Here is a 72,089-nt window from a genome sequence, read left to right on the forward strand (position 1 = left end):
CCGGCTGCGGTGTTGTTCAAAGTGGTTTCCATGATTGCGAGTCGTGTCTCCATGTTTATTAGGCGTGAGTCTGCGGTTGCGAAGGCTTCTGTTACGGCGGCGCGAAGGGCGTCTGCGATCGTGGCATGGACCATCGTGCGGAAGGCTTCTGCAACGGATGCGTTGATCGTTTGAATGACTCTCGCCGTCGTGTCCTCTTCGGATCGCAGCGTTTCCACGGAAGTCGTTGCTTTATGTTTGGCTGCTGCCGTGGGTTGGGGCTGTGGAGTTGACTGATGCAAGTTCTGGCTGGCCTTTGACAGTCTGTTTTTTAGGGAGCGGCTCTGCGCAAGCAGCGCTTTGATCTGAGCTTGTTGCGTCGCCATTTGGGACTTTAATACCGAGATTGTTTGGGTAAGTTCCTTTACGAGCGGGTCTTGCATTGAGTCGCACCAGTTCTACGGATGCGGGGTAGATGTTGGGATTGGAGGCGGTGGGCCTTGCGCCCATGCCACACTAGGCGGGCTCGGTGAGGTTTTCGATGAATCGGCATACCGGATGCGACTTCATAGGGTTCTTGATCTGGGCCTTGAGTGGGGGGCTGCTGGATGCTTGCGGGATTGTGACCTCGACCGGCTGTCCCCTTTTGTCGGCGTTTGTGATCTCTCGAGACAGGGGTAGTGGCACTCGTCGAAGTAAGGTGGGCTATTAGATGCGAAGCATCTTATGGCGGAGTTCAATCCGTTGGTAGTGACGGTGTGCCGCGTGAGCACCCTTACTGCGCATGCGCAAACCCTCTCCACACAGATCCTCCCCACACACCTCCTCTCCACTTCCACTCCCCATCTCCAATCCCCGTGCGCGTGAGGCCAATGGGCGTCTTGGGGCGCCCCACGATGGGATACGTGTGGTCTCTCCATGGGGGTTGCGTTCCAGTTACGGTGGTGGCTGGGGGCTTAGTAACACTTGCGGGGCCTTGCTTCCTTGCGCATCCTTCATTTGGGCTTGTTGCTTCAGTGCCTGGTGACGTTTCGCCGTGGCTCGTAAACCTTGTGGCGGTGTCCAGGAATCGTCTGTCCATTCTTCGAGAGAGATTTCGATTGCCTTCGACCTCGATTTCCATGTCGGCTGGTGTGCCGGCGGCCGCGGCGTCCGGTGCAGCGTCGCTAGGCCTGGGCGTCCAGTGCAGGGGCCTAGGTGCGGGCTGGCAGCGTGGTGGGTATGGATGAGAAGCTTACTCGAAAATGGTGATGGATATCTATCGGAGAGTTGTATCCTAGGGTCCCGTGTGGTTTGTTGAAACCCTACGTCCAAGAAATGTTGATCTACTGTCACGTTTTCCAAACTAGGGATGAAAAGAAAAAGCAGTGAATTTCACACCGCTCGATAGCCCTCACCATCCTTTACCGTCAGCAGTTTCTTTGCAGGGCAATCTTGCGAAAGTACATCAGCAAAATTTCCCGGTCGTGCATAAGCGTAAGCGCGAACCTTGGAAAGCATGATTATAAAGTCATACTACAATGAATTCCTGCCACTGATAGCACCGTCGGGCTTAGGCACGAGTGTTGTCCAGCCGGACAAGAGCCGCAAGATGAAGCGCAGGACTTCACGCGTCCACAGCCCTCGACGTATACTTCCAGGAAGGCAAGACCGCCGCTACCAGCAACACTGTCGAGAGTAGTCTCGAGATTTTGCTGTGGTCTCTTGTCCGCGCGTTCGAGCACAAGGCTGCGTGACTTCGACGCCCAGGGTCGTCGTCACTTGCCAACTTTGTCGCGGCGTCCACATAAGTGCTGTTCTGTTCGCTAAACAGCTGCGACGACTGCATTCCCAACGTTACAAGAATAAAGTCAGTTTCAAAGCTCCGTATCTCCGCCATAGCGGCGCTGCTGCTCTTGACAGGCAGCGCCATCTCTGGAAGAAAAATATGAACTGGGGTGTAAGCAGCGCGCGTAGCGGAGGAGGGTGTTCCGAACGGCGGTCGCAAGAACTTGCGGCACTGCAGTCCAGTCTCGCGCTATTCTCGGCGCGTCTTCTGCTACGGCGTTAGACAAGGGACCAGAGAGAAATCTCGGGAGTACAACCGACCATGTTGCTGGTAGCGACGGTCTTCCTTGTCTTCCAGGAAGTAGGTGTCGAGGGCTGTAGACGCGCGAAATCCTGCGCTTCGCCTCGCTGCGTCGTCTGGCTGGACAACACGGAGCCTAAGCCTGACGGTGCTACTGGTGGCTACTGTAGCTTCCCGCTGGCTCCATAGACTCGCAGTCGAAGCTTGAGGCCAAGCGAAGGGGGCCGCTCCGACACTTGACCTCTGCCAGGCACCGGGACTACACCCTAACATGATGCTGGCGATCAGCCTCTTCCAGCTCGATCGAATCCCACCGTCTGGCCCTCCACGCCCATGCCTCTCGCGCAAGTATGTCGGCTCCGGCACACCTGACACGTCACTTGCGCATATCTTCAATCACAGGTGTCTAGGGTAGGGGGGACGGCGGCAGGAGCGTAGGCAGAAATTTTTAACACGAAAGTGTTTTATGCTGGGGTCCACCAAGTACATCCGTCACGGATATGACGTTGTTAAATGGACGCTAACGGGTAATAAAGAAAAAAACCAAGAAGAAGATAAGACACCCCGCTGGGAATCGAACCCACGACGTTGCGGCCGCGACGGCAAGCGCCCGACGTCCTACCGAGTAAGCTAACTCGGGAAATGCTAGAGACGGCGCGAACGCGCCTTATATCTTTCATACATTCTCTTTCTCGACGGGCGGAGCGGGGCGGTGCCGCCATCTGTGAGATGTGAGAAGAAGTAATGTTTCACGATCGACACTTACTAGCGCTTACTCCGAGATTGCACGCGATATCGGAGGTAATGGGTAAAGCGTCTCGATACCAGAGAGGTAGACTGGCCGCGCTGGCGACGCCGAGGCACCCTTGACGCAGTTAGGTCAGTTAAATTCTTTGCCTTTGGCTTCGTGTTAGCGTGCGTTGGCTCATCGGAGTAGTGCAGCTTCCACGTGCACCAACGGGATTTCTCCGCGGCCGACTGTTTCAATTGCGAGAGCACCGACTAACAAAACTGCTGCAATATGCGTTGCAGAAAGGACGCGATTTCGACGGGCGAATGTCGTGCCTTGGTCTCAGTCTCTCAGCGCCTGAGAGACAGAGGCCAGCGGGACGCACGCGTTTGCGGCTCAGGCTACAAACCTCTACCTCCCGTTTTCCTGAAGCGCAGTGTGTGTGTTATGTATGCATGAGAACAGGCGTCGGCTACCCATTACTAGAAAGCGCACACCGTGCCGTTGCTCTCCCTAATTGACGACGCTTTCAAGAAGCGCATACCGGGTACCAGTGTTGATTATGAGCTTGTTGATATCATCCTTACGCGAGATTCATGGTTCGCTGTGTCCAAATATATGTTCACACCGTCAGCTACCACAACGGTTTAATCATGATCATGGGCGTTAGTCGTCGCGATAGATATATGCTGTCAACATGGGTGCATACACGTCAAACGGTGCTATAGCTGCCAAACACGAATAGACATTGTACATGCTCTCATATATCACTACACAATAAGCACTACTTCTGTGAAGACACGTTTCACTTTCGTGTTATACAGATTCCTATGACGGAAGGATCAGCCATGTTTTTTTAGGGAGGGGGGGGGCACCACCTTGATATGAAGTGGGGGGCAGGGCAGGCAGATGTGGTCGAGTGTCATTTTGTGCTCTATGTACCATGGCAAAAAAAATTTGGTGGGGGGGCGGCACGGGCCCGGCGTACCCCCCCTGGCTACGCCATTGGACGGCGGCTCTCCATAACGTTGGCGAGACGTTGCAGACGTGATCGCAACACTGTCCACAACGGCACGATTCGCGGGAGCACGGGTCGCCAAAGCAGCTACAGCGGGTAGCCGAGACGCACAGTAACCGGAAGCGAACACTTTCGAAGAGCGCGTTGGCGATGATGTATGCCACGTGAGATTTGGAGTGGCACTTGGCGAAGATTTGTAAAGTGGCCTTGGGAGAGGAGACCGGTCGACGAACCGAGCGTAACGAAGGAAAGAGCGAAACGAGCGACGGCCGCGTTTTGGTCATCAAGCGCATGTAACTCAGCTATTACGGCACCATTTCGAAAACTGGAAAATTCTCCGTTTCTGCTTTGCAGCATCTTCTTCGTCGAGCAACGTCACGCACTGCAGGATGCCAGCTGTCAGTTTGACACCTGGCACATTTGTGCCTAATCAAGTTTGCTGCGCTCACACGTATATGGCAGTGCACCCAAACCATAACGTTTGTAGACTGTAGAGGAGAAGCTGTGCTGTAGGAGCGCTTACCGCAAGGGTTAAACTTGTCTCATCGTTGCCACTGTAACTACTTAAAAAAAGCTAGATTGGACTTTATGTAACACTTGCAATATTTTGAATATAAACAAAAACGTGCAACATGCGCCATGTTAGATGTCTATCTCGAATACTTTTAAAAAGGAACAGATGCCCATTTACACGTAGAAATAGCCAAGCTTTCTTATGTTTCGTTTTCAACTTGATCATTGTGCATGATATGCAGTATCCGCCGTGGTAGCATAGCAGGTCGAGCGCATGGGTTCGAATCTCGGCCATGGGGGTCGCACTTCGATGGGGGCGAAAGAGAAAAACCACCCGCGTGCTTCAATTTAGGTGCGCGTTAAAGACCCACAGATGGTGCAAATGAATCCGAAGTCACCCACTGCGGTAGGACTCTTAATCATATTGTGGTTTTGGCAGAACGAATCCATGCAACTATCATTAGTATATGATATGTCGCTGGCGACTTCCCCCGTCGACACTGTCTGTCAGCGTCATATGTTTTAACGCTCCTCATTCGCAGCTTTCCATGGCACCGCTGCGCATCGTGGGCATGCTCCGGCCGAAGGCTTCTCGTGTTCGCAGGGAGCCCACGCTGCGAGAACTCTTGCTCGAAGCTCAAGTCAAGGAGCAAGACCTCATCGTACGCATCTCCTACACATGCTTCAATTAGTTGCTACTGGATAAGGAAACTGATCTCATCGCATTCACAGGGCGATGCGTGAGCTGGACGTCAACCACACAGGTCGATGGCAAGGGTCAGCGTGACGAACGGAATATACTTTTGCATTATCAGCGAGCATATTATTACACTTGGCAATAAAACCAGTGTAATAGGTCAGAGTGTTAAGTACATTCGCAATAAAACCAATGTCATAGCCCAAGTGCGTTCAATTCCATGACGCAAGAAATTGACCAGCTTAATCGAAAGAGTCCCGTTACTAAATGCGAAGCGCTTCTTAGCGAACCTTTGGCACGTTGAGCGCTTCTGTCTACGTATCTATCTATCTGGCCGCCTACGTCTGGGTGCTCTCATGAGCGCCTCCTTAACTTGGTGTAGACCATAATTGGCATGGGAGGGTAAGGAGATTTGACGAATATGACTGTCGGGCCAACACACGAATAACGTCAAAATTCTGTGGCGTATGTTGTCAAATCTTTTCATCCAGACACGTGTGGCACATAACCGTTTACCACGGGCAACAGTGCACAGGTATGCGCCACAGGCAGGCGCGTAGCCAGGAATTTTTTTCGGGGGGGGCCCACTTGCTGAAAGTCTTGACTATTTGAGAAAAACGCCTATTTTCATTATTTATTTTCGGTAAAACATCATGTATCAAAAAAATTTCGGGGGGGGGCGGCACCCCGTGTAACCCCCCCCCCATTGGCTACGGGCCTGGCCACAGGTGATTGACATTCTATAGCTACCCAGGAACGGTGAAACAAGACATTGGTAATTTAAATGCGAGAGCATTAAGAAAGTCCGACATCGGCAGCTTTTACCCAACTAATGGAAAGAATAAAAATTTGGACCCCAGCAGGAATCGAATCCAATCATTCTGCGTGGCAGTCAGGTATTCTACCAAAGAGCCACGCCAAGTCTATAAACTGGTTTGGAAAAAACAGCCTATACAGGCGTAATGACGGTGCAACGTCGATTGTGGTTGTGGTGCTGGCTATCTAATTTTACAAGAAAGCAGTAAATACTAGGTATGTACTCCTACGATACAGGTGTCATATCAGATTAACGTCTGCGGTTCCAGTGTAGGCTCTGCTTATATAGCAGTCTAATAAACATTACATTTGTATTCCTATGATTCAGCAAGCTATATTGAAGCATTGCTCGACCCAAGAGGAATACATTAACGAAAGTTGCGTATGATATTCACATGATTGTACCATAACGTGCACTTCGTTTCCATAACGCTGACGTATGTACTCTAACGCGAGGGCTTATGTTACGTCGCAGCGTACGTTACCCTTTAAACGCCAGTGTTGTCGACGTGCCTGAGAAGCCCACGATGTGCACACAGCTACTTCACTTACAAAAACATGTCGATCCACCTCGTAACGCTTGGCTCAAAGCCATAAAATACAGCATAGAAGCATTCGGTGACTGCTGCGCATGAAACCGATTCCCACAACGCGTGGGATCTGCCGAATTATTTTCTACTTATCTTCCTAACAGGTTCTCAATCGTGTTCCGAGACGGCTGCACCTCGTTAGCTCATTTTCTATAGGGAATGCATGCACATTCAGCTGTTAGAGGTTGCGGCCGGCAGTTTCAGGGCATTCTGCATGGGTACTGCAGGTCTCGTCTCATTTGCAGACCTCGGTTTCCCGTGCCAGGCTAGACGTGTTCTGGACCGTTGGACAAGCACATATTTCGGACTGCTCGACAAAGACGCAGTCCGAAATGTGTGAAGAGATAACTGCGCGCTTGTCCAATGTGAGCACGCTGCGACAAGTATTTAGCGAATAAGTGCATTAATACATAAGTTGCAGGAGATAGAAAAATCATTTCGGCTGGTTTCAGTTTCTCGCCGCTCGGCCTCACCAACCTTCTCCGAAGCTCAGGGGTGTAGGCGTAGCCCGTCGTCGCGGCTACGCCCGCATCGGCAACGTAACACGACGTCAGCAAATGCGGCATAGGTCCGCAGCAAACGACCGAACAAGGCTTGCTCCACGTGTTGATGGTGTCAGTTAACCGTCATTTGCTCGTAGGCGGCGCGGTGAGGGAGCCCGGTGCGATGCATTGACGAGGTAAGCAAATACACGACTGGCGCGACAACAGCGCGGCCAAAACTACATCACTGGTCAAGGTGAAATTTCGCTATGCAGAGGGCCAATCGATGAGGTCAGTGTTACGTCACTTCGCGGGAAAAGAGGACTGGAGAGGGGCGCGGGAGCTATTTTGCAAAATGAGGCGTCAGCGTGGCGCGCAGCATTGTGATATCTGCAAAGTGTGATCGCCTCGGCCTTCTGAACTAATGAGGGAGCTTGCTTGCAAGGCGTAAAAAGAAGTCGGGGCCTGTTTACTGGGCACGTATTCTCAAACGATCGCAAAAGGCGATAGTATCGCGTTTGGTGACGTAGAATTTGATGAGTTCAATAAGTAAAAAAAAATACTTGCCTGTGACGTCATTGTTGCAACTGGCCGTTGGTAGTACGAATGTCTCACAACACAGGAGTGAGCGCACCGTACGAGCGCAGAGCAACTCGAGTGCGGCGTTTTCGAGCGTGTGCTGCTGCTTCTACGCAGTGGCCAGGCTTGGCCGGCTTGGCTGTGGCTACTTGAAGTGTAAGACGTATTGAAAGTGCTTTCAACGTTTTTTTGTTCGATTATTTATTGCACAGTATAATATTTAAAGAATGCAACTTTGAGTGAAACGTATTTTCATTGCGAGTTTAACACGGCGTACTCGGAGAGTTCAGCTGTAGCGTACCGCCGCAGCGACATCGTCTCAAGATCTCTACATGTTGCCGGCTCGCGATAAACCACGCGAGCAACGCACGGTTCGTGTTCCTGGGACGTTCAAACCACGAAAAAACACGCGCTGGCAAAGAACGAGTGCTGATAACACCCCAAGGTAATGCTCGATGAAAGCTTCAGCGCAAAAAATGCTGCGTATATCCACCGACGATTGAATACTAGACGCTACCGCCTACGTCACTGCAATGCTAGACTTCACCACGAACCGACGGTTAACGGTGCCTTCGTTTATTGCAAATATGTCGAGAGCACCGTCGAGCACCATGACGCAAAATTGACGTCGGCGGAATTACCAGATGGCGCCCTAACTTTTCCGGTTTGCTCAATAGCCAATCAGCGCGCACCAAAAGCGATACTTTTGCGATTGTCGCCTTTTGAGAATACGGGCCGTGGCTCTTCAAGGAAGGTTTGCGCGTTGCCTCTAGTGGTGAAGCGCGGCGCGCAGATAACGTGGTGACGATCATGTAGGCAACGCATGCTCGCGAAAACAGTCGAAATTTCAACAAAAGGCTTCTAGAAGCAGCCGCACTTCTAGCTAAAATGGAGGTCACACGCAGAAATGCACCTACGTAAAGCGCATCACTTGCAACGTAACCGGCCACGGCGCGAGACCGATTAATAGACAGTTATAGTTTAGCGGGCTTAATGGAATAGCGGGACCGAAATGCGCATGTGCAGTACCGTAAGTGGCCTGTAGCGTTTACCGTACGCACGCTGTTCTTCAGATTTAGCGTTACCGTGTTTGCGTGGTTAACATAGTGTACGTAAAACATGGCGGCGGTTTTCGACGCCCGCTTCGAACTGAATTTAGCGTTGATGTGGATGGATCCACTTCTTTCGTAGCAAACGACTGTGCGAAATGGCTTCGCTTGCCTTCCGGTAGATTCGACGACACGGTATTACGGATAACCTAGCGTAGTTTTTGAAATCGCTTCCCATTTCGAACGTCCCTAGGCCTATCTAGAAGATCGGTGTAAACAAGTCTGCAACATGAAAATTTTCGCTTTTGGTGCTTAGTTCATATTTATTTACTTTTATTTTCACTAAAACAAGCAGTAATATTGCTACGTGCGGGGATACAGGCGAGCATTCTCGGTTTCTTTCTTTCTCGGTTTTGTTCTTTTCAATTTTTTTAACGCATTCACCCTTCGCTAGGTCGCGCCACCGTCCTGGCTTGGGCACGTAAAGGCTATCCCGCTAAACTGAAACCCGCTTTCCGCAACCAACGTTTGCGGCATGGTAACGCTATTCGCTTAACCCCCGCTATCACGCAAACGCTAAACTATAACTGTCTAATGACACCATGCGAAACGCGCCAACGTTCGCTGCCAATTAAAATGGTTTTTATGGTTGCTGAAGATCATGTGAGGCGATATTTGTGGGTTGTAGTCACGTGGGTCCGGTCGGTGGCTTCGGTACACGATAAAAGACCGCAAATAAACACAGCTAGAGGCTAGCGGGGAATTTCGCTGCCGACGCTTGCCTCCTGGCGCCACGGTGGCAATACAGTTGCATTTCTCCTAAAACATCCAACGATGAAACCTACTAAAAAACATGGCTTATCCCTCTGTCATAGGAGTCGGTATAACACGAAAGTGAAACGCGTCTTCACAGACGTAGTTGACCGTTTGTTGTGCATTTTTTCGCCCCATGGACAAAGGAGTGAATGCTGTAGCAACGAATTGTAATGTCACGCGAAGAATAGCAAGCAGCTTGAAACTTGCAACGCGCTGCTCAAGCAGAAAGGCCGCACGGACGAACATACACAATATGAGCGCGAACTAACTGTCACAGCTCGACAGTTAAAGCGCGCTGCTCAAACACAAAAGAGGACGCACAAAACGAATGCACAAGTATACACAGGATGAGCGCGAACTGTCACAGTTGTAACTTATTTGTTTGTGAGCAGCGTGCTCCTTTCTCAAACTCGGCCACTGCAGTAAGCGAAGTGACCTTTGTGCTGTCTGTAACGTCAACGCAAACTTGCGGTGAGAGCGCGAGATGTACAAACCACCGCCATTACGAGGTAAGCAAACGCGCACGGGTGACCACGCCCTGCGCGCGCTCACCGCAACGCATGAGGTGATGACCCTTAAAGCGCGCCCTTCGAGCCCTTCGTGCCATCTTGCTAGTGAAAACAAAAACACGCCGATGTACCACTGATCTCCGAGTATCGCCACCACCAAATGGTGTATATAAATAGCTCACTGTTATTATGGCGAGCAAGGCGTCGTCTGTGGCCGAGTCGTTTCGCGCCGCATGCTGCGGAGCGAGGGGTCGTAAGTTCGACTCCCGGTGACGAAACTTTTTAACACGAAATTGTTTTATGCCGGGGTCCACCAAGATTTTCATGGCGTATTTCGGTCACGGAATTACGTCAGCAAAATGAACGCCATCAGATGGCAAAGAAGAAACTTATAAGAAAAAGTTCTGTTGACGGGAGTCGAACCCGTGACCTCTCGGTCCGCGACGATGGCTGGCGGGCGTTTAGCCCACTGAGCTACCGCCAAACACATAACGGAGTCTACATGAACGTGCCTTTTATCTTGCACACTTTCCTCTCACAGTGGTCTTGCCTGGACGGATATAGATGGATGCTATGAGCGTCCCCTTTATAACGGGGTGGTGACATGTGTGCCACCAGGCTCGAAAAACAAAACACAAAAATTGGCCGCGTATCTGCGTGCTTCGCTGCAAATGTCGTCGAAAGACGATTAAGGAGCGCTGCGTTAGAGTTACTGTATATGCTTGCTTTGGGTAGCAGAGATGCGCATAGGTCTGGCTAGCAACCATGGCTATGTCGCGAAGACTCATTCCGTTTTTGCAGGCAACATACCTACCGGGTGACCGGTCGATATATTTGGCTTGTCGAAGACCGGTGATTTACCTTCATGTGAATGACTAGTGTCAATCCAGTTCGCTGCAGCGGCGCCATCGAGAAACACAAAAATTGGCCCCAGCGTCAGCGTCTCCGCAGCGCATGGTTGCTAGCGGTGTTTGGAAGACAGATGCGCAACTCTGCTACCTAAAGGTATCATATGCAGTAATTCTACGCTGCGTTAGAGTCACTAGAATATTTTCAGAGTATCGCATCTGCTTTCCGCGCGCTGCCGCCGACGCGATTGGCTTACTCGCATCACGTGACCTCTCGCCGCCATATCCCTTCCAAGCGCTTTGGGTGCAGGCGCGTTGAATGCAGAGCGTGGCCGGACATTTAGCAGTACTACTGTCCCCAGAAGTATTTCGTCGCTTTTTAAAACGCGTCATGCAGATGCCAGAGAGTAGCTCACCAGCAATCGCGAACGTTGCTGGTGAGCTGTTAATGTTTCCCACACGGAATGCAAAAATATACGAGATTCCCGGAGTAGCTCACCAGCAACGTTCGGTTGCCGGTGAGCTACTCCGGGAATCTCTTATATTTTTGCATTCTGTCTGTGTTGTGTCGTGCATATCAATTAAGACACATCAAAGGAAACATTCGTTCCTCATTCTTTATTTCTTCTTCGTCGTCTTCGCTGAGGCGGCCGCCGAGCACGTGCCATCTCCTGGCGCCGTAGTCGGCAGTGACGCCTTATACGACATATCCCCTTTTGCGAAAAAAAATAGTTGCTACCTAATATAGTCCTTGAACTTCTGCGGTGTCTTCTTTTTACGAGTACTCCTTCTAATACGCGCTTGAGATCCCGACATATTGAGTGAAACTTGCGCACTGTCTGCTGCAAGTGGTTCAGGAGAGTCCGAATTTTCATGACTATCCACTCTTGATGTGCCAGGATGCGATAGATCACCCATAACTGTACCAGACGATTGAGTGGATGCCGGTGACCAGTTCATAACAGCAGATGTGCCTGATCTCATTTTGCTGACAGCTGCAGGGTGAACAGCAGCTAACGTGGACGCGTTCCACTCTCGTCCATCTTCCAACAAGTACGAGGCTGGTCCACGCTTTTCAACGATCTTCTTGGGCGCGGAGAACTGTGAAGATAGCTTCCCAGGAATGGTAGATAATTTAACCCGCACGTAATCACCAACGGCGAAGTTTGGTTCCTTGGCCCCGCGTTTTTCATCTGTATAGCTCTTGGACCTGGTTTGCTTGTTTTTCACGCGCTCTCGCAACTGCTCAATCGCCCTTGACGGGTCCGTGCTGAAGCACTTGTCGGGCATGCCCGCTATGTCGAGCCTTGTTCGAGGTTGGCGTCCATGAAGAAGTACAGCGGGCGCAGCACCAGTTGTCGCGTGAGGCGTACATCGATATATTTGCAGGTATTCAAGCATAGCTATTTTTATATCACGGCGTTCAAACAGAGCCATTTGTATGTATGACTTCAATACCCTGTTGAATCGTTCCACCAAGCCGTTAGCTTGCAGGTAGTACACAGAAGAGTTGTAATGCTTGATTCCACGTTCTGCGAGAAATTCTTCAAAATTTGCTGATGAAAACTGTGGCCCATGATCGGATACGAGACCACGTGAGTATCCTTCGCGTGCAAAAAGTTCAAGTAAGAATTTCTTCACTGTAGATGTGGTCGCGTCTCTTACGAAAGCCACTTCAGGCCACTTGCTGTAATAGTCAATGATTGTAATGGCAAAACGGCAGTCGGCTGAAGCTTGCGTGAAAGGTCCTACGATGTCGATTGCAACTTTTTCCCAAGCTTTGTCAGGAAGAGTAACGGGTTGCATTGGCGCTGCAGAGGTACGTGCAGACTTGTCACAGGACTGGCAAATCACACATGTGCGCACAAGCTCTTCAATATGACTGTCCATGCACGGCCACCAATAGGACTCTCTCAGGCGAGCTTTGGTGCGACTAATGCCTGGATGTGACTCGCGGGCCAGATCCATAAAACGGCGTGTCATAGACGCTGGCACGACAATCCTTTCACCCCGGCACAAGATATCATTTACAACTGAGAGTTCAGCTCGCACATGAAAGTAAGCCAGCAGCTCTTTCGACAAAGATTTTTTGTCAGGCCAAGAAGTAATAGTGAAGTGCTTGGCTTGAGAGAGAGAGAGCGGGGTCGTTGGCACTGGCTTCTTGAAGCTCTTGCATGGTAACGACTGGAGACAGGAAGCATATGAATTCTTCTTCGGGTGCATCGCGGAGTAGACTCTGTACAGGCAGCCGGGAAAGAGCATCAGCTACGACGTTTCCACTACCCTTTCTGTATTCCACGGTGTAGTTGTAGCACACCAACAGTGAGGACCAGCGCGCAATCCTTAATGGACGGTGACTGGTTCCTTTCGTTGAAAGGAGCGTAACGAATGCCGCATGGTCAGTCCGTAAGATGAAAGGTCTCCCCCACAGGTAAACGTGCCAATGTTCGCAAGCCCAGACGCAGGCAAGAGCCTCACGTTCGCCAACTGAGTACTGCCGTTCATGTGGCTGCAGGGTACGCGAGGCGAACGCGACAGTTTGCAATGAGGTTCCGTTATCTTGCTGAAGTACCGCACCTAATCCATGTCCTGAGGCATCAGTCGTGACGTACCCCGGTAAGTGAGGATCGAAAAGATGAAGAACCTCGCAAGATGTTAGAAGAGCTTTCAGTCGCTCCAAACTGCCTTGTGCTGCCGCAGTCCAAACGAAAGGTGCATTTCCTCGAAGCAAGGCACGCATTGGCTCCACAACGCCCGAAAAATGGGGGATGAACTTGGAGTAGAAACCTGCAAGTCCCAGCATCGAACGAAGTTCGCTTATGTTTTTAGGTGACGGTGCCTTGGTTATCGCCTCAATGGATGACATAAGTGGGAATAACCCTCTAGCGCTGAAAAAATGACCAAGAAAAGTGAGCTCTGCGACGTCAAAAACACACTTGTGGTTCAACCTGAGGCCCGCATCAGAGAGCCGTTTCAAAACAGCGCGCAAATTGCCCAGATGATGCTCGCGGGAGCGTCCATACACGATGATGTCGTCAATGTAAAATAAGACGCATCTGCACCCTTTTAGGATCAAATGCATCATCTTTTGAAATGCTGAGGGCGCCGATGCTAGTCCGAAGCAAACCCTTTTGAAGCGAAAGAGTCCGTCATGAGTTATGAAGGTAGTAAGGTCACGGCTCTCTGGACTGAGTGGTAACTGGTGGTACGCAGAAGCTAAGTCGAGCTTTGAGAATCGCTGCGCCCCAGCCAAGCTGTTCAGTAGTTCTTCAGTTTGTGGCAAAGGAAAACTGTCCACTATCACAGCTTTGTTTGGCTCCCGTAGGTCAACGCACATGCGAATCGAGCCATCCTTTTTCCTAGCTGCCACAATGGGTGACACCCACTCTGACGAGTCGACGCGCTCAATGATGCCCTGGGCTTCTAATTTTTGTATTTCTGCCGAGACTTGCTCGCGAATGACAAGTGGCAGCCGTCTCAGCTTGCTGGCCACTGGTTGAACAGACGCGCGAACTTTGACCTTGTGACAGAAGCCTTTAACAGTTCCGAGCTCTTTTGAAAATAGGTGTTCGAATTCGAAACGTAACTCTTCAGGCAACACAGGAGTTTCTTGCGTCATCAGAAGACACTTAAGCGGTGACCCCTGAATCTTGATGTCCAGGGCCGCAATGCCATCTAATCCAAGAATGGTTGTTCCTCCAGGCACAACGTACAATAAGATAGAGGTGCATCGACCATTGAATGAGGCCGCAGCAATGAAACATCCTTGAATTGGAATGGCGGACTTGGAATAATCGAGAAGCTGAACGGATGTAGATGTCCGAGGATACACTTTAGAAAAGTGACGTTTGTAAAGGTCCTCAGCCAGAACGGAAACCGATGATCCGGTGTCTATCAAGAATGACACCGAAATTCCCTCAATTTCTAATACTACGTAAATTCCTTTCTTACGGCTCCAGATTTGACACACACTTAAGTGATCGTCTGGGTCAGCTGTATCGCTATCTTCCGCGACATGCTGAACATTTTTCGCGGACTTTCGTAGCGACTTGCACACCTTTTCCAAATGGCCAATTTTCTCACATTTTCGACACTTATGTGTCTTGGCCTTGCACTGAGGGCTATTTGCAAGGTGCTCCGCCGAACCACAACGATAGCATTCCTGCTCTTTGAAGGATTGTTGACTTTGACTTAGCGTCTTATAGCATGTGCACGTGCTACAATGCTTCTCTCTCTCCTTTGAAATATCTTTAACACGATGAACTTGTGATTCCTTTCGGGACAGTTCTCTGGCTTCACTTGTCGCCTGATCATCCTCTTTTGCAATAGTAAGGGCCCTTGAAAGCGTTAGGGACTCTTCCAGCAGAAGGCGTTCACGTAAATACTCGCTGGTCGTTTTCTCTATCAGCTGGTCGCGTATCATGTCGTCCGCCAAGTCACCGAAATCCCACGCTCCTACCAAACTTCTCAGAGCGGTGATGTAATCCGCCGCAGTCTCACCTGGGGCTTGTGTACGTCGACGAAACCGGTGACGCGCAGTAGTGACGTTCACCTTGCTCCTGAAATGACCTTCCAGCGTCGCGATGGCACGGTCGAAGTCATCCGGGCTAGGAGACGCCAACGTCCCTTCCGTGGGGCTCGAAGCCGCAAGACCCGGGTCGTCCGTTGCCGTCAGAGTCTGGAAGATGCGCTGTCCTTCCAAGCCCAAGCAGTTGAGCAGAATCGCCTTCCGCCGTAGAGCAGGTAGGTCGGAGGCGCCCGAAGCAACCATGTAATTCTTGAAGGCTTGTATCCATTGCTCCCAAGGGATGACCGGGTGTCCAGGTGACGGCAGGAACGGGGGTGGCGGTTGTAGTCCAGAAACACTCATCGTAGAGGACGACAGGCGAACGTACAAAACTCACGAAGATGAAGGTCAGACCGGTAGCACATGGGCTCGTAAATCTTCGTCGCCAAAATATGTTGTGTCGTGCATATCAATTAAGACACATCAAAGGAAACATTCGTTCCTCATTCTTTATTTCTTCTTCGTCGTCTTCGCTGAGGCGGCCGCCGAGCACGTGCCATCTCCTGGCGCCGTAGTCGGCAGTGACGCCTTATACAGCAGTCTGGGAAACATTAACGTCAAAGAGCGTCATTCTACGCGGCTGCATAGTTGGCCGCGAAATCAATTCGCCCCCCTCGAAGAACACTCCTTTTTGCAGTGAACTACACAAACTTTGCTGGAAAAGCTCTCATGCAACAGGATATTTCATCGTTTCGGTTCGCTAAGTTAAGCGATATTGAAAACTACATACTACATACCTTTCTATTTGCTCGGCTGTTTATATCTCGATCTGTTGAACAGATTGTGCATGCATTTAGAGTTATAAGCGTGTCACGCACGAGAGCGAAATCAATGATTTATTAAAATAACTGTTTACTGTATACCTTGAAGGCACTTGTGGCATGATTATTTTCCACTGCGCAAATCTGAAGTGTGGAACTGTGTTGATAAACTTGGTATACGGCAATGTTAAAAAGCGTATTTTTCTTAATTTTTTTTTTCAAGAAAAAGGTTGCTAATGCTGCATTGCGCCGAGCGTACCCTTACAATACTGTTTAGTGGGTGAGAAATGGTCACAACAAAAAAAAAGGCTTATCTTTTCGCGCATTGAGGGACTCGATTTCATGCGAGCCCTAGGTCTATATACATACTGTGTTACAGTAGCATGCGCGTGAAAATTTTTCCGGATGTGCTATTTCTGATCCAAATAACGTAAAGCACTGGGCCGAGCAAGTTTTAACAAGAGTGCATTACCAAAAGAAAAGTTGAAATTAAAAGCAGTGCGGAAGCCGAACCCAATAGGCTTACTCGCTGCCAACGCCAACAAAAAAAAAGTTTGTCGGAACACAGCAAAGTATTTGCAATGATCTGCAACGTTGGCAATAATAAGGAGACAGAAAATAGGAAATGAAACGATTAAGTAGTGATGTAAATCATTGTTGATGACAATGTATTCGCAAAATAAAATGCGCCTTACCTACCGCACGCCGATTCACCCGTGCGTTCGGGTGCTGGCGTTCCGAACCGAGACATAAATACTTTATGGGAGGGTAGCGAATTAGGCGAGTTGGAAAATGCTCATGCTGGTTAGCGCAAACGCAACACAGACGAAAGCGCTTGCGTCGTCGTTTCTTCTTCTTTCGTCTGTGTTGAGTTTGCGCTAACCATCATGAACATAAGTACTTCACGCACAACTTCCACTTACCGTGCACACACCACTTCTATTACACATAACACTCAGCTGCACAGCAAGCATGGTACGCAAGCAAGGTATGCGTCAGCGATCAGTCGAAGGACGCAATGTTGAATGTTCTCGATGTTCGATAATGTTCTCGAGTGCGCTATGAAGTGAACCTGAACACCGACTGCAAAGCTAGTGCAAACAGTCAATGTTCACCAAGTGTCGAAGTAAATGGCATCTCACACGGTCATTACACTAATGCAACTATGTTTACAGCTCCGGACCTTGGGAACACACCCGGCCGTGACACGAAAAGAGACCGATGAAGCCACGAAGAGAGTTCGCGAGCACATGGCAACATTCGCCGCACGTTTCATTAGCTTACACCGCTTACCGCGCAGTTGATCCATGGCTGTCGATGACTCGAATCATTTCTGATATCCTGTTGAAGAAACACACACACACATATTGCAGTTACACCGAGCGTAACACGGCATCGAGGCGAAAAGATCGGTCACTTCTCAACATACGCTACCAACGCGCCGGACGGTCTGGAAGAGAAATGGCCGCCGCCGCCCAATGTTGCCCGCGTGCAGCCTACCTTTGCGGTACTCTGAAATTTTACAGTGACTCTACGCTGCGTGAGATATGGGCGCCATCTGGCAATATGTCGGGAAACGAGCTTGTACAGAGGGCACGGGGGAAGAAAGTTCTTTCCTTCCTTCATGGCAGAGGGCTTTCGTCGGCGCGTCGCATTCTCAGCGCAGCCGCATTTTCAGCACAGTTTAAGAAACCAGGATCTTTAGAAATATGTATTTATGTATTTTCTATTAAAGGAACACACCACCTAATACTTAACTAGTGATGTTGCGCCTCACATATGCGTAATATTTACTTTTTGATCGACAACGTTCACAAGTATGAACAGCCGTACCAGAAAAATGGGTTGGCGGTAAGCACGTCGTTGAACTTTGGCCGGGTGGCTGAATCAGGTGACAGATAGACAGACAGACCAAAATTTCTGCGTTTAAGTTCCCCAAGAAAGACTATCGTCTTTAAAAAACGCGCCGTTGCTGCGACCGTGCCATTAGGCGCGTTTCCAATATCAGTGTATTTTCGTTTAACACACCGCGAGGTGGTGGCTTCAGCTCCAGCCTCGCTCATGGCGTCCATCCATATCGAAAAATAGCTCTCCGACGCTCGCCTGGCTGCCGCACCTCCTTCCCCGCTTGCCCTGTGAGAATTAACTGCCAGGCTAGAGGGAAGACACAACGCGCGTAGCGTTTCTCTCCGCGTTTCACGACGCTTTCGAGGAGGACATACCGCGTATCAGTGTTTATTATGTGCTTGTTGATGCCATATTTGCGTGGGATTCAACATATGCGGCGTCCACGTATATGTTAAGAACTTCAGCTACCACAAGGGGTAAATCATGATCATGGGCGTTAGTCTTCGGCGCGGAAATGTGCCACTAGGCGTCAACGTGAGTGTGTCCACATAAGGCGGTGCTACATCTGCCAAACAACAATAGACATTATACAAGCTCTGATGTACCGATTCACTATAAACAATCAACTACTTCTGTGACGACCCATTTCACTTTCGTGTTATAGCGATTCCTATGACAGAGGGATCAACAATTTTTTTCTTTACCATCTGTTAGCCTTTATATTTTACAACGTCATATCCGTGACGAAAATGCGTCAGTGGAGCCGTGGTGGACTCCGGCATAAAGCACTTTCGTGTTAAAAAGCCCTTAAAGCGATCTCCCGGACGGCACCTTACAGCTTCCAGTGTATAACCAAATTCTCAGTAATCTGCATGATAAATAAGGTATTTGTTCAGGAACACACCGCAAGTACCACGGCCGCTCGATCTCCCCGCATTGGTGCGGCCTGCCGATTCGTCTCACGAACGCACGTGAAAGGAGAAGTTGACTGACTGGCCACGATTGGAGGGGAAGGAGCTGCATATTGGCGAGGTAATCGCCCTTTAACCTGCTTGCACCGCGAAGGTGTAATCCCACCAATTCTTTCTATTTTGTGACAGTCGTATCCTACCATCGGCCGGTCAGCATGGGATGCCGTTTTGTTTTTATGGACGGCTGTAAGGTTTAAAAGCGAGAGCTCTCTATGAAAAAGCTACTGAGGCCCTTCTTACCCAACGGGGCTGGAGATCTTAGCAGCTCCCTAAAAAACCTGCTCAGACTTTCTCGTAAACCACTTGCCCGTAAAGTCCTCAACGTGTGAAATCTTGCAACATTTGAGTGATAAATGATGCGCGTCTGAGACTATTTACGAAGAATCATTATTGATATTTGTCCGATTCATATTATACCAAGATATATGTCGCGCAAATAAATACGTCACGACACGCGAACCAATTCGCTCAGTGCCTTTATAAATAAAATGCACATTAAAGCTCGGCTATTTACTTGACACTGAAGTCGGAGTTACCACGTCTTAATCATCGACAGCAACATTATTAATATATTGTTGAGTTGCCGTACAAGCCAGAGCAAGGCGAGGATCATGTGGTTCCTCGTTGCCTGAGTCGGACAGCTGAAAGTCGCGGCGTGCATGTATCGAGAACCATCTACCTCTAAAAGAATTCATTCTTAATTGGGCTAGTTAGTCGTGCATACCTGGCTGAGACATATTACCGCAAGAATATTAGCTTCACTTCTTACACAACACCGGTCTAAGGGCGCATATCTAATACATATGAGGCGTTTTTTTTCTCTAGAAGATCCAAGCCCACTTTACCTGAAACTGAGAAAAACGCAGTTTTTTGCTGCTGCTGTCGGGCCTGCTCCAACAATTTCTTGCCAGTGTGCTCATGTCACCGAAAGACCTGAAATCAATATCCATATAGCCCACTATTGTCGGTGTGCAGGAGTACATTTGAGTTTTACATTAGAACACTTCATTTGGGCTTGAATCAGCTCGTAAAAGCAGTCTAAATCGCAGCGAATGAACGATAACGAGGAATGTGTTGCGACAAAATTAACACAATCCTTGTGCTTCCGTCGGTGTCGTCCTTGTTCGCATGGGCGTGATGGCGACGGCTAGACTTGTAGAGCGAGTGGTCCTTCCCGGCAAAAGGCGCACGATTATGGACTTTCGGCATCTTTTTATTGTTCTTGGCATCTATAGAAAGTCTTCAAAATGCTTCAGCTCTTCTTAGCTCGTCTTATGCCGCGCCATTTCGGATCACTTCTTTTTCTTCAAGAGATAGATCGGTGCTCTTTATACTTTTGCATTGCTCGTCATTTGTCACGTGTTGTTGTCATTTGAAGTAGAGCACCATGTCGGGCTAGTTGGTTTAAATTGATAATGACGACTAAAACTGCGATAAAAACACAAAGACAAAGACGAGGAAAACAGGACTCGCGCAGACTCACAACTTAACGTTTAATGTTAGAAAGATGACATATATACACAGTTAACATTTGATGAAATAAGATCATTGGACACAGATATATCTACGTCACAAAGTGGCACCTAAATATTTTAGCTCACAATCATCAAGAGATACTGAAGGTTCACTTATACACCTCCGTGTATTTTTATTCTTGAAAGCCTCCAACAACTCGCGTGTGCACCAGTCCTTGTGACGAAACAAAATCTTGGTTTTATTCACAAGCGGTTGGCAGAACTCGTTGCTGCCTACTTTGCACTCCCTACAGTGTTTGGACACATGCGAGTAGAACAATTCCTAAGATGCTCTTTCAGCCGAATATTTATACACCTCCCCGTTTGTCCCACGTACACCTGCCCACAAGAACAAGGAAATTCATAAACTACTGCGCAGGCGCATGGGACAAACCTGGACCTATGTTCAATGCTGCAAACAAATGGGCTGTAATTAGGTGTTTTGTCAATGGCATTCATTACCCTGGCACACAATCGCGACATTTTCTGAGGCGCCGAAAACACAACATTCACACCGTAGCGTTGAGCTACGTTCTTCAAATTATGAGCTACCTTATGCTGATACGGGATAACCGCAAAGTCCCCACCCTCGTTGGGGCGATTTCGGGATGACTGTGTGCCGTTCCTTTTAAACTTCTTAATCAGTTTTTCGCAGGCTGCTGCAAGCATAGGTAACGGATAACTAGATTTAGTTAGCCTGCTCAACTGCATTTGCATGCTTTCCGTCACTGCATGCGCGCAAGACTGCCGCACCGCAGCATCGATGCAATATAGGGCAATTCCACGGAGAAAGAAGTATTTGAGGAGGAGAATCTCTAGGCCGCGGCAACGCGCGAGGGCGGCGCGATAGCGTCACGGCGGAATTCGGTTTACGCCGAAGCACGACAGATGACGCTTTCGGCCAGTTGCCATCTTTTACATGCTTTTCTATGGACGCGACGCATAAAAATCGTGATAGCGCCTCGTACATTGTAAAATTTCTAAGATTTCCTTGTGTAAAATCGATCGCTAGATATGACAGATATTTAGCTGCAGTTACTAATCGATACTGCCAGAATTATAGGACGTACAGCGCTTGAAACGAACTGCTAGTAGTGGCCCCTGAGCAGACGACGTCTGCCGCCGCATGCACGCGCCCCTCCTTCCTCGCTCGCATGTCGGGCGCGCGCATGCGTAGGTGGCCTTGAGAGGGAAAGTTCCCTTCGCGATTTGCTGGTTTCTTTCTCTTTAGCGCTCTCAATGGCTTCCGCGCGTTGCGCCGGCGGCGCCGACTCCTCGATGTTTGCGCGCGCTTTTCACGCCGCGAGAAAGGAGAGTGCAGATTTCGACTAGTGCATCTTCAGGATGGGGCGGAAATGTGTCGTGCCGAACTGCAGCAGTGAATACGCGCCCTGCAAGGAGAAGGTAATTACCTTCAAAGTTCTATAGTGACCCAGTGAGGTTGGAAGCGTGGGCTCGCGCGTTACCACGAAAAGACCGACGGCTGAGGCCTCGTGACTATGTTTTCGAGAAGCACTTCTCGGACAGTGACATACAGGCGGCGCTATAATGGCGAGCTTGGTGGCGAAGTTCTCCCTGACAAACCAAAACGGCCAGTGTTGTTACGAGACGCCGTGCCTTCAAACTTTCCACGCACTGTCCCAGCTACTTGTCTACTCTTCTCAAAAAAGACAACGTGAAACTTCGACCACCTGGGGTTTTGTAACGTGCACCTAAATGTAAGCACATGGGCCTTTAGCATTTCGCCTCCATCTAAATGCGGCCGCCGCACAACCTAAATCTGAATTGAAGGCATATAGGGTAAGTCCCATCATTCGTTGAAACAAATTATACCTAAATCATTGAGTTTACGTTGTCAAAAATTATATATTTCGCGTTGCACAAATTATATCACGCTGGTAATTTTCCTGTATGTGACGCCATTTTTCTCGTTATTTTACCAAAAAACTTGGAGTGGGCTTGAGCTTCGCCTTTAAGAGTAGAACGCGATAGCGTAATCGAGCCCCGTGCGCATCGCCTTCTCAATTGCTAGCCTCACCGACACCGACACCGGCATTTCTGCGAAACGAGCTCTTTAACGCTGTCGCGTTAAAATATGGAGCCGGCGAGGACGCACAAAAACACATCCATTCGGACGTGAATCGCGAACGGCGAATCGGCGACGAATGGCCTTGAACCGACGAGCTTCGTTGGAGAGCGCGGTGAGAGGGACGCGCGCATTTTTCCTTCTCCGCTAGCGGACTCTCACGACAGAGGGCGCGTGAGCGCTGTGCCCGATTCCGTGACTTTATTAGGACGCCCGAGCGAGCGCAATTTCGCCTCCTCAAGAATTCTTGCTCCGTGGGCAATTCCATTCTTAACTAATTTTGAATGCCTAGATGAGCAATTTAGCGGACTTTTCTGAGACCTAGGTTGATACAGCCAGCATGTATGGGATGATTCAAAACGAAGCCGAATGTCTAGGAACTGCAACTCGTTGTTACTAGGAAGCTCAGTGTAAAACCAAGGCCTAGGCCCTAATATGGCTAGAAGTATTTCCCGCCGTGTGCCAGATGACGTCCGCCTGCGGTGCACGCAGGAATGTATCGAGGTACTCAACGGTGCGCCGGCAAGAGCACGAGACTCGGTGAACGTTCAGCAGCTCGTGAACCATTTCACCACTTCGAGCCTTTGCCTTCTTCAGTCCGAAAAGGAGGGAGGGTTCGTGGTGATTCCGGAGGCCTTGTATTTAGAGAGAGCACGTGCGGCTCTGGAAAAGAACTTTATTCCCGCCCCATCGAAGTGCAGCAAAGTAAAGAACCGTGCCCTGGCGCTGTTGGAGGACTTGAACCTATGTAGTTGCGCACCTCTCTTAAAAACAGCGCCGGGTTGTCTCTACAACTGTTCTTCTCAGTGAAAACCCATAAAGTAGGCATGCCTTTTCGTTCAATAGTTTCCGAAAGGGATAAATGGCAATGCGTTCTGGCGGGCTACCTTCAGGAGCACCTCGCGAATTTGAAACTAGAAGATTCATTTTTGGTGTCCAATTCGCCGGCCTTAGTACGATATTTAGAGGATTAGAACCCAGGAGGGTGCCAAGCGTTCAGCTTAGACGCTGAGGATCTATTTTATGCCATCCCGCAAAGAGAACTTATGGTTGCTGCGAGGAGTGCATTACGCAGTACAGTGATGAGCAGCGTTTTGTCGCACAGTGCGGCATTTCTCTTCAAAGTTTCCTGGTACTACTGAGCATGTATTTATCATCCACATACGTGTGCTGGCGAGGCCAGCACTACCTCCAGAAGTCAGGGGTGTGCATAAGGTCTCGGGTCGCCCCTGTGCATAGCGATATATTTTTATCTAAAGTGGATAGAACCGTTTCTAGGGGTATAGGTAGTACTGCTTCTCGTATTTTCCGCTTTGTGGACGACTACCTGATCTTTGCAGCTGAAGGCGGGCTTGAAGAACGTGTTTATCAAGCTAAGCAAGTCTTTAGCGAATCGGGGCCTAGGCCCTAGTTTTACGTCTGAGCTTTCTAATAACTCCGAGTTGCAGTTCCTAGACATTCGGCTTCGTTTTGAATCATCCCATACATGCTGGCTCTATCAACCTAGGTCTCAGAAAAGTCCGCTAAATTTCTCATCTAGGCATTCAAAATTAGTTAAGAATGGAATTGCTCTATCTTGCATCGATGCTGCGGCGCGGCAGTCTTGCGCGCATGCAGTGACGGAAAGTGTGCAAATGAAGTTGAGCAGGCTAACTAAATCTAGTTATCCGTTACCTATGATTGCAGAAACCTGCAAAAAACTACTTAAGAAGTTTAAAAGAAACGGCACACAGTCACCCCGAAATCGCGCGAACGAGGGTGGGGGCTTTGCGGTTATCCCGTATCAGCATAAGGTAACGCATAATTTGAAGATCGTAGCTGAACGCTATGGTGTGAATGTTGTGTTTTCGGCGCCTCAGAAAATGTCGCAATTGTGTGCCAGAAGCTTCTGGAGCTTGGCCTCCACAACACCACTGACGAGCTAATAGAAGTTCACACAGCGGCTCAGATAACGCGACTTTCATCCACTAAGCCAGGGATTAAGCTTTTAGCAGAAGCGGGTATTCAGCCCAGGCCGTCCAGAGGGCCCACGACATCGCGACGGAACTTGGACTTCCAGTCCCAACGTGGGCGGAGCCACCAACTTGATCTGGGGGCCTCCGGCTCCCCAGATTCGAGTTCCTCAGGTCTCCAATAAAGTTCTTGTCATGTCATGTCATGTCATGTGTGCCAGGTTAATGAATGCCATTGACAAAACACCTAATTGCAGCCCTTTTGTTTGTAGCATTGAACATAGGTCCAGGTTTGTCCCATGCGCCTGCGCAGTAGTTTATGAATTTCCTTTTTCTTCTGGGCCGGTGTACGTGGGACAAACGGGGAGGTGTAAAAATATTCGGCTGAAAGAGCATCTTAGGAATTGTTCTACAGATAGCTACTCGCACGTCGTCATTAGGAATTGTTGTTCTTTGTGGTTTTTGTCGTAACTTATTTTTGTATTCTGCCCAAAAAGCTCAGTTAGATGTTGGCGCTCGTCATCGTGTGTCTCCTTGTCCTAGTGCTCAGTTCCCGCTATAGCATTCATCATGACATGCCGACTAGCCCAAGCCGCCTTCCTTCTAAACCAACATCTTCATTTCATTTGTCATCTATTTCATATCTACCGTCTTAGAGTGAAAGAAGGACATGATACTGTATAGCGCAATACTCGAAAAGAAACACTAAGAGGCAGAAAGTAGGAAAGTCGGCCTCTTACTCAGTCAATTCGAGTTTTGCCCAGCGATATTACGCCCTTGAGTAAGTATTAGTAGAACTCGTTGTTGGGCTAGTTGGTGCACTGCATGAAGGAATTATACCCAGCCGAAAACAGACGAACACAGGAAACGGTGAAGGCGACAGCAAAGCGGCTAGACTACCAACTCTTTTAATCACCAAAGCGAGGCTCAAATGTATACACTCATGCGGTCACATGGTCATATCCCTATCGCTCTTTACATCAACCGAACCATATAGGCATAACACAAAACATGGTATGCTATTACTGTGTGTCATCTTCGCATCCTCGTTTCCTTCTCGAGATTACAAAAAAGATTGCAGGAAATCTTGTTCCATTCTGCGCAATGCCACAGAGCTATCACTACAACATGCTTCGCCCTTTATCGCAATGTGAAAGGCGCCTCAAGTATTTCACGTGCCATTCTTCCATGACTTCGGCCCAAAATTCTCAAGTCAGGCAGTACCGGCTTACATTTGCACTGTTTACAGTGAAGGGCCAGATTCGATCCTGTTCCCTTTTCTAACGATTTCAAATGTTCCCACGCTCTAGTGTTTACACAACGACCCGTCTAGCCTATGTACGCCACCGCACACGTCAGTGGTATCTCGTATATGACGCCAACAGCACAATCCACAAAGATCTGGCCATGCGTCGTATCACACTGTGTGATACGAGCCTCGCTTTGGTGATTAAAAGAGTTGGTAGTCTAGCCGCTTTCCTGTCGCCTTCACCGTTTCCTGTGTTCGTCTGTTTTCGGCTGGCTCCTTGTTGAGTAAGTACCAGCGCGCCCAAGAAAAACTAATTGTGTAAGGAACGCGCGATAGCAAAGAAACAATAACATAAACGAAATAGGTTGGGTGCTGCCATTTTGATTGTTTTGGTCACGATTGTTGGCGCAGCGCTGGTCTAGTGCATCTGGCTCAGATTCAAAGAGTTGCAGGATTTGGCTCATTTTTGTATTGAAAACTGCCTTTTTGAGCTGACGTTACCATCAGGTATCGTTCCATTTTGACTAAGATGGTTTTAAGAGTGAAATATGCTTAGGCTCCCGTGAAATTTAGCCCAGTTTTGTTTCTGGAGTTGGCTCTTTTAGAAAAAAAAAACACCGTAGATATACACACAAAATATTATCTCTTAAAAACCTATGTGGCAATAAAAAAGAACGAAGTCGAATACGAGCGTTACTCACGACTGTTTATTGGCAGGAAAGACCGGGCTCCTCATATATATCCGTTTGTCACGCATGCGCATACAGGAATGGAGTAATACGTGTATATTAGAGGTGGTTGCGTACAAATTCAAATTAGGAGTCCAGCAAAGCGAGCCGGATCATAAGTGAGCCGTCTATCGCTTTGCTGTACCCCTAGTTAGAATATTGGGCGCAAGGTCCCCACTGGAAACGTCGGCGCCACCGTCGGCGTGACGTGCTCGGTAGGATCACGTGGTCGCAGCAGCCGCCTCGGCTGATTGTGGAGCGCTGCCGCGTGCTTTGAAAACGAGTTTCGAGTTCTACCTGCGCTGTCGTCGGCTCAAATGCGGTGCTTTTCTCGCATTTTGAACCCAATTGAACCCATTGTACTAGGAGTGGCTGCCTCCGAAGGCGACGAACATGCTGCTGTACTTCTAGATGCAGCAGTGCCGGACTTACGCAACAGAGTCTAGTGTTAGCCTGCACTGGTACCCGCGGGGCAAGAAACTGCGTGAAGCGTGGGTTGTGAAGCTAAGAACCAGCAAACAGCCATCGGCTACGAGTGGTGTGTGCAACACTCCCTTCCGCGACGAAGACGTTCGCTACCGCGTCGGGGCTGCGATGTTCGGGGAGAAAGCGCGCACTGAGACGATCGTTCGCGCGCGCTTTCCGCCGGCTAATGCTGCTTATCTCTCGCAGGATGGAAAAGGCGCTACCGTTTACCAGGTACGATACCATCTCAGAACCTGCCCGTGCGACCTCTTGATCGTCGGTCCCGTGCTCAGCGTCCACAAAATCGGCCACAGATAATTAAGCCATTGTTTAGATACGGTGGAATAAAAAAAACTCACAGGTTCCCTATGCATTTCCATAAGATGACTGGAAGGCGTAAGCCATCTTCTTCGTCTTCTTGTAAGTCGATGCCCCACCACGGTGGTGTAGTGGTCATGTCGCTCGAATGCTGCCCCAAAGGTCGCGGGTTGGAACCCCGGCCACGGCGGTTGCATTTTCGTTAAAGAACCCCAGGTGGTCGAAATTTTCGGAGCCCTCCACTACGGCGTCCCTCATAATCATATCATGGGTTTGGGAAGTTCAACCCCAGATATTATTTATAAGGGTACTTGCTTAGGCCACGTGGTATCTATTCATTGTTACGTTATTGCGCACCACTTTGAGGACGAAGACTTAACCACATGAACACAAGCTTGTGTTTGCTTGTGCTTGTGTTCCACACGAAGACAACCACACGAACACAAGCGCAAGCTTGTGTTTGTGTGGTTAAGTCTTCGTCTTCGAAGTGGTTCACAATACGTAACAATTATATTATTGTCAGTCGATGTTGTGGTTCTCCCTCACCGTCCTCAAAAAGCTTGCTGCCCCTAACGCGGCTTTTCACTGCCTCCGTGATCGGCCCAGTTATGTTTTTACTGCAGGGAGCGAGCTGCTCCCTGCAGTTTGCTTTCGTTGATAATTGCACAGTCACAGACCACGCCGAGAGCGAGCCGAGAAAGAAGCTTTGTACGACGTACAGTGCCGCGCCATCCCGTCTGCACGATCGACTTATGAGCGGCCAAAACCTAACACGTCCCCCCTAAAGAGTACGCTGGGCTGTTCTATGCTCAGTGATACGATAAAGCACTGCCGCGATTAGGTCGCTGGACTTTCTAACCATACAACAGTCTGCACAAACATTAAACACAATTGCAAGACAACAAGATAGGAGAATACAAGAAATGTAAACAAGTACATGCTAAACAATCAAGCACACCATTGCTGTTTCAAGCAGTATGATCACTAATGTCTGTTCCTTGAATTGACAATCACACAGTCCACAATATACAGCAGCAAGTGGGCAGGAACATTCACGTCCCCCCAGTTGGCATGGCACTGTCATTCTTATGGCTTCCATAAACTATTCTGGAGCCTTGATAATGCATCCGCATTACCGTTACATACGCCCTTCCGATGTTGTACTGACACATGATATCGCTGTAACGCCAGCGCCCATCTTGTCAATTTCGCCCCGTGCGGAGTCGAAGTTGCAAGGCACGACAGCGGATTGTGGTCGGAAACGACGTTTACTATGGCACCGAAAAGCCAGTAGTCAAACTTCTTTAAGGCCCATATTATTGCGAACGCTTCCCTCTCACTGGTCGACCAACGCATCTGGGTCGGTGAGAAGCGGTGGCTTGCCAAGGCGATAGGCTTCTCTTGCCCTTCGGCTGACATTTGCGCCAAACATGCTCCCGCCGCCGTAGCTGATGCGTCTGTGAAGAGCCAGTAGGGCTGAGATGGCTCTGGAGTGTTAAGCGCCACGGCCTCGCACAAAGATTGTTTGAGAATCTCAAATGCCGCCTGGGCTTCCTCCGGCCAGGGTATCTTATTAGGTACCGCTTTCTTTGTTAACAGCGTGAGCGGGCTCGTCACCTCTGCGTATCCTCGGACGTACTCGCGATAGTAGCCGCAAAGTCCTAACAGGCTGCGTAGTTCCTTTTTGGTGCGCGGTGGTACCAGGTTCTTAATCGCTGCTATTTTTTCAGGGTCTGGTGCATGTGTCCCTGAACCGACAATGTGCCCCAGGTAATGTATGTGGGATTGCGCAATCTGACACTTCTCCGGACTGGCTTTCAGTCGAGATGCTTTAGGTGCTCCTCCCAAGTGCTAGAAAAAATAGGAATATCATCGAGGTATGCCGTGGCATACATTTGATGTTGCGACAAGAGTTTATTCACCATTCTTTGAAAGGTTGCCGCGGAATTTTTTAGCCCGAAAGGCATCAGTTTCCATGCGTACTGACCCTCGTGCGTTACAAACGCGGTGAATTTCTGACTCTTCTCTTCCATCGGTACCTGCCAGTACCCGCGCCTAAGGTCCACTACCGTAATGAACTGCGCTCTACCTACTCGGAAAATCAATTCCTGAGGATTCATCATAGGGAGCGCATCCACTTTGGTGACGGCATTTAACGCCCTGTAGTCCACACACATGCGGATAGTCCCATCTTTCTTTCCGACGCATACTACCGGATGTGCGAACTCGCTCTCCGTGGGGTACATCAACTTCGAAGTCAAAAGTTCGTCAACTTGCCTGCTGACTTCCTTCTTTATTAGTTCCGGCACCCGATAAGGAAACACCTTTTTTGGCTGGTGGCCCGGTTCTATTTCTATCTTATGTTCGTATACCTTCGCTATACCCGGGGTGCCGTCAAAGAGTGTGCAATGTCTTTGGAACACCGCCTGTACTTCCGCCTGCGCGTCAGCATCAAGGTGAGCAACCTTCTCGCTCGTTAGCACTAGCTCTTCCCGCTTTATAGTGGTTGGTTGTGGAGCATATTCCACCTCCCCAAAATCATGGTCCTCATCGAAGACGACCCCGATATGACTGACCCTTGCATAGTAAGGTCGAATGTTGTTGGCGTGGACACTTTTCACCTTTCCCTCAGATGTTTCAACACGGTAAGAATGTTCGCGCTCACGTCCAACCACTGTGAATGGGCCTAGCTATTTAGGTGACATCTTACAATTCCGATCATTGTCGAAAACCACAACTTGGTCGCCAACGTTAAAAGCTTTGAGCCTGGTGCTGCGATTATACGCACTGGCGTAACTCTCCTGATGAGTTGCACTCATTAGCTCAGCAATATTAGCGGCAGTCTCGAGCTGCTCCTTAAGTTGCTGTAAATACTTAGCGGGGCTTTCTCTCAATATTGCCGGCACCGGCATTTCTCCCGTCCATGTCCTCTGCAGTATTAGAAGCGGTCCCGTGGGATTCCTTCCATACAATAGACGAAACGGAGCTACTCCGGTTACCTCATGGGGAACTTCCCGATAAGCCCATAAAACCATTGGGATCAATTTGTTCCAATTCTTGGAGTCTCTCTGAACGACATGATACAACATGTTTTTCAGTACTCGATTCCACCTCTCTACAACTCCATTACTCTCTGGGTGTTCTGGCGTTGAGAATCTTGGTGTGCAGCCTAATTTTTCCAGCATCATTTGCGTGAGCTGAGATTTAAAATTAGTGCCTTGATCGGAGCAGATCATCTCCGGAACGCCTGTGCGACTGAAGATCTCAATCAGTGCATCACAAGTCGCCTTAGCTGTCAAAGAGCGCAGTGGTACCACCTCTGGCCACCTCGTGCAAAGGTCCACTAAGCACAGCGCGTACTTATGCCCTCTCGCTGACGGTGTGTCCAGGGGTCCGATTACATCTACATTGACAACTTGGAAAGGGTGTTCGGGTCTAGTGAGCGGAGTTATAAGCACCCTATCCGTGCGATGCCTGTCTGAACGAATTTGACATTCATGGCACGAACGACTATGGTCTAATATCTCCTTCGCCATACCCGGCCAAAAGAAGTTATACGTAATGCGAGCTTTTGTTTTCTTTAGCTCTAGATGTCCCCCACATAGTGGCTCATGGGCTAAGTGCATTACCTCAGTACGCTTATCTTTGGGGACCACTAGCTGACTCACTCGAGTGCCTGCTATTGAGTCGCAGTGGTATAACACTCCGTCTAAAATGAACATGCCGGATTTCCCACTACGAGCATCATCCCAACATTTTTTTAGCGTAGTGTCACCCAACTGCACTTTGCGGAACTCTTCTTTTTGGCCTAATGACACCTCCCTTTCTTCATCAATTTGCTCATCTTCCCCGGAAACGTCTTTTTCCTCCAAGGTAAGATTGCAGGCCACAACTTTTGGTTTCTCTACTGCTTGTTCTGCCTCATGAGCAGGCTCGGCCGGTGCTCGACAGGGTGCCAGAGGGCTGCTGGCCTTCAACAAAAGTTTCCAATCTTCCTCGGTCAACAAACAATCTGTGCCCTCGACGAGCTCATCAGTTAACGCGCAGAGTAGGTCGACGCTCTGAGGCTGCGTCACCACTCGCGGGCTATTTAATTTTACCGGCAACGTAGCTAGCCTTGCCTCGATCGTTTTACCAAAAGCAGACACCAATCTTACCGTGCCAGACGGCTCTACTAAACTTCGCGGAAGCAGACTCTCCCGAATGACAGTTATCTCACTCCCTGTATCCAAAATTGCATCTGCGGATACGTCTGCACATGATACAGGAATTAGCTGCAGTTTATTTGTGCCTTCACCCTCGTGTTTCAGAGACTTCACCTTTGCGCTAAGGACGCCATCAGGTATTTCAATTTCCGTCTCGTGGGTTAAAATTACCTTTTCGACCTTCCGCTTTGGCTCCGTAGCCTTTTTGGGGTTGCTCTCTTTATCACTAGGCTTCGGGCACTCTTTAGCGAAATGGCCTGAGCCGTGACATAAGTGGCATTTCACGGCCCCTTTCTCAACTCGTGTCGCCGGCTTCTGCCCCATTTCTACGGTTGGTTGCTTTGAAGCACGCCCTTTCCCTTTCGCTTGTTCGAAAGTTTCGAGCACTTTAGCGATCTCAGTTGGCCTAAGCCATCCCTCGCCTTCCCTTAATCTCACATACTCCCGACCCTTCGTACTTAGTCCCGATTTTATACGGTCAGCAACCATGAGTTCGGTCATCACTTCTACCGTGTCGGCCTCTCTCACTTGAAGGTAGTATGAGAAATAAGTTTTCACGCGGGACGCGAACTGCGCCCACGTCTCTTCCTTCCGCTTTACTGCTCGTTCAAACCTCTGCAGATACTCTGCCGGAGAAAGCTTCAGTTCCGTCAGTACTGCTGCTTTAACTGCCTCGTAATCTGCACTCTCTTCAGGGTTGAGGTTACGCAGTAGGTAACGAACTCGTTCGGTTAGTGCTGGTATAACCAAATGCACGCGACTCTCATACGGTACTTGGTAAGTAGCAAACAGTTTTTCTACTTCCTCAAACCATAATGGCACATCCGCGTCACTCGGCAGGCGAAACCCTTTCAGCACTTTTGCACATTGCTGGACAGAATCGAAACACCGTCGCCTCTGATCACCCGTCTCCGACCCAGAGTTGGACAACGTGCCATTGAGACGTTCCGCGTTCATTCTAGTTTGCAATAGCTTTTCGTACTCAATCTGGAGACTGAGCCTTTGGATTTCAAGTTCGAGCGTTCTCGTTTCACTTGAATTCGGCAAAACCTGAGATGCCTGCTGCATCGATTCTTGCCTCTGCGTAGGCACTCTCGCCTCAGCTGATTTATCAGAACTTAGACTACCATCATTTGATGGCTCTCGATTCTGATCCACTTCCGCCACACTCGTACCCTCATCTCCGTTAAACTCCATTGTTTCTGCACCCCCGCGTGTTCTCACCATGTGCTCTACCCATAAACTGCCATGCCAACTTGAGAAAGACGTAAGAAATCCTACTCACCCTTTGCTGAATGCTCTGTCGTTCCTGGATCTCCGCCACGGCGCCGGAGTTGACTGCTGTGGGATCGTCTCGACGTTGCCGCTGGTGGCTCTTGGATGCCTTGCCCCTCGGGTCTTCTCAGCGCTGGTCCAGTGTATGGTGCTGTAGAGCTCGCCGATCCCTGTCAGACTGCGCCAGTTATGTTTTTCCTTGTTCGTTTTCTCCTTGATGTGAATTGAAGTCCCGTCAAGGAGATGATCGACGTCGATGAAGCAGGAGGCAGGTAGGAGGTAATAAAAACTTGAAGGTATATTGCAGCGAAATATTTACAGTCATAATGTACATCTTGCCGAAGCACACTGATGATAACATAGACATCAACAGCATCTTACTCTTCTACTTAACTTTTCTTAAATTAGAGCCTAGAACACAGTTACTACATACGAAGAACCGAGTCTCACTGTTCGACCACCAAGTGGTTACGGCCCAGACAGAAGTTGCATCGTACGGAGTCTTACTGATCGATCAGTTAAGTGATTACAGCCTAGACTGAAGGGAAACGAATTCCGTCCAGTCTTAAGTACCTTGCGGTAACAAAAAAATCACAGCATATCCACGGGGTGAATGATGATGAGTGGGGCGAAGCTACGGAGGGAATCATCTGTAAACCGTGAAACTCTTCCGTGAAATGCGCCCAGTACATAATATAAAGAGTGTGAAACATCGTGTATATATTAAACATCAAACTTTTATTGTACTGTTGGTTTACGTGGTCCCTTCATTATCACTTGTGATCGGTGAAATGCAAGGAAGAAGTCCGCTCCCGAGCGAAAGAGCGCCAAGAGCGACCGCATTCCCCGCTCGCCCTGTGCGAATTAAAGGCAAGGCTAGAGGGAAGACAGGACGCGCGTTCCACGACGCGAGGTCGGTAGCATGCCCAACGAAAACCAACGGAACGCGATCGTGCAAGTGCTCCGGCTTCGCATCGCCTCATGGTTCCATTTAGCGTCCCAAAACCAAATATATTGCTCAAGGTGTGCCTTGCGTTTTTCGTAGAAATAATTTAAGACGAAAAGTTGAAAGCTCACTAGAGTGTATCGCCCGCAAAGTATGTCTTTTAGTGTGATTTAACTCTCGTACGGCAGGGTCCTTGCGCCGTTGCCGGTCCACCTCGCCCGTTGACGATCGGGCGAGGTGGCTACATACAACTACTACTACTACACTTTAAGAAAAACATCTGGCGTTCTTTCGTTCTGCTTTTACAAAACATCTGGCGTCTTTCGTTGGTTTATTTCATCAATCAACGGCGTTTTGAACAAAATTTTTATTGTTTAATCACGCACAGGAGAAATCTCACCAGGCACTACCTTGGAGGTAAACAATGGCTGCTAATGGGAATGAGAGACAGAAGAAGTCGGCTTTTAGCTAACACTTACACTTCTACTTCTACTAACGTTTCCTACTGGAACATGCCAATGGCTGCTAATGGGGAATGAGAGACAGAAGAATTCGGCTTTTAGTTAACGCGCACGCTGCGAATTTTTTATTGTTCAACAACGCACAGGAGAAATCTCCCACCGGCACCACCTTGGAGGTCAAAGCGTAAGACTTGTTACGGACTACGACGACGACTACGAGGGACGAACGGGTGCCGCCTTAAGGAGCTTCGCCCCTAAAAAAAAGGGGGAGGTGGCCACTGCTGGGCCGCCTCAACCTTCTGTTATCCAATCTGTTTACTCTCAGATTAAGCCACTCCCTACTGGGCTGTCCCTAATCTCGACAGCAGTGTTTTTACGGTGCAGACAGGCTATTTGGCGCTCTTTCCCATCATGGCTCTCTCTCTCCTTATCCCACGTTTTCAGGGGTTCTCACGGTCGAATATATCGGTATCGCAGCAGCCCTGCGGCATTCGCGCCATTTCCCACGCGCATCGAGTCGAGCCCCCGGTGACAGTCGTCAGGACGGTTCCGGGGAACAATTTGCGTGTCCTCGTCTTTCCCGCGTTCGGACCGTGCATTGTTGCGACTCAACCCTTCTTTGCCGTCGGCGCGCCTAAAGCGTATGCCGGTCATTGTTGTAGTCAGCATACTGTCGCTTCGAGCGACGGCATAGAGCAGATCTTTGCCCTCCACATTTTCCCACACGTTCGGGCTGCTTTTCCCGAAGCCGACCTCTGAGAACGGTCGCGTACCCGGAACCCCTGAGGGCATCCTGGGAGCGAGCTGCTCCCTGCAGTTTGCTTTCGTTGATAATTGCACAGTCAAAGACCACGCCGAGAGCGAGCCGAGAAAGAAGCTTTGTACGACGTACAGTGCCGCGCCATCCCGTCTGCACGATCGACTTATGAGCGGCCAAAACCTAACAGGCTCACTGATCACGGAGGCTGTGCAAGCGACCATGTCGTGTGAATATGTGAACATGTGACGTCACGTTGTGGCGTCATGGGGACGTCACCAATTCCAGCGATCTGCGACGACACGATGACGTCATTGGTGACGTCATCACGTGATGATTTTTTCCATCACTCGTGTTGACGCCTCCGACTCGGGACACTGACGGTCAATCTTCCAGTGTGATGCGATATCTCAGGCTTTCGCCTTCTTAAGGTACACGACGTTTGCTGGTGGATGTACATAGCAAGCGAGCAAATGCAGCGGCTGATGTGTGCGGCACCTATGTTGTCAATAACGTTCTTTCAGTCAAGCTTGTGTTCTCCTGACGCGAACACTACGCGCTAAAAGCCCAAATTTATTTCTGCCACTCTCAAACTCAAGTCGGGCTCCTCCAACCATCAAGGTATTATACCAGCCGAAAACAGACGAACACAGGAAACGGTGAAGGAGACAGGAAAGCGGCTAGACTACCAACTCTTTTAATCACCAAAGCGAGGCTCAAATATATACACTCATGCGGTCACATGGTCATATCACTATCGCTCTTTACATCAACCGAACTAACCATATAGGCATATCATAAAACATGGCATGCTATTACTGTGTGTCATCTTCGCATCCTCATTTCCTTCTCGTGATTACAAAAAAGATTGGAGGAAATCTTGTTCTATTCTGCGCAATGCCACAGAGCTATCACTACAACATGCTTCACCCTTCATCGCAATGTGAAAGGCCTCAAGTATTTCACGTGCCATTTTCTCATGACTTCGGCCCAAAATTCTCAAATCATTCAGTACCGGTTCACATTTGCACTGTTTACAGTGAAGGGCCAGATTTTATCCTGTTCCCTTTTCTAACGATTTGAAATGTTCCCACGCTCTAGTGTTTACACAACGACCCGTCTGGCCTATGTAAACCTTTCCACAAGTCAGTGGTATCTCATATATGACGCCAACAGCACAATCCACAAAAATCTGGCCATGCTTCGTATCACACTGTGGTTTCTTCTTTCGTCCAATACGTGCGCATAACCCACTCAGCTTCCTTGGCGCCGAGAACCCACAGGCACACCATACCTGACGGCAACCTTTTTCAGGCCATGCGCAACTCTGTGCGTATAGGGAACTACTTGCGGTCTCCTGTGCTCAGGCCTGTGCCCAGCCGCTTTCCTGTCTCCTTCACCGTTTCCTGTGTTCGTCTGTTTTCGGCTGGTATAATTCCTTGATGCAATGCACCAACTAGCCCAACAACGAGTTCTACTAGAGCTCCTCCAACCCCATGTATTTTCTTGAAGCCTTATTTATTTATGTGGGAAAGATGCTGCACTGTTGGCGTTAGACACGACACTGCTGCCTAAATTGCTGGGCAGCTCGCGAAATCATGCTTCGCATTAAAATTTTGCATTTAAATCTATACGCGTTGTTGTTACCCTGCTTTGCAGCTGCAGGTTGCTGCAATAACTTCTCTTTCTTTTATGACTATTTCAAGTTCATGTCCTTGTTCACAGCCGACGTTTGCCGAACAAGTCCGGCGAACGTTACTGCATTTTCTTTCTTTTCCTTGGCGTTCTCCTTCCATCAGCAGCCACGAAGTGATAAAGCTTAATGATTGATGACTTTTTTGATGGCAGGGAGCGGCAAGTTCACTGGAATGCAAAGGGAACGATAAATAAGGAGGATGTTAAAAAAGGCATCGCATTTGCTCATGCTTTGTGTGAGCACTAAACGAAACGAACGCACTGAAATAAGAAACAGAACAAGCGGCAATTGCTAGCTGAGGATCGATCGATATACAATGCAAGGCAACTTGTCAAATACATTGAAACGTACACGAATTTAGAACGAAAAAAAAAACAAATTGAATCGTCAGGACGGCACATCACAATTTGCCGTAGGCGCGCCGAAGTCGTAATCGTAACGAAACTGTTCTTGAACTGCTCTGACAGCGTCCGCAGAACAATAGTTGTTCATGTACCCACACATTCTCATATTTTGCGGCCTAAAGTTCACAGCACGGTGCCAAAGCGCGCTTGTATTGAAAGCGAAACCACCTGTACGAACATACATGCACGAACCCGTGCGATCGCTACCTTGAGGCTTCTTTCTGTTGTGCTCCATTTCGTTATACAGGCAGTCTACTCTAACAAGATATTTCACACAGTTTGCACTCGGCGGCTGACTACCTTTCACGCCAGAAGCCGGCTAAGGGGCCTCCATCGCGGTAACGGCGTGAATCGGGTGCTCTGTTTTTTGCAAAGGAACAGCGACTGTAAACTACCTTGTGCTTTCTCTTCGTCGAAAATTATTATTCTGAGAGTGAAGAACATATTTCGCTTCGAAAGTACTTACAGAAATGTCCTGGAGGACTTCAGCTAGGTATTTTTGTAGAGCGCCGACAGCAAAACCTATCGGGAGCCCGCCGGCGGTATCCTACCTAGCACGCAATCGAGGCGCGTCCGATGGAGGGCGGCTCCGCAACTCCTCCCGCCCAATACGCCCAAAGGCCTCTGATGTATACGTGTTACTTTATTCCCACATGCGCATGCGTGACGAAATAACATATATGAGAAACCCTTCCCTGCTAATAAACAGTTGCGAGTAACGCTTGCCTTCGTCTTCTTTCCTGTGTTCGTCGTTGAATTGCTTGCACTAATATGTCTCAGCCAGTCATGTGTCTCTATTCCAGCTAAGATGACTGCAGACTGTTCATGAGAGCGTCTCAAGTGAAGCATGACGAAACACTGAGCAGAACCGCATGAAACTGCCCGCGCTGATAGCTCACTGTGGCTGAAGGGAGCTTTGGGAGGAATCCCCGCGTCGCCGATAGAGAGCGCCATAGCCGAGGCGGCGGGTTGAAAGGGAACTACCGCTCTCACAGGCGGAGAGGAGCATTCGGCGGGCCGCACCAAAGGGGGGAGATCGAGCGGCAGTGCAAGTACATATGACACTTTATGTCTGGAAACAAAGCAGAAAAGTGGGCAAGTTGGTACGGTTTCATTATTACCGGATGACACGCATTCATTGCCAAGACACAGAGAACAACACACAACACAAGTGCTCATTTTTATGCCTGGAGAGTTTGAGCCAGAGAACTTGTTCTCATTCTCCATCACTCTACGTAGTTAGCCTGTCAGGATACACTGGCGTTGTTGGAGCATGAAACAATAGTTTCACATACGTTTCGCATAATAATGGAGAAGCAGTCAATGCGATAAAAACAAATTGTAATGTCACGCGAAGTAAGGCTAGCAGTTGAGTGATTTGGATCCCACCTCGCGTTACTCTACGAAACGCTGGCATAACGGAATACGCCCGCTTAAGGGAGTGAAGTGCTTTTCGTGCAGTCTGTCGTCTCAATGCGAAGCGGTGTGAGCACAGCGCGTAGATGGGTAACGGGCTCTCCGCTGATACCAGCCGAGATAGCACCCTTATGACCAAAGTTGCAGTTGCTGCTCGAGTGACGGAGAGCTCGCCCTCCCTCCTCGTCGCGTCTCTTCTTGCTCCTTGCGAAAGACGTGCGGGACGTTTTGTCTCTGCTTGAGGAGCAGTCGACACGGCAGGCCTCACACGCGGGATTATGGTATGTCAAGCGCCCTCCGTGAGACGGAGATGGCCAGCTCGTTTCATCTCAGCTTCAGCCGTGTTCGTTTCCAGCGCTCGCGAGCTTTCACTCGCGGGTAGAACATACGATGCGCGGGGTGATGTTATCGAGTTCTACTTTATACGAAAAATGACGGCGATGGTAAAAACCCGTCGAGAGTGTCCATAAAATTTTTATTTGCTTCTCGCAATAAAAAAACAAAAAAAATACACCATCTCCTGCTAAAGGGGACCATGAGGCGATGCGAAGCTGGAGCACTTGCACGATCGCGTTCCGTTGGCGTTCGTTGGGCATTCTACCGACCTCGGGCATGCAACCGACCTCGGATCGTTATTAACGGTGTTATTAACGTTGTAGACGAAGGTGAAACGGTTAACGGAGGTCGTTATTGAGCAGCGTGTAGTACTTGAGGTGTGCACTTTGCTTTGATGAGGATGCCTTTGTGGTCGCTGAAGTGAACCGTGAGGTTCACTTCAGCGGTGCAGTGGGTGCATCTTGAAATTCCCGCTGCGCTCTACCTGCTTAGAGGAGGAGAGTAGCGCTTGAGCCGCGAGAGCAGAAGCGAGAACGCAGGGGAAGCGCAAGCAGGGGCTGGGAGAGAAGTGGAGAGAGTAACGCGCAGCTGTTGCAGAGGGGTAAGGATGATAGTTGCGCATGCGTACCGGACACGCACCCGAAAGGCCGCCAGGGCTCTGACCACCCCGAAGAACGCACCACAGCCAGGCAAAGCCAGGAAGGGTCAGGCGAGCGCCATGACAGCACTCCCCACTACCCCTCCTTCATCCCTGCCAGGAAAGTCGGCCCAGCAGACAACCGCGGCCATCTCGCCGCCAGCCTCGTTGCAAAGGCACCCACAGAGCCAGAAACCCTCTCCTCAAAACGCGCCTTTGGAGCCGGCAAGCAGCTGCAACCGGGAGGAATGCTGTACCCAGCAGGACAGAGAATTGGCCGCGTATCTACGTGCTTCGCTGCAAATGTCGCCGAAAGACGATATATTAGCGCTGTGTGAGATATGGGCGCCATCTGGCAATACGTGGGGAAACATGAGTTTGTGCACACAGCCTCCGAGATGGCGGGCGTGCGGCGGGTTTCGCGCCCGCCATCTAGGAGGCCATGTTGCGCAGAGGGCACGGAGGAGGTTCTTTCCTTTCTCCGTGGCAGAGGGCTTTCGTCGGCGCGCATAGCGTGGCATTTTAAGCGCAACTTAGGAAACTAGGGTCTTTAGAATTACGTATGTATGTATTTTCTATTAAAGGAACACACCACCTAATACTAGCCTACTGATGTTGCGCGTCAGATATGCGCAATGTTTGCTTTTTGATAGACAATGCACACAAGTATGAATCTAGCCACCAGTTCAAAATGGCTGGGCGTTCGGAAAGTGGTTCAGCTCTGGCCGGGTGGCTGAATCGGGTGACAGACAGACCAAAATTTCTGCGTTTAAGTTCCCCAAGAAAGACTATCGTCCTTAAGGCCCGTTCGCACCCCCACAGCAGGAGAGTGAGACAAGCAGCCGTGGGTCAAAGTAGACTGTCAGAATGGCTGATGAGTGTTGGTTCATGACCAAAAGTGTTGACCTGCGCAAAGAGGACAACGACTGAAGGAAAAGACGACGACACAAGTAGACATCCGCTATCTCGCACTTACATTCGTCTATGTGTGCTCTGGCGCGAACCTCAATAACCAAGAAATAACGATTTTGTCACGTGATTAGTTCTTTGCACCGTCCACCATTAGCATCAACTTTGCCTGTACAAAATTATGACAGTCATTCGGCGCACGTTGAATTAGCACAGGCAATGAGTGGTTTATTATAAAAATAACAACTTGTTCATTAACTTCACAGGACATATTGTTGCTTACGAATTGTAACCGCGGTGAGCTTCCAAAGGGTACGCACACTGAACAAGTCCTTTTTTCGGGTGACAACCGCTTCTTGTTATTCACGTCGAAAGTGTGCCATGCAATATCAAGTCACTCCATTGACTTTGACGCTTCAATGCACAAAAAGCCGGTTCGTTAATGAAGGCAACGCATTTTTACTATTTTGGCATATTTGGAAAGTCGCACCATACTCGTATTTCGCACGAAACGTAATTGCCTTCGTGGCTCACTGCCGATATACGTAATACGATGAAGTTAATTGACTGTTAAGTAGCGAAATTCACTTAATTAGTCGACTATGTATTTGAAGTGGGGGTGTGCGAATAGCGAAATTTCATCTAGAATGGAATTCGAATCGAAATGTGCCGAATAGTTGCAAAAAATATCGAATATCGAATAGTATATTTACACGGAACGGGTACCGCCATTACAGCAAGACAAAGGAAAAGATCAGGGACGCTATGGCGTGGTGACACCTTTATCACCCGCTTGTTCGGCAGGGGTTTTTTTCCTTTTCAGCTTTTATGGGTGCGCAAGCATGTTCATAGAAGAGCCGCCATTACAGTCCTAACCTCCTAACGACAAACAGAGTTACCGTTAGGCATAGCTACCGTACCACCGTACGGTAGCTACCGTACGGGGGTACCCCCGTAAAATAGCTACCGTACCCCCGTACGGTAGCTATTTTTTTCTTTTTCTATGGTCGCGCAATTTTGCTTCGTCTCCATGGGTACTCTGGTCCCACAAATCGTCGGGCGCCAGTTCACAGCAGCGCTTGAAAGGCGCGCCGGAACGATGAGAACTTTTGAATGTTTGCACCATTATATCGGTGAAAGTTTTAACAAAGGCCTACTGTACCGACGCTAGCGTTAGTTTTAACCACCGCACCCAAATCAACTTGCACTATTGGCCTTTCTCGCGTTTTAGATATTCGTAATGTCGAAATATTCGAAACTTCGAATACTAGCTATTCGAAAGTCGAATCGAATTATTCCGTTAGGTATTATTCGATTGGAATTCGAAACTCTAACATTCGCACACCCCTGATTTGAAGTTTTGCGAGTAACATGCACCGCTTCGTGTAATCGAACTGAAGAGGGACAATAATTCCATCTGTCGCCGGTGATTTCTGAAAATTCTGTGCTGCCTTCTACACCCACTGTAAAGGACATGATCTGTTCTTTTTCTTGTGACGCGGCGCCCAGAACCGTGTCACGAAGGAGCGTGAGCGACAGCTGCTCATCGTCGTGGTGGTGGGGATGCTGTTTATGTACTACGTGGTGATCGCCACCGCCTACTTCTACTACGAGAAGAGTGAGCCCGGTCCTGCCACGCCGGGCAGCCTCCGGCTCCCCATCGAGCTGCTGCGAAGCACCGTCAATGGCTCGGACGATTGAACTCTTCTTCAGCGTGCTGTTTAAACAACAAAAAAGTTCGCTTGCTGTGGCTTTTCAGTGTATCGCAGGAGGACCACACGACAGCTGCCCCCTGCGCTCGCCGAACTATGGTGGCAGAGGGGGAAGTGTGACGGGGAGAGCGGAGGGCTGTACGAATTCCCAATGAAAGATGGCGGTCACACCAGGTGGCGCTACCTGCACCGTAGGTGCTTGCGGCGGCATCTGCCTGTTTTATTTATGGCCGCTAGACGTTAGTTTCACTTGTTTCTAATAATCGCTTATATCCCGCGCCCGTGTTGTTAAAAGCGCTACGTGTTTGTTTTGCTAAGAAGCATGCGTTGCAAGTTCTTAGCGGTGTTAAGCGAGAGGTAAAAAAAAAGAAAACCAAGAATGGTTTTAAACCAGACGGAACTGGCGTGCCTCCAGGTGTTCATATTTAAATGTTTCTTAATATCGGTTTGCTTTGACATGCTTAATATGCAACAGTGTGCAAAAACTGGGCTAGTTGGCTGATTTTTCATGGTAAAAGCAGCGCAAAAACACGGCAGCACGAGAAGAACGACGCAGGAGAGGCGCTGAACTGTTCAGCGCTGGTCCTGTGTCGTTCTTATTATCGTGTTCCTTTTGCGCTGCTTTTACCATATTTATAGTCTGCTTCAGTTGAACTGAACCGCTTGCACCGCTGCATAGCTCAGCTGACTTTAAAGTGTTTTTTTCCCTCTTAGTGAAACTGTTTACAATCGTTCATAGAGAGTATATTGGCCGCAGTGCAGTGAGTTTTTTTTTTCTCTCTTATACCGCATCCACTTCCCCCCCTTCATTTCCGCTGCATTGTAGGGGGTGCTCTTGAGCACGAAATGTTCAAAGCACTTAAATTTTACGGCCCGTTTTCCTTGGGAAACTTGAAGTGGAGATCGGAATGCTGCAGCTATAATGAACATTTTATTTTATTACTTCAGCGATAGTTCTATCTATGCAAGGACCAATGATTTCTGTTAACTTACGGCTATAGATGCATACTGAATACACGCATTGGAAATGGTAAAACATGTTTATTTATCACAAATTTGTCATCCCATACTCATGTCAGATATTTGTTATCACATACTTCCCTATCATGTTAAGAGGTCAAATTACTTGACCATCCTCAACTTCAAGTGTTCTGGCGGTGCTCCCTTTGGGCACTCCTGTCTGCTTTTCTTTTTTTTTTTTGGTAAAGTACTTCGGTGCGGTCCGGGAACACCGTAGGCACAGCGTCTACTGACAAACGCGGGGTATCTCGACAACCTCACCGTTTATAATGTACGTGTTGGTATGTGCTTTCGATGAAACTCACGTCGAAGTGCCGCTCGCAAACAACGCTGTCCCTCGTCAGCTCTTTGTCAGTCCGCTTAATATTTCGAGCTCATTGCTCTCGCCTCGAGAGATCCTTCGGGGCTTTAAAGACCGAAGGCTTCTCCGAGCGCAGCCAGGGGCGAAGCATGTGCTTGCGCGATTTGACGGCATGGTTCGCAGAACACGTGGGTACAGTGGCGGGTAAACAAACGACGACAGCGAAGGCGAGGCATCCGAACAAGTTGACGGCACAGCACACAGAGAATGAACGAGCGAAAGCAAGCGCGGCGAGCGCCTACTACTACACCAGCGCCCCTTGCGGCGGCCAGAACTTTCATTGCGTTCCGCGGATCCCCCTCCCACGGCGGGGATGCAGCGCCCGTCACACTTCCCCCTCTAGCCACCATAGCCGAACTGTTCAATGAAATATGTGTGGCTCAGTTGGCCCTAGATTTCAGTTATATATACAGCGTGTAAAGTGGCCAGCATTTTACGAATAATCGAATTGTAGCGAAAGGTTCGGCCAGATCCCTCGCCCAAGCCGCAAAAAAGGAGAGATCCGCTCATCATGACACCGCGTAACATCGCCGGCAGGCAGCACCACTGGCGCCACGACGGCGACGAAAGGTACGTGCGCACTGGCGGAAAGCGTGCCGCGGCGGCGTCCCGCCTGCCGGCACCTCCGTGCGGAAAGCAGCGACACCCTGTCCACATTGCCGGCGCGGGAGTCACTAGACAAGAGTGGGCATGTCGAGGCGCGCGCGCCCGCCGGCTCGCATTTTCTCCCCGAAAGACTGAGAGGGGTGGAGCCGTTGAATAGAGTTACTGTATTCGCCTTGTGCGCCACCAATGGCGGCGCTGCGAATAGCGCTCCGGTAGGCGAGGGAAGCTCAGTGCAAAATAAGGTTCGAACAAAGGCAAAGGAATATCAAGGAGAGTAGATGGGCAGAGAAGGTGTTCCGTTATTTGTATAGGAAGAGCGTGGACACACAGTGCAGAAAAAGAACTAGGAGGATCACTAGTAAATATACGGCTGGTAGTGTAAGCAATATGTCAACAAAGAGCGTTAAGTGAAAAGTCAGAGAGGCGGAGAGGATTTACTGGACGGCAGCTATGGAGAAAAAACCGGCTTTGAGTAACTACCGAAAGGGCAATAATGAAATAAAGAGGGAGGCATTTTACTATAATTCAATGGGAAGCGCTGTGCTGTTTGAAGCGAGGTCGGGTTGCCTTAGAACGCGTAGTGATATAGCGAGATTCAGTAAAGAAGAAGAACAATGCACATGCAGCGGGGAAGATAAGGAAACGGCGGATCATGTTCTGATTGAATGTGGAGATATCTACCCACGTGTACGCTTGTGCACGAGCCTACATGAAGCCTTGGGTTTCAGGGACAACACTGGAAAGCTGAACACACGCGCGATTGAAATAAGTAAAAGACGGTTAAAGTATTGGTGGCAGAAAATGAGAGAGAAAGAACAAAAATAAGTATTTGAAAAAAGTAAGGACAGTCTGTCGTAAAGGGCAGAGAACTGGGCTGAGAATTTCCGCGTTTTTTTTTCCTGAATTAACATACATTTCATCGAAGTAGAGGCATTGGGCCATAAAAAAAAGAAAAAAGGAAAAAAAAATTTTTCGTCGAGCCTGGTGGCACACTTGTCACCGCCCCGTTATAAAGGGAACGATCATAGCATCATCGGTATAGCCCCTTGATCTGGAAAGTAGCGACACTCTCCTCCGCGCGCGCGTTTTCCACCTCAATTCTCCTCGGAATTCTCCCCTGGCAGGCGCGCTGCGCACGGTACGCTGAACCCTCCACTGGCTCGCTGCAGTGGCATTAGAATCACTGCGCTCGCTTGTTTAATCGGCCCCTTGAAGCATTAAATGAGAATCTGTCTTTTAAGGAGCACTCGTGACGGAAGTGGGCTTCTGACAGTACAGTGGCAAGTCTGTATTTTTTAAGACGCTTTGATCAATAGAAACGAAAGTGATTAAAAAAATGAGTATACCAACTGGCGGCTGAGCGGTTTACCTCTCCGTCGTCGCTTCGGCTCTCCGTAACGCGGAGGTGTTTTCAGCGCATAAAATGTAAGCAGCACAAAGTATAGACTGTGTTACTTAAGGAATATGGGCGCCGCCATCATGGGCTGTTAAACGAATGTTTTCTTACTTTTCTCCCCTGACGCGAACTGATAGTCAGAAAACGCTGAATGCACCAACCAAACAGTTTTCATGTGTATACGGCCACCGTAGCACTGTTCGCTTAGTTCAAGATAAAACACGGCGAGGTTAACAGCTGAGCATGGCGGCATCGAAAGCTGTCCGTAATATAGTCTATAGACTAGAATTTATTTCATAATTGTGGTCTTGATGAGCTCAAAAAAGGCAGGCAAGACGGAATGTGGTGGTTGACTTGAATTGGCCGAAATGAGTGGGCCCGAAGCATTTTTATGCCAATGACGCTGTCAGACACTTACGCACGCATATAAATAAACACGTGCATACACGCGCGATACAGACACGCACGCTAATGCACACACACGATATAGACACACGGACGCACATACATACACATGCTGGAACACACGCGATACAGACACACACGCACATACACCCACAAGGGCGTGCGTACGCGAAACAGACTCGCACGCACATACATACACATGGGCGTACATACGCGATACACATGCACATACATACACACGCGCATACACGCGCGATACAGACACGCACGCAAATGCATACACACGTGATATAGACACACGCACGCACATACAAACACACGCTCGAACACACGAGATACAGACACGCACGCACATACATACACACGCGCATACAGACACGCACGCACATACATAGAAAGGGGCGTACATACGCGATACACACGCACGCGCATACATAACACGCCACACTCGCGATACAGACACGCAGGCACATGCATACACACGCGATACAGACACGCACGCACATACACACACACGCGATGCAGACACGCACACACATACGTACACACGCGCATACACGCGCGATACACACACGCAAACACATGCAAACACACACGTGCATACACACATTATAAAGACACACACGCGCACATGCATGCATACATACATACATACATACATACATACATAAATACGTACATACAGACGCGATACTGGCCCGCACGCACATACGTACACACGCGATAGACACGCACGCACGCACATACATGCGCACGCGCGAATACACGCAGACGCATGCCAGCGCAGGCGCACACATACACACACACACATACGTGCGTTCACGCACATACACACGCGCCAATACAGACGTGCACAAACGCACGCAGGCGCATACATGCACACTTACGCACACACATACGTGTGCGCACGCCCAGGCACGAATACAAATACAAAACGAACGCACACGATGGCGCAAGCTTGCACTCATACACAAACGCGCGCACACACAGGCGCACGCTTGCACTCACACACACGCAGACACGTGCGCACACACACATACTCACGCAACCGCACACATGTACATATGCAAACACGCATAAACCAGCACACACTCGAACACACACGCCTGGAGGGTTCATGGCGTGCGTGAGCACATAAAGCGCAGGAAGTTTGCTTGTGTGCACTTTTGGTGACGTCACGGTCAGCTGACTGAGAGGGATCGTGCGTCGCAGCCATTCAACGCTGCGGATGCGCCGGCTCCGCTAAAGAGAGTGGGAAAAAAGAGTAGGTTCGCGGCGCGGCGAGGGTGTGGCGGCGTGGATAAAAAAGCGCCGCTAGTTTCCAGCATCAAGGGGCTTTACGCTCCGGTGAGCGTGTATTCGAAACATATCACCTAGTATGGCTGGGACCCATACTGCGCGCCGCTATTGGCTGGAGGTCGTCACGTGATCTATGCGCACTTACGGTATTTTATTGCGCTAGCAATTATATGGACAGTCTCGGCTGATTTTTGCAGTCTCCGTCGTCATGCACCGTATATGTATGCGTATATATATATATATATATATATATATATATATATATATATATATATATATATATATATATATATATATATATATAAGCCACAACGAAAAATATTTCAGAACTTTCTGACGCGCGGAATCGAACGGGCGACCTCTCGCTTCGCAGCGCGCGGCGTTAGACGGTTACACCACCAACAATGGTGTCTTTCAGACTGAAAATATACGATTCAGAAAAAAATATGCAGACGAGTAGTTATATAAAATGCAATTGCTTCCGCTGCATTGAGTGCGCGTCAATAGGGCACCCAACCGCAACTTCCCACTTTTTCCTGATGAGCTCAATATATCGTCCACCGCGCTTTCGTGCTGAAGCTCCGGAGTATTGAAACAGTGTGTCTGGTCATCTCTTTAATAAATATAAAGAAATGACCAAACGGGTAAAGCAAGCCTCTTTTGTCCCGCGAACGGGTGTAATGAGCTGCTATGAGCTGAGAATCACGTTTGTTGTCGGGCGATCGCTCGTAACATGACATGAGGCATACACAATGTTGCACTGTTATCATTTCATTCACTTGAGTTTGCCTTATTTTTTGGATGCAAAGTATCTTATGGCGGAGTTCAATCCGCTGGTGGTGGTTGTGTGCGGCGTGACCACCCTTACTGCACATGCGCATCCTCCTTCCTTTCCCTACGCTCCCCCTCTCGCGTGTCTCATTCGCTCCTGTGCAACGCCGCTATGAGCGCCAGCGCATGCGCGTCCCCTCCCCCTCTTTCTCCTCTCCTACGTTCCTTCCTTCTCGCGCGCCTGTCTACCGCGTTCCCCGCTTGCCCTGTGAGAATTAACGGCCAGGCTAGAGGGAAGACACGACGCGCGTAGAGTTCGTCTTCGTGTTCTACGACGCGAGGTCGGTAGCATGCCCGAGGTCGGTAGCACGCCCAACGAATGCCAACGGAACGTGATCGTGCAAGTGCTCCGGCTTCGCATCGCCTCATGGTCCCGTTTAGCGTGAGATGGCGTCATTGTTTAAGGCAAACCATTAGATGCCTAATCAAACACGAAAATTGGCCGTCGGCGTCCCACGTCCCCAACACGAGCGAATAAAAAAGCCATCACGTGATACGTAAATGTGACATCACAGATAGTCAGAATTTGTGACGTCACAATGACTTCATCGTGACGTTATTCAACGTGATGATGATGATAATGTTGATAAGAACTTTATTGTTGCGCCAGATACGGAGGCCCCCTACTCCCCGTCCACGGCACACAGGCCTAGGTGAGGATAAAAGCCGGAACAATAGGGAGGCAGTCGCATGGCGGCGCCTGCAAGCTGGCAATTTTTTTAACGTGACATAACAGAATGACGTCATCACATGACATGGTCGCATTGCATTGCCTCCGTGATGCATGGGCCGATCACGGAGGCGATGTAAAACCAGGCGAGGTGCGGAAAGCTTCCCATGCCTTCGATCCTGGGGGCAGTCCGAAACCACAGAAAACTTTCGGAAAGGGGTGGGGCAGGATCAATGCATCGACTGACGAAAAAGATGAGGATGGCTTTCGCCTTCGAGTCGTCTCAGGCGAATGTATGAGGGACCCTGTGAGTTTTGTTTTTCATGTGTTTTTTTTTCGGATACAGTTTACCTATGTGCTCAGTTCATCAAATTGTATGGGTAAGGTGTACATGTTAAGATCGATATTGCTGACCACCACGTTTTCGTCACCTGACTGAGACAAATCGTCAGACCACACATCTTCAGAAAATTTTCAGGCCGAAGAAAGCGGGTTTTCGCGCCACACGCCTACTTGTTATCGTTAGTCGTTACGCAAATGGCAAGCATGTCAAGTTAGGGATGTCATCACCTATTGGTCATGTTAGCATACATCCATGCCCCTCCATGCCAATTTTCGTGTAGTCAACGTTCGAGACGCGAGAGTTACGCGAGCTATTCTTTTGGTACCGCGACCACACCAACGGACACATTCCGCTTCGCATGAAAAGGCCTGAAACGGTAGAGCGCGAGAGGCAACCTTGTAAAACAAATCGAACGCGCGAAGTAAAAGAAAAGATAGGAAGGGCGCAAAAGCGTTAGCATGAGCTAACCATTTACTACGTGCATATCCGCTACGTTCTCCTGGTTATTTTTGTGATCTCCAGCTTATTCTCTCCTGCAGCACGTTTACGTTCGTCATTCCGCCGGAAACTAAATTAAGCACCTTCGCTCACGATGAAGTGCGCGCAGGATTGTTCCTCAAACAGCCGCGTAATTGTGGACCATTGCGGTGACAAACCAGCTGAAAGGAAATATAGAAAATCCCCGTTTCACAACATAAAAATTCGTTCTGTGTGCGATGAGTCGTTGCACAACTATGTTGCACTGACGCAGTATTAAATATTACCGAAATTTTCACAATGGTAGCTAATTGCGGTCAAAATATCAGGCACCTAGCAAACGCTCGCCGCATTGACGCGGCTTCCACCGCGGAGAAAGCCCACGGGTTCGGCAAGGCAGCGCCGCGGCGCGGAAGTTCACCGCAAAAGGCCCTCGCTCCTCCCATGTATTTGCAAGCCGCTTTGGGCACTCCCCCTATTCTAGGTCGCTCTTCCCATGCCCAGTTTGTTTTGCGCTGCCGCACTGAAGCCGTGGCCAGTAGAGATGACGCGAACTGTTTGGGCTTTTCGCTGACAAGCGCGATACGCGGGCTGCTGCGCGGATGCATTTACGATGGAAGTGGGGTATACGTGGCTGCGCGGATCGTTTTACGATGGACGAAGTAGAGATAAACATTAATCCGGGAGTGAGTACGCGGCATCGGCCCTTTGGCGTGCTTTGTATAGACATCGTGTGTTTTACACGACGCAAGAAACCATAGAACTTAATCTTGCTCGCGTATGAGTGCATTCTTATTCAGCTACGGTGAAAAAAAAAAAGAAACACAGTAGGCGCTTTGTGGATATTTGTTTATTCTTCACAGCACGGCTCGATGGCGTTAAAATTACATTTAGCGCAATAGAAACGTAAAAAAAAAGAAAGCGCGTTTCGGGAGCAATAGAGCGAATTTGGGTATGTTGGTGTAGCACAGTGAAACACACAACGCGAAACTACGGCGGGGACACAGGAAGGAAACATGCACTAGAGCACTGCACGGGCTCGGGCCTACCCGGAAACCCGGGCCCGGCCCGGCCTGTGGGCCTGGCCGGACCGGGTAAAGTAGCTTTCACGGCGGGCCCGGGCCGGGCTCGGGCCTGAAGCTCCGGGCTTAGGGCCGGGCCCGGGTTTGAGGTGGCACGCTCGGGTCGGGCCGGGCTTGGACATTGTTCGGTTCTTAAATGGACACTATACTGAAGCACTGAATCGTTTTAGACTGATGAAGTGTACTCTAAGAACTCGAATGTCATTCATTTCGCCATCATAACTTTATTATCAGACGAGAAAATGAAGGTCAAAATTCCATTTTTAGTAACAACTTGATGTGGGCTAGTTGGTTCATAATTAGAACAAATAAAGTAACAGCGCGAATGAAACAAGGACGACAAAGGAACGAAGGAACGAAGACCAGTATTAAGGCGGCATTGAATAAGTCATGTGAGCACGAATGCGAGCGTAGCCTGAGGATTCAGCTAGGACGGTTACGAGACGCAGGCTTTCCCCATTCGGTCATCACGTCCGTGTGCGAAACAATCCTGCAGAGAGCAAAAACAGAACCAGGCAAAAAAGAAAAAGGGCAAGACAAGAGACCAGTGCACGTAGTTCCATACTTGCACAAGTTGTCACACAATCTTAAGAAAGTATCAAATAGGCACAATGTTAACTTGCTTTTCAGTGCGCCTTGCAAGCTGTCCTCGATGTGCACGCATGAAACCAAGAAACAAGCCTCCCGCATGCTCCACTAAACACAGAACCCGCTTCAGTGAATGCACCAGTGATGTGGTTTATCTGATTCCCATGAGTTGTGGAAAAGTTTATATAGGTCAGACTGGACAATGTTTCAACGATCGCGCGCGTCAGCACTGCAATAATGTAAAGAATGGATATGGCAGTCATTTAGTTGACCATTGTAAGAAGTGCGCATGTGTTCCCATGTTTGAAAAAACGAAATTTATAGGAAATGGGAAATCTAAGAAGGGAAATTTTAGAGGCCTTTTGGATCCATAACGAAGGTGATAAGTGTATCAGTTCGCCCTCTCTTCTACTCTCGGAGAGAGAAATAAACTTCTTAAAAGAAAGATTGAGAGTGTGAATAGCGAGTGTTTGTTGTGCGCATGTTCATTCTGAGAATGTATAAAAGGCTGGTTTTTCTTGAAATAAACATTCAGTTGGCACAGCGCTTGTCCCCTGGTCTTCGTTCCGTTGTCGTCCTTGTTTCATTCGCGCTGTTACTTTATTTGTTTCATTTTTAGGTTTCGCGCCGAAACTCCGAGCATGACGTCACGGATTTCAAATTGTAGTTGTCGTATTTCGGGGATTTTGGCTCTACAAAATTTGCTGACACTCGGTATGTTAAGTCTATGGCCCCCTCAGAGGTAAATGTACCTCATTTTTAGTGATTAGGAGCTACATAGGCCTCCTTAGGCGCTGTCGGAATCTAAGATGTCACGGTGTCTGCTAAGCGAATTTCAAGGGGGCGTCGCCACCCGCATTTATCTTTTTGCGCGTTTTCTCACTTACCAAGAGTCTTGTCCCGGCTAGTGTGGTGATTTAGAAATTGCAAAATAGTAATTTACTGATAATAGAAAAATTGTTTTTCTTTCTAGTGCCCCTTCCAGTTTATTCCACATACGTTGTGCATACTTATATGTTTCACATTTTCTCTCGAAAAAACGCTTCTTTTATGTAGGGAAAGCTATTTGGAGAAATTTTATTAGGGACAAGTACTGAACTTGTTTTGCTCCTTGCTTATGGGACTACTTAATTTAACTTAAACGGGTGAGCTAAAAGTAGACATACCAGGCGCTCATGCAGTTAACATGTCGTTATTCTGTGTGTTATTTGCATTTGTTTTCATATCCAAAATGCTAATGTGGGGAGAGGCTAGGTCGTATAGCTAACGTTGCCATTTAAAAGAAGTGCTTTTCGATATATCACAGATGGGTCGTTTCTGAAGGGTATTTAGCGACAGGATTCCAAGAACATATCGATACCTATCTCGATCATTACTACAATCTGGACGCCGATATTGAATTATAGAGTTTTCTTTCACGGTTAGGTATCAACACATGGTAGCCGCAGGGGATGCCTCACGACAGCAAAGCTTCAGACCTGTCATGCCTGTGTAGCTTAAGGGGTACTGACACCATTTTTCGAAGGCGAGTTTACTCTGCCATACAATTCTCCTGTGTGCAGAGACTGCTCTGAGCAAGTGTGAAGCTCAGCAAATGGTGATATTTTATTTTGATATTAAAGTCAATTTTTCCATGGAGCACCTACTGACATCGACAATAGCTTGACGTCAGGCTACAGTAGAAATTCTGGTGACTTCATGCAGCAGTCTGGCTAATTGTGATGACGTTAGGTACCAAAACATCCAAGATGGCCGCTTGTGCGTCATCAAAACTTACAAAATGGCTGCTTGTGCGTCACCAACAGAGCCACGGTACGGTGCGGCCGTGGAAACGTAACTATATATTGCGCGAGCACGTGACGAGAAGCTCATACCGTGTTGTGACGTCAGCGTACAGTAGGAACCGAAACTAGCTTTTAAAAACATACTGTAATTAATTTTTCAGGGCGCACTCGCGCTTAGCACTACATTTTCTAGGCCCTTGAGTGCGTGACCTTTCATTTGACGCAAAAAAAAGACAACTGAAAATATTCGTGTCAGTACCCCTTTGAAAACATACTTACCAAGGAAATGAAAAAATGGGACGAAGACAGTCATGCGCGGGCTGCGGGCCTCTAGGGAGAGGTCCACGGGCCGCATGTTTGGGTCCCCTTCGCTATACAGGTATAGTGTGAAAGCCACATGATACTGCCGCAACACCGTTGGAATCTGCAGGAATAGCATAGGTTCAAACAGCATAAGGCGTTAGGCAAAATATATTTGCTCGACGAAATATCACGCTTGAAAAAAGGCAATTACGAATTCCGTGCCGGGTGATGACCCTTTACCTCGAAACATATGCATCCAATCAGTAAGCGCCGAGAAGCTTATTCAAGTCTTTATTACCAAACTGTAACGAACACCGAAAATAGATCGAAATCACTTCGTCCACCTCCTGCCACTACTAGCCGCGTATTCTAGTGACCACCTTCTACCTGTACCACCAGGGGCGTAGCCATGGGGGGGGTTCGACCCCCCCCCTCCCTCGAAAATTTTCACTTTTGCTTGGGTATATATACACGCGCACACACAAACACACGAACGAACATGCATAAAGTATGGTTGAAGCCCCCCCCCCTCCCCCCCGAAAAAATTTCTGGCTAAGCCCCTGAGTACATCGTTAGGAAAGCATAGAGCATTATGACATAAAAAAAAGAGCGCGGTGCAAGTCGTGCATAACATACACTGCTGAAAACTGCCAGGAGAAGCCCTCAAAGAGGAGCTTTATAGGTGGTACTGAATAGTGTCACGACGTTCGGGAACTATATAAATGCACAGCTACGTTCATTCTGCAGAGGTCCACAAAGACATCCTAAATTTGCTCCAGTGAAGGAAGTTAAGAACAACGACTGCCGACACCATCACAATTCGCAAGGCAGATGTGCAACCCTGTGGCAAGCGCATGCAGTGCGAGAAACTTTACCGTGACAGGATATGTGATGCAACGGTGTATGGCTTGCTTAAATCAGGAATCTCTAGATAACTTGATTTTTTGCACAGTAACACGTGAAGAAATAAGCTACAAAATACGCCACAAAAGATTTATGGACTGTATACGGTAGCAGTGGTGTGATATGTGAAAAGAATCCCACCACAAATACTTTTTTCTTCCTTTCGGCTGCCTATACGTATTTCCAAAAGTACACGTGGTGCACACGGTTCGTTATAATTCTTATCTAGGTTAGTGTATTTACAACAAGGTAATAAACTTGTCTTTCTTCCTCTATCTTGCTGTGGCAAGGTGCTACAATGCTGAAGACAGGTGTTACATATCCAGAAGCCCGGTGCACAGTTTCATTTGTCGTTGGAGCATGTTGTAAGTTTCAATAAAGAGCGCAATAAAAACAAATTGAAGCGAGCGTTCTGTTCTCTGTCTTCTGTTTTTATTGCACTTCCTATCGAAACTGAACTCACGCTACAAATCACTTTCCTTGCTGCAATATCTGCTACAAAACGCTCTTGATGATCCCCATTGCATTGGCAAAAAAAAAACCAACAAAAAAAAAAAACAGGTATAGTATATTATTGTCAAGCAAAGATTCATTGTCCCCAGTATGTCCAATCAACTGTTTCCACTGTGAGCCCCTTTTTACACCAAATTACCGTAGGTTAAATTAGAACTGTTAGCCAAACATTCGCCATGAAAGCTTAGATATTTGCTACTTAACACTTTGCTGTATATTCTATGTTCTGGCAACACCACCTATTTTATTGGATCGGGCCTCTGTCGGGCCTGATCTGCCGTCGGGCCGGGCCGGGCCGGGTAGGCGAAATTTTTTATCGGGTTCGGGCCGGGCCGGGATCGCGCACTGACTCACCGGGCCGTGCTCGGGCGGGTAAACTTGAACGAGTTCCGGGCCCGGCCCGGGCCCGGGCCGAAAATCACGGCCCGTGCAGTGCTCTAACAGGCACACCAATGCGCAGGTCAAAACAGATACGCTCCTTTTCATATTGGAATGTCGGATCGAAGAAATGCTCTTTATTTGATAACATGACTGATGGTGAACTGACACATTCATCACCCAACCTATCAATCATCTCAGCTTCGATAATCTCACGCACAAGCTTCTTATACGTTTGCTTACGACATCAGCTTCATTAAAAATTGGCGCACACGCGCAGTCCTTACAGTGCAAAGCAAGAAGACTCCCCTGACCTTTCGTTACATTGCTAGCAGGCTCTCTGAATCTCATTTATACATCGACCAGTTTGGTCGATGTACTGCTTCCCACAACTTAGCGGAATAGAATAAACTATACCAACTGCGCAATCTTGAAAAGCAGCATGGTGCTTCTTTGTGCAAGAATTTCCCTCTTCACCACTTCTGTTGGGCTGCCTTAGCCTACAAAACGAGGCTAGCTTTAGCGGGGCCGAAAATACAGTTGACACCTGCGATTCGTCAGCGATTCGTTTATGTGCCAGTTTGTGAATGTATGGAATGACAATTCTCTTATTTTTATTGCTTCGTTGTGGCTGCAGTGGTCGCACCAGTTTTTTAGTAGTTTTTCAGCTACTGAAACCTGCACATGCATGGGATAGCCCGCCTGAGATAAGCGTTGTGACTGAAGATACACTGCCTCCATCATTAGATGAGGACATGACTTAGACAAGGCATTTCTAAAACAAAAACAAGCACTTCTTTTCAGCAATTTCGAATGTGCAGACTGAAAAGGCAGCACCAGTTTAACAGCCCTAGGATCATACCTTCAGCACACGTGCTCAGCACTAAAATTCAGCAGAAAGTCAAGAAAACGTAATTTACCATCAACTGGAACTTCGTCAGTTACCGTTAAAGGATAGAAAGAATCCCGAGTCATGTTAAGGATGCCATCAACATCCGATTCAAGTGAGGCCCAGTTATACTGAAAGAAAACCAGGTAATCGTCAACAAAGCTAAAATCTTTTTTTAACAGAACTTTGTTCAATCCTTTTAGACAGGTCATTGTCAACATTGGCTAACAAAAGATTACTTAGCACAGGTGCTATAGCCGACCCAATACACACGCCTTGCTTTTGCAAGTGCGCTTGTCCATCCCAATATATGTAGGTAGATTTCAAATATAAGGATAAAAGCTCTAAAAATCCAATAACATGAATCCAAGTGTCATTTTGAAAATTTAAACACCCGCACTCGTCAATTGCCGCCTCAACGCTACGCAGGAAACTATCCTGTGGAAGTGAATAATAATAGAAAACTCATTGATGTTGCCTACAGCCTGGTTCTCTAAAAAACATACAACCTCTTCGGAATTCTTAAGGGCAAAAGGATCATTACACGGCGACTTGTTTAACATTTCCTTTAAGAACAATGACACCACATTTTGCCAAGAGTCGCTTTCAGAAATATTGACCCTTAATGGCCAATTAATTTTGTGTGTTTTGGCGTTGAAGAACACGCTCAAGTGCTCACTTTTGCTACTACTGATAGCTTTTCCTAAATCAGTTATATTCATAGAACTGCACAACTTTTTCCCTTCCATTTTCAGCTTTTTCAGTGACACTTCAGGTTGCCCATCAAAAACTGCTGAAACGGCCTGATTGGCCTTTTCCTTGAAAGTACTGTGAGTAGGCACACAAAATCCACCTTCTTTATCTGCTGCAAGTACGCACAGAGTTTTCTACCAAAAACGAAGCAACACTCCTTACACTCAGACAAGATTTCAAGCTATTACAACGATTCCGCACATCTACACCCTCAGCTACACAACGTTCTTTTTCACAGTCCGGAGCCTGCTGAGCAATATCACGTACCCTGGCCAGTAGTTCCGGTGAGGATTTCTTTGGTTGCACTGCAGACTTGGGACCCAGCGAGAGGATTTGCTCGACGTTGGAGGGTAATTTCACGTCAGGCATTCTGTGCACTTTACCAGGAAGTACTCCGTGGTGCTGTTGCCCTTCCTGCGAATTTCTCAGCTGAATCACCTGGTGCCTCCAGATGAATTCAGTAGTCTGGTCTGCAAGACGCAGGCACTCTCCCCGCTGCTTCGTGCAGGTTGACGTACTTGTTGACCGTTGAAGGTGCGCCCCAAGGTAGACCCTGACGGTTCCATTCACTTCGAAGAGTCTTCATTACCTGAATGCCGTGATTGAATGATGGCACAAAGCCACCAAACAGCTGCAGAACTTCTGGCGGGAGCATTCTTATACGGATGAAGTAGGAAAGCGTTCTTCCACGACAAGCCGCCATGGCGATTTGGCTGATAATGACGGAATGGGGAGGGAACCATTTAAAATGGCCCGATGTACAAGAAATAAAGTTTGCAATAGAGCGAACTTGGGCATGTTGGTGTAGCATAGTGAAACACACAGCGCGAAACTACGACGGGGACACAGGAAGGAAAACACACAGCGCTCACAACACTTTAATAGATGAATTTTCTTAGCATATATACAGAAAACAGCCACACCAATGCGCATGTCAAAACAGCTACGCTCCCTATCATCTTGGAAAACCCGATTGAAGAAATGCTAACTCTTTATTTGATGACTGATGGTGAACTGACATATTCATCACCCAACCTATGAATCATCTAAGCTTCGATAATCTCACGCACAAGCTTCTTACTATGTTTGCTTACGACATCAGCTTCATTAAAAATTTCTCGCACACGTGCAGTCCTTTGCAAAGCAAGATCCCCCTGACCTTTCGTTACATTGCTAGCATGCTCTCTGAATCTCCCATTTAATGAAAGGTCAGGGGGGTCTTCTTGCTTTGCACTGTAAGGACTGCACGTGTGCGCCAATTTTTAATGAAGCTTATGTCGTAAGCAAACATAGCAAGAAGCTTGTGCGTGAGATTATCGAAGCTGAGATGATTCAAATGTTCGGTGATCAATGTGTCAGTTCACCATCAGTCATGTTATCAAATAAACAGTTAGCATTTCTTCGATCGGATTTTCTAAGATGATAAGGAGCGTATCTGTTTTGACATACGCACTGGTGTGGCTGTTTTCTGTATATATGCTAAGAAAATTCATCTAATAAACTGTTGTAAGTCAGCGCTGTGTGTGTTTCCTTCCTATGTCCCCGTCGTAGTTTCGCGCTGTGTGTTTCACCGTGTTTCGGACATTCCGTCTTCTAATTAATAAACTTCCAAGCTTCTGATAAGTGCACCTCATTTTGCAAAAGGCAGAGAACAAAGCATACTCTGTCATGCGAACTAATGTAATATTATTGGGTGCTCTGCTGCGTCGAACTACTACTTGAACATGTAAAGACCATGTTATGTACAGAGTCGTCCACATTTAAGCTGAACACCTCATTAGTATTCAAGACCTCATTGAAGCTGTTGTTTAATAAATAATTCGGAAAATCATTACTGTGTTTGTCGACACCATGATTAGACGTTCTATAACGGACATTGCACTCGTGAAGTATAAGAAACGTACTAGTTTTACCGGTTTGAATACTAATGAGGTGTTCAGCTTAGATGTGGTCGACCCTGCACATGTCAGCATGTAATGCATCCGTCACAGTGAATCGGGCAACCAGAACGAAGCACTAACGTGAATGTATTGCCCATCAGGGCCCAAATATCGAAGCCAAAAAAGGACATCTTGTGAAACGAAGGACGGGTAACAAACTTAACGACATGGCCAGAAAAATATTGAGCACGAGGAGAAGAAAGCAGAAGTCGATTCAAGAGATGATGTACTTGAAGAATATACCCGTATTTTGCGAAGTCTTGCGATGTCCAACGTGATACATTATAGCAGGAATATACATGTTTTCCTGTAAGAAATATGCAAAGATAAAATATACAGCTCCCCTACCACTACCCCCCAACCCTCCAGGAATTACACAAATTAATCTTTCCAGTAATTACACAAATGCCTAATGCACATACACTCGGACGTGCGATACAGAAATAACGGCATATGTCGTGAAATTAGAGCACAGGCTTTTCTTAATGTTCAAGGTTCACTAATGACATTAAAGTAGCACGCAAAATCGCATGCCATACTTAAAAGTGTTTCTTTTCCCCTTACACTTCTCTAACAGAGCAGTGCACTGTTTATTCTGATGTTTGCCTGTAAGAAATATGCAAAGACAAAATATACAGCTCCCCACCACTAACCCGCACCCCTCCACTACCTGCCCAATAGCACATATATTTTTTTAACGAGAAACGAAATGCCAGCTGGAGCCTCTTCAACTTGTGAACCATGCTGCTATTTTCCTCTATATTATCATTTTACATTGACTGCGACTTTCCATTCAATTGTATATCGTGCCTAGTTTTTCATCAGGCTCGCTTATCACATCAGTAAGTAGATTGGTACTAGTAGAATACATTGTTTGCTAAGGCTCAATATTTCGCTAAATATTTGCTGTTTTATTAGCAAAAGTATAACGTAAAGAAAAATCACACCATCTCCCGCTAAAGGGGACCATGAGGCGATGCGAAGCAGTGTTTCGGCATGTAGAGCCCGCGTTTCAGAGGTGGAGTGGTGAGGGGGAAGGGGAGAGGGGATGTGGAGAGGGAGAAAGGGGAGGGGGAGAGGTGATGTGGAGAGGGGGAGAGGGCAAAGGGGAGGAGAGATGAGAGGGGAGAGGAGGCGTGGAGAGGGGAAGTGGAGAGGCGGTGGGAAAGGGAAATGAGAGGGGGTAAGGGAAGGGGAGAGGGGATGTGGAGAGAGAAAGGGGAGAGGGGGAATTGAGAGAGAAGTGGAGAAGGTTTGCGCATGCGCAGTAAGGGTGGTCACGCCGGACACCACCACCACCACCACCACCGGATTGAACTCCGCCATAAGATGCTTCACATCTAAAACAGGTTCTTCATGCAAGCAAAAATATCTGTGGAGGTGCTTCAGTGAGCCATTACCGACTCTTGTTACAAAATAGGTGTGTTTTCAAAGTAGGTTACCAGTTATTGGACACCATAGTACTTTTGCTGGAAACAATTGTGACAAATTTTGAACGAAATGGACAAGGATGGTTAACAGGTCAAGTAAGCTCGTAATTTCAAAAATTATAAACCATTTGGCATTATTTGGCACGGTGTATTTAATAGAGTGGAGATTTGAAGTATGCATTACTTTTATTCTGAAGAAATATGCATTAATCATGTTACGCTTCCTAAGAGGCCCTTGTATCTTTTATCATGTATAACAAGGTCCTCTATAATTGTCATAACATGATAGGCGTGACATAGAGACTAAGAATGCTTCCAAATGTGATGCTTTTATGTTACCTATAATGTATTGGACGACATTATTTCAGGAAGAGACAAGTCGGCATGAGCACTACAATAAGAGAGAGCTGAGCTAGTTGGTTCGTATTCATGTTACATGACAGGGCGTGCAAACACGGACACAAAGAAATCAAGACACCAGAAACACCGAATAACAACTGAAAAGACGCACAGCGGCGGAAAAGAAAGTTGGCATGAAAACGTACCTGTGCATGCAAGAGGTGATACCTATCAATTTGGTGTCTGTGAGCGATAACTGTTCAGGCTTTTGATTTTTTCTTTATGCAAGTGAATGGACAGTTGGCTGATGCATGCACCTAATCTGTCTTTACAGTGCCGAGAGCGTAAATGCAGGACGGAATTCGATGAATGCGCAGTTTTCCACAGGCACAGAAATGAATAAACACGTTAATGGTCGAGGCATGGCATATAAATAATAAGGGTAGCGAATGTGTGAGCCAACCGTCAGTTAACTTGCATAAAGAATAAATCAAATGCCTGAACAGTTTGCTCTCACGTGTGCAGGGCTGATCGGTATGACCTCTTGCCTGGGGCATGCGCAGGTAAGTTTTCGTGTCTACCTTCTTTTCCGGCACTGTGCTTCTTTTCTGTTGTTAGTCGGTGATCGTAGTATCTTGACTTCTCTCGTGTGTCCATGTCTGCAAGTCACGTATTTTAACTATGACCACTGCCTTGTGATAGAGGTTCTAAACTGCACATGTTCAGTTCAATTCAAGCACTTTGTCATATCTGTATTGCTTCAATGCCAAAATACTGTTAAAGCCCTTTTTCTCAAAGACTTTGGCATATAGAAACATTTCTTATGAAACATTTGTAAAGAATTGAAAGGAATCCATGAATTTCTAGCTTTCTTGGGAGCCCTTACCTTGTGAAATGTAAAGCATTATGCTAATCACATTTTAATAAAGGAAAAAAGCTCTCATAAGCCACATTTGTATTGGTACTGCTAGATTCATATACAGAATAAGTTTACTCAAGGAATCTTGTAACTAAGTTGTCCCATGTCTCATTATAGAATGGGCCACATACACTACTTACTTTTCAGTGACTCCAAGGTCAGCTGGTGTATCTTCAAATGCAGACCTATGTGCTTTGTCCTTTCTTAAACCCTGTGCTCTTATTAGAAAAGTATATCTGCTGTGGTTGCTAAATATTTATGACATTTTCATGGGTGGCACCAGTCAATGTGGTAGTTACGAGTCCTGGTTGTGAATAATGGTGGGTGTTGGGCAAGCCACATAAACGAGTCGCAAAACAAGTCAGACTTTCAACAAGTTTATTTGCTGTAAGCGCACGACAACTACATTTATTCCAGTACAGTCAAAACTGTTGCGTGTGACCTCATCATTTATTGCAATAGTGGTAACAATGTCAGAAAATACTCGGCGGCCTTGGTGTCACATCACAGTATGTTCTGCAATATGTTGTTGAATGGAATTTCCAGTTCAGTCTTCCGGCTCTCTGCTGAACGTAATAATATGAGCAAGACAAAAGCAATTAAAACACTGCGGACAGAAGATTGTAGGGTCGTTCTATGCTTACCCAGTACCAAAAACTTTGTAAAGTGTTCATCTTCAAACATTTTTACACAAAAGCAAAATGATTTTTGATATCATTGCTGAAAGTAATTCCTGTACCTACCAGGCCAAAAGAAACTTGTTTCCTTCTGAACTGTTTTCTTTTTCACACGGAAACCCGTCCAAGCAAAGTGGCATATATCCTAACTTCCACTTTCAAAAATTTCTTGAGGCAATGCTCACAGCAGGGATTATACCAGACTACTTGTCACTTAATCCAACTGTAAACAGCTGCGAAAAAGCGTCTTAATATTATAAATATGTGTTCACTTTTACTGTGCAATATTTTCGTACTCAACTACTATACCACAATCACGAACGGCATGGTACACTTCAGGTTGGTTCTATAGAAAGGACCAGGTTAGAACCAGTCATGGGCACGTTACCAGTAAAAAGTAACAGTGTTACAGTTACAGTTACGTAAGCCAAAAAGGTAACACTGTTACAGTTACAGAGTTTCCAAAAGCAACCTGTTACACTTTTAGTAACTTTTCTGTTACTGTATAAAATAAATAATAGATCACAAATCAAATCACAAAATTTATTTAATAAAAACGTACGACGGCATGCGGGTTGTCAAAATTACACGTGATAAAACCCTGGACGAAGGAAACCTAAAAGCGGGCCCAACACAAGCAATCGTTGTGCATGCCTCATTTTGTCGCATTTGTACAGAAAAGGGCAAGTCGCCTTTTCCGTGCTGAAGCACCGCCGTCAACCTCTTCTTTATTCGAATACATAGATTGATGCTAATGGGACGGTGTCACTCCTCGCCCTCTACAGAGTTTTCAGCAGCATTAATAAACGTCCTAAAGTACTAGAAGTGGAAAACGTGGTTGATGTACTGAAATGACGGTAGTATCCTATGACGTCTATTAACGATACTCAGAAGTACAACCAAAGAGGAACGCGGAGTGCGTCACTAGTGAAGATGATGCCCATGGAGTCTAATACTATGTTCAAGGTGTCTCAAACCCTGTTCGGAGAGCTTTGCGTCCGCTGGGCATGGAAACTCTTTTTAAGCCCCGTTATACTTTGGGACATGCGTTCACGAAACCCAAGGACGCTTGTCGCACATTGCTGTACAAAAGGGCATAGCTTTGACTTAAACAATGGAACGACGTTGGCTCGTGAACGAAGGTGGGGGGGAAGAAAACTCCTGGAATCGTGGTTCATTTGCCGCGACGCATCGGCTTGCAACAACCTGAGGATGCCACCTGCATAGGAGGCGAAACGTCTATGTCATTTTGTTAACAATTGTTGTGTTAAGTCGGAGTAAACCTTTTACAAACAGTTCCAAAGAGCTTTCAAAAAATAGCTTCGCTAGTTCATGGTATTTTTGGCTCTCAGCCATTTAGCACGCTGCTGCTTTCTAGCCGCCTATCAAACGCGATTACCTCGGAGCCTCAGACGAAGGAGACAATAAACTTGGCGTTCTAATGCTCCTCCGGCACACCAAGAAAAGAGCCAGAAGCTCAAGTGACAAAAAGGATATATGTGCAAAAAAAAAAAACTAACGTGAACTTAGCAAGCTGTTCAGTGGCAACATAATTGATTTAAGAAATGTAGTTTCCAGGTAAGCTTGAAGTTGCGTTAAAGACCAACCTCCGACTTTGGTCTTCTGTAGGAAAGATAATCCTCTCAGCGACCTCCTCTCCTAAACTGCTAGGGAAGTCCTATTGTGTAAAGTTAAAAGGTGGTGAGGATATGCTAATGAAGAAAGTTCGAAAAAGTGGAAAGCGCTCAACATCGGCCTTTAACGAGTGTTGCTATTGGATATTTATAAAAACTGAACTAACTGTAACGGTATTTCCCATTACAATTACTGTGTAAAAAGGTAACAGTGTTACAGTTCCAAGTGTCTATAAATTAAAAGTAACTAGTTACAGTTACAAGTTACTGAAAAAAGTAACTAGTTATCGGTACGCATTACTAGTAACTAGTTACTGCCCAAGACTGGTTAAAACCAACCGTGCAATGAGCTCAGAGTTGACAGCAAGGAAGTGAACTATGAGTATTCAAGTAACATCAGCTACATCTAAGATTTTGAGAGGTCTCTGTCTATCAGTGCTGGTTTCTGTTCACCTAACAAAATGTCCAAATGTGGTAAAAAAATCGCCATGAAAAAAAATAATCCCTCATCACGAGTACACTAAAGATGCCAAGCCGAAAGGAAAACTCGTCAATGCAGAAAAAAATGCCAGGTCTCCGTGGAACACGTAGCACAGTCACGGCATAAGCTGGAGAAGTGGCCTTGTATAGAGACCATACTAAACCCTCATAGGGTGCCTACTGCAAGTACGCTTACTAGGTACCCACTACACCACTCGCCATCATTCTGCACAGCAACAAAGTACCCACTATGCATCTGTAACGTTCTTACGTAGCTTCACACTTTGTTGATGTTGTGGCTGATGATGATAAGGATGAAGAATTATCTCCTTTCTAACGCCCTTTGTAACGAGTGGGAATCTTTCTTGTGCAACTCTACTCTTGTGCCAAGCGATGTTCATTGAATTTAATTGAATTTTATTTGCCAAAAGATACACGAATTGATAGATACTAGACAAACATTTGGATCCTTAGCATCGAGCTCGTTCGGATCCATACAAAAAACTTTTACAGATATACACATAAAAATTGCAGTTTTAACTGTTTACTTATAATTATTTATGCAAGTAGCTGACAACGTATTTGAATTGGATCTGAAACGTTGATACAGGTCATTATATAGCGTTTCAGGTTAACAGGAAAGTGTTTACTTTGTTTCATTTCGACAGGTAGATTGTTCCACAAAGTGCAACCAACGCTAGACAGCCGTCTTTTGCCATATACATTTTTTACAAGCAGCTGTAAAATGTTGCCGGCTTGGTAGCCTCGAATACGAAACCGGGAGGAAACAAATGAAAAACTCTGAAGTGGACTATTGTGAGTTAAACAATTATGAACCATAATTGTAGTTTTATAGTTTATGAACAAGTTAAGAGGCATGACTTGAAGTGTGATAAAAAGTGGTTTGGAAGGAGCTGCATAACTTGCATTCGACAAAAATTGAATTGCTCGCTTACGCAATATTACAAGTGGCCTTAAGTAAGAGTCACACGTGTGACCCATGATTCTATGCAGTATGATACTTGGCTATGGAAAAGAGCAAAATAAATTGTTTAATGTTGGTACATCGAAAAATTGTCTACATTGAAATATCACAAAGCAAACACTGTTGAGCTATTTTAATAGTGACTCAATATGCATTTTTGACTTTAAATTGTGGTATATTTTTGCAACACCTAAATATGTTACACTATTCACACGTTCGCTAGGCTTCCTCTATCTGAAGCACACATGAGTCGAGCACTGTTACTTTGTGTGAAGAATGCATTAGAATATATTTTGTCTTTTTTTTCGATTAGTAGCAGTTTATTGGCGTGAAACCAGTCACTAATAAGCTTCATCTCTTCGTTGGCTAAACAGAAAGCTTCGGTCAGAGACTCACGTGCGCAAATGAGAACGGTATCATCAGCACACATAATAGGACTAAAATTATGCAATATCAACGGCAGGTCATTCACGAATAATGAAAATATTATGGCTCCCAGCATTGACCCCTGGGGGACTCCCGTTGTAACCGCAAAAAATTGGATTCAACATCGAGGAATCTTACCTTTTGGTGTCTGTTAGCTTCTGAAGAAGTCTAGACATACGCCACGAAAACCGTAACGTTCTAGTTTCTCAAGTAATACACCATGATGCACAGTGTCGAAAGCCTCTTTTATGTCAATGAATAAACCTAATACGACCATATTATTCTTTAAGTACGTGCTTACAATATCTGAGAAAGATAGTATAGCGGTGGCAGTGGACCTCTTCTGAAACCATGTAGGCCGAGGCCTTAGCACAGATTTTCACTCGATGAAATTCATGGCCGGTTTTAGAAGGAGTTTTTCGAAGGCTGTACTCAAAAGCTGTACTTTCGAAGGTACTCAAAACAGATATAGGTCGATAATTTTCAGGGAGGCTTTGGTCTTCATTTTTGTGTATAGGAACGACTTTTCCACGCTTTAGGATATCAGGGTACGTAGCTGTGTGAAAAGCGTGATTGAAGATTATTTCCAATGAAACGCAAAATATCTCAATACATTGTTTTGAAATAAATGAAGACACCTCATCACATTCAACGCTGTGTTTGCATGGCATCGTGTTGACTTCCGTGACGATCTCAGCAGCCGTGATTTCAATGTAAGCAAAAGAATTGACCACCCCATCAGGGAGCGTATCAAATGTGACATTACGGCGTGCATTTGTACCTTGCTTGCCGATGCTACTAAAATAATTATTGAAAGACGCGACAATTAAATTTGCCGATATTCCTGACACCTGGTTGTAGGACATACTGAAGTGGCTCAAAGTTATATTATTGAATTTATAATCTGTCAAGTTTTTAGGGGCGTAGCTCCTCTTAGTCTAACCTTGTCACGTCTCCGTTGTCCGGCGTAAACTGCAGTATCTCTGTCCGGCGTAAACGGCAGATGGCGCTGTCTCACAGAAGTACATACAAACTGCAGTTCAGGGACGACATTCTAGATGGCGCTGTACACAATCTGTGTCGTCATCACCATTTCACGTCTCATTTTCTAGATGGCGTTGGTCCAATAGAATTGTGTGCAATATGGCGCTTGTGTGAATCGACACTAGATGGCGCTAGAAGTGCCGCTGCTTTCCGATTAGCTGCTGCGCGGGGATGCGCGGGGAGCGAGCGCCTCTCTCATTCTCCTGGATCGTCGCCGTACGTGTCGGATCGTTGGTGGAGCATGAACGATGCGCAGCGGCGGGCGCTCGCTTGGCGGCAGCCAGGCGGTTCCCGCGACGGTGCGCGCCAAGGACGCCGCTGCGAAACGGGCTCAACGAGAAGCCGATCCCGAGACCATGACTGCTTCAGGAGCTTCGCCCAAGCTCTTCATCATTCACCCGTGGATATGCTGTAATTTTTTTAGTGTCTCTCGAATTTCTAGCAATGAGCTTAGAGTAATATTCCTTCTTACGACTTGGAGTGATTTGAGCCACCTTATTTCGAGCTATTCTGAACTTTTTTTGCGCAATAAGAATTACTCCTAGTTTGCTTAATTTTTGTGTACCAACGGTCCTTTTTTTTATTAGTTCCAAGACAGCACTAGTCATCCATGGACAGATAGGCCTCTTGTAGTATCCCTTCGCGTGCATTACAGTCGACTGCACAGTAATTTTTTTGAAATTATTTCTTAGTAAGCTATAGTGCTGGTTTAAGTCGTTATTACTGTCTAGACTTGTACTGGTAATTTCTAGAATACGTTGTGTTAAAATATAAAATATCAACATTAATTTTTGTCAAATGAGCGCCAGTTTCGTGGCAGGTACTGCGGTTCACGTGGAAACAGGAGTCTGGTCGCACAACGACCAGCAATTACCGTGCTAAAGACTAGACAGATGCTTGTAGACGTATACTCGCATGCGAGATAGCCTTTGCATTGAAAAGAATGAGTATCCCGGTATATTTTCAACCTCACCAGGATTTAGCCATGTCTCAGTTACAGCCACAAAATCGAAACGAGTGAATTAGTGGTTAGGAAGGAACAGATTGTCGATATTTTTATCCAAACTCCACACATTGCACTGTACTAGTAAGACTTTTTTTTTTGGGTGATGACTGATATAGAGCCATGTTAACAGTTCTTAGCAGATCTTCTAAAGATCTTCCTCTGTTTCAGTATGCAGAACACTTGAATTTGCCGCATTCCGAGCAAGAATTTTACCTTTCGCTACCCAGGTAAACTTCCAGTTTTTTTTCCCTTTCACATACAGTAGCTTCAGCAAGTAGAATTTCGTTTTCTACGCAAAGATGCTTGTTTATGTGAACCACTTCAGTACTTTCAAAGCCAAAGTCTGTCGGATCAAGCTTTTTCTTTTTGGCCGCTTGCAACACAGTATCGGGAGCTCTGCGAACGTAACTTGACAGTTATGTTCGGCTTATCTTTGTTTTCACTTGAAACAAGATGAATAACATTGATGTCTGCGCATGTCAGAGGAATTCCAAGCTTCTTTCCTACCTCTGCTATTGCATCGGCTAGGTGTTGGTTGGCTTTTTTGGTAGGCCCCTCATCTCCACATTTTGTTGACGACTGTATTGCTTCAGTTCTTTAAGCTCTTTCCGGGTTCTCTTTAGTTGATCATGAAGCTGTTTATTTTCGCTCTTGAGAAGTACTTGTTCCTGTTTTACTACTTACAGAGCTTTTCTGAATTCTTCAAAATGTGAGTTCATGAATGGCAGCGAATCACGTACTTCCTGCATTTCTGCTCATACTTTAGAGCGAAAGCTATCAGACTTGCTGCTGAGGTCAGCTAGCATTTTAGCAACTTCCTTGATTGTTGTCGATGTCTTTCCATTTGCACAAAATACAGTTTCTGCAGGGCTGCACAGGCAATACGTTATCAAAGCACGAGATACGTGATACGCACCTGCATCAGTGAACACCAAATCATAAGTGACTGCTGAGGGGCAGCACACGTGCTTGAGCTGCCCGCAGTTATCTGGTACATCTGTTAACGTGATTCCTCACCTAAAGTGAGGCCTGCAAAGATTATTTTTGTGAGGAAGGTTCAAGTACTTGCATGGCTTTATAGCCGGATGCTTTATTTTCATGTGGATTCCGGGTTTTATTCCAGCTCAAACCCTAGTCTTTTTTCTTACTAAAGAGGACAGCTGCCATGGACCCTGGCCGCGGTGGCCATATGTCAGCAAAAGAAGTGGAGCTCACTCAGACTCACTCAAAAATATATTTTGGTCTAAGGGCTTACTCGGACTCAGACTCACCAAAATTATTCTCAACCGAACTCCCACGGACTCCGACGCACTAAATTTTTTTCTCATCCGAACTCACTCAGATTCAGACTCATGGCTTCACCTGAGTCTGAGTGAGCCTGAGTGAGTCGACTCATGAGTCCATTGGCGTAAAATGAGCTTTTTCGATCATGGTGCTAATCCCCTTCAACGCCAATATCTCACTTATTCAGTGCTCCACTATACGCCTTTTGATCTTGTTCCTTCAAGTACGAGTTAACATCATATATCATAGATCATCACTAACATATATCGATCCAGTAAGGATATTTTTGTGAAATACGTGACTCACAGGAGATATCTTTATCAAGAATTTCCCACGAAAGAGTTTGCGAGCGGAGGTCATTGCACCCCTTCCCCAACACTCGCCTCTGATCAATAAATATTGAGGTGGCTCATGAATGCTAGTGTGTCGAGATATTCGTGAAAAGACTTGAGTATAAACGTAAGCCGATATGAGGCTAACAGTAATACTGAGGATGAGTAGAAAGGACCATAAGTCGGCAACAAATGGTGGAGCTCAGTCGGACTCACTCAAGAAATATATTTTGAGCTTACGACTCACTCGGACTCAACTCACCAATAATTTCCTCAACTGGATTCGCTCGGACTGAGACTCACAAAAATTTTCTTCAACCAGACTCACTTGGCCTCAAGCTCACCAAAATATTTTTCACCTGGGCTCACTCAGACTCACGGCCAGATCTGAGTGAGTTTCAGTGAGTCGACTCATGAGTGAGTTTGCCGACCTGTGGCGGTGGCAGACAATATTCCCACTGAAACCAGCTGTTGTTGTGAGCTCATAACAGCTTATACTGCAAAAAGTATCTTTGTTTTGTGTTTAGTTATGACACAGCCCGAAATCATATGGCCCTACCAATAAAAAACTGCTGTGTGATACGACAGTGTTCACACGTCGATCCAAGGGTTGTGTGCTTATCAATAAAGAAATGACGGATACTTTGACTGTGCTTACCACACAATTTCGTGCAAAAGAACATTTTCTTGGGCCAAATTAGTAATTTGCTTGCACCAAGTTGGGCACTTCGGCCACTGTTTCAATGATGTACTTCTGAGCAGCAATATGCATTTCAGTTTACGCTATGACCAACCTTTATGTACGTGTTGAAATTGACAACTTCCTCATGACAAAGACAGAGCAACAGTTTATAATAGGCTTGCTGGATGACGTGGAGGATCTGATGAGACTCGACAGTCAAAGGCGGCGGCTGTCTGCAACCGTGCACAATACAGGCACTGAACATTTTTTTTCCATTGCACCTGATGGGCGCACGGAAATTTCAGTTCCTCTCAGCTGGATATTACATCCTCTCTTCGATTGGGATGCACTCCTTAAATTTAAAGGACATGTAAGTCCTAACATTTCAAAATCATGGATGTGGAGCACCGCTTGGATGTTACCTTGAGTCTCCCACCATCTTGAATCATGCCCTCTCAGCCCTCCCCCCCCTCGGTAGAGAAAACCATCGCTAGGTTGCACTTCTGCCTTGCAAAAAGTGTCGCAGAATGTCCCTTGATGGTTGTACACGGCGCTTGATCTGCGATTTGTTTACGCGGTAACTTTGTGACTGCCAGTGCACAAGCTGCCTCTTTAACGCTTTTTCGCACCTCATGCCTTCACACTGGGCATGCACTATCTGAAGTCGCTTGTATACTGAGTTTCACTTCCTTCGCACTGTTCTGACCAGTACAGCTCGTGCTTTCCCTTGTTGCTTGTGGCACTTGTGCAAGAGAGGCTTGCTTTTACCCTTGCTGTAGCTCGGTGTTCGGTGTTCGCAGCAAGCTCGGGTCATCCTGCATAGCGGAAATTCGCGCTTTTTTATCGTACGAGGACGGATTGAGTACACACACAAACACAGATCGCAGTGTGTTCGCTGCGATCTGTGCTCTGTGTTTGTGTGTGTACTCAATCCGTCCTCGTACGATAAAAAAAGCGCGAATCTCCAAGGTGCAACACCAACTAGCCCCTGTAGCTGCTCTAATTATCCTGCATAGCACCACCGAGCTGCACCACAGTTGCACCACCTGCGGCCTCTAGTGGCTATGTACACAGGTAATAAACGACTGTGCTGGCTGCTCAGCTTCGGTTTGAGCTCCACTTGGAAATAAACATAAAAACAAAAGAAGCAAGCAAGCAAACAAACAAAAGCATGCAGTAGGAAGCGAAGGCAAGAGACGCTGATTTAAGAGCCTCGGCATCGGGTACTCGTGGAGAGAAGGAGGTTTGCATGAAACTTTGCGCGGCCGCTAAGCAATCTAGACTAGTAGGTGCAAAAATTATGATTTGATTACTCTCTCTTTGAGCTCGCAAAAGTCTGTTTAGATGCGAGACCAGAAGTTTTGGCTGCAGACGCCGAGGCAAACAAGGACCGTATTGCACGCAATGTAGCTAGCAATCGGTGTAAATCATTGTTCACCACGACACTTCAACAGGGGTCACAGAGTAGGGAGTCTATATGCACTCGCTTACGCCTTGTAGCATGGGTGCACATAAAAAATAAGAACGAAGACAAACTTAAATATTTTTCTGATTATACATGGCAGTGTTAATTTTCCCCTTGCCTTGCCTTGATGTCTAAATGTTCACATTTACATTCACCGCTGGCTTTTTGGCTAATCCGCCATAGAGGGTAGGTACCAGAGTAAGAAAGCTGTCATAGTGGGTAGGTGTCATCGGGCGTGCTTAGAAGAAGAGGCAGAGTCAAAGCCAGACAAGTTTTTACGGGAAACAAAAAGAATAGAATGTTAAGTTTATGCACCATTTCACTGTTTCAACCTATTCAAAGGCTTTCTTTTTTTTAACATTTGGATTGTACCAGTGAATCTAATTTTTTAAACCATTCATTCCTAAACATATTCGTATTGTAAAACAATTTAATTTCTAAAATAAGGTACCACCTGTTTCATGGCCGATCCCCCGTGGTGGGTTGCGCCAAGTAACTGAGGACCAACCAACCAACCAATCAAGCAGTCTGCTTACCCAGAGCTCGTGTTCAACGCAATGCCTGCGCGTTCCCTCAAACGACCGAAGCCTGGTGATGTTGGCGCAGACGCAGATCAAAAAGAGCCATGCGGTGCGGCAACGACTGACGCGCAACTAAAGAAGGTCGGATCTGCTACCACCATTGCAAGTTCGAAGAAAACTGCTGGTTCTTCAGAAGGAAGAGAGCAAAAGTTCGATGCAAAGGCGCCCATAGCCAAGCCTTCAGCGATGGTAGGCCACGTTAGTGCTTCAGCCGCCGACGTCGTTCGACCGGAGCCTGATGGCAAAGCGAGCAGGACGCTCCCGAGTGGCTCAGTTCCTCTCGCACTTGAGAGACGGTGGCCTTCAGGAGCGCAGCCCTGTACGTAATCCTTGTGTACCTTCTAATGCCAGGTGTCC

The 72,089-nt window shown here is 47.4% G+C and overlaps 1 protein-coding gene across 1 annotated transcript; it reads right to left on the reverse strand.

The window, feature by feature from the left end:
* Nucleotides 1-6,646: 6,646 nt before the first annotated feature.
* LOC125757554 (uncharacterized) lies at nt 6,647-32,372 on the reverse strand (the record flags this gene model as incomplete). The annotated part of the gene is made up of 2 exons (XM_049413134.1): nt 6,647-6,785; nt 31,102-32,372. Coding segments are annotated over 2 exons (1,410 nt in total), but the record flags the coding sequence as incomplete, so codon positions are not given.
* Between the last annotated feature and the right edge of the window lie 39,717 nt (nt 32,373-72,089).

Source organism: Rhipicephalus sanguineus, chromosome 3 (assembly GCF_013339695.2).
Source record: "Rhipicephalus sanguineus isolate Rsan-2018 chromosome 3, BIME_Rsan_1.4, whole genome shotgun sequence".
Lineage (NCBI taxonomy): Eukaryota > Metazoa > Arthropoda > Arachnida > Ixodida > Ixodidae > Rhipicephalus > Rhipicephalus sanguineus.